Source organism: Rhipicephalus sanguineus, chromosome 6 (assembly GCF_013339695.2).
Source record: "Rhipicephalus sanguineus isolate Rsan-2018 chromosome 6, BIME_Rsan_1.4, whole genome shotgun sequence".
In the NCBI taxonomy this organism is placed as follows: domain Eukaryota; kingdom Metazoa; phylum Arthropoda; class Arachnida; order Ixodida; family Ixodidae; genus Rhipicephalus; species Rhipicephalus sanguineus.
The window spans coordinates 143,874,134-143,925,924 of record NC_051181.1 but is presented as its reverse complement, the minus strand read 5'-3'; the positions used below and the strand labels follow the sequence as shown (position 1 = coordinate 143,925,924).

Sequence of the window (51,791 nt, the reverse complement as noted above, 5' to 3'; positions counted from 1 at the left end):
CCAACTTTCGTTATGAATTGCACAAAATATATTAAAGTTAGGTAGCTGAAATTTATTTACCTAAATATATGCATGGTTTTGCTTCTGCTCAGGTATTTTTAGTTTTTATGTGTAGTGTAGATGTTTTTATAAAAAACGTCAAAAATGGCCCAATCGGCAAAATTTTCTTTTACTTTGAAGGTCTTTATCTTAAAAATGCCTTGTAGCAGAGGTACAAAAATTTCGCATTACGTTCTTCGCATGCGTATCTACCAAACTGCCAAATCTTGTATTTATATAACTTTTCAGTAAAGAGATATGATCGGGCTAAATTCAAGAAAACACCGAACAATGAAAACTTCTGACGACAATTAAAAAAAAACCCCATTTTTTAAATTTCTTAAACTTTGTCCACTTATTCTCCTCTACATCAGCTTTCACAATCATTAAAAATATGTTGCATAATGTCGTTGCACTAATAGTTACGGCCCCTCCAATGAGACCCTTAAACAAGGATGGGCAATTCCGACTTCTTGCCCAGCAAGTGTATAAAATGCAGGCAGGATTGAATTTCTTTTTATTAAAAGGTCAGCAGGTACCTAAAAAGGTGTCGCCGGCACTGAAGACGTTAATTTGAAATTATTTGGTCACTGCAGCGGCCACGAGCGCGGAGCTACCGAGTAGGCGCGCGCGCACCCGAGATGCTCGTTGTAAGAGACGGCGCAGTGAGAGCTCGTTCTCGCGTCCTCAGACCGATTGAGTTCGAAACAGCAACACCTCTCGGGTGACTTGAACGCACGTGCACTGGAGCTTCGCTATTCTATCCGCCCTCTGTTCGCATCTCAGCTAGGCGCTGATAACACGGCGGAGATGGAAGCAAGATGAAAACTCTATAAGGGAGCTATGAGCGCTCGCTTCACGCACGCTGCTGCCACAGAAACTGCGCTGCGCCAGTTGCGATCAGTGGAAAGCATGAACGTGGCGCTCCAGTGGCAAAGCAAAATATGGATTGTCAAAGGAAAGAAAAGCAAAACTATCGGTAACCGGATGCGCTTGTCTATATTAGATGTCGGCAGCAGACGGCGTGAACTGGCCACGCGTTCGGTGCGCTGTTCACACTTCATTCGGCGCGGATAGTTCTTGTGCTTTGCTCTTACTCTACTCCTCCTGTGCGTCTCATGACGAGAAAGTATAGCTCTGAATGAGTCTATTGTGGAGACTACCTTTTCGAAGCACAAGAAGCTTAAAGGGGCGGTGCCATCAAATTTCGAGGCTATAACAAGACTGTTGTGGGTTTCCTCTGTATGCAAGGACATTCCACACGAAGGGTCGGACACAGCAAACGTTTAGAATATATTTTAATTCACTTCCAAAGTGTACCTAAATGCCCATTCTCCCGATCGAAACCCATCGCTAGCGCGCCAACACTGACGTAGATCTGTAGGATGGTCAACGAAAGCTGTAGTGACGTCACACCAAATCTGCTGTAGTAACGTGAGTAACCTCCGGACCTCCGCCACTTCCGCAACGTACGTACCGGCTGTAGTGAACTAGAATATATTCTAGATCACTATAGTACCGGCAAAGCATCGGTTGCTACATCACTCGCCGAGTTTCGATCGCTTCCTGGCTAAGCGCGTCACAGCCTTGGGTGGTCACGTACCACGCCTCCTACACTTCTACGTCACTGCCCAACCTCGGCGCCCAGAAACCGAAACCGAAAGTTGTCCTCATCAAAAGGCGATATTAAATTATTTAGCGAGAATACATGAATCTTGGTGCGTGCATCATGCTTCCTTGAGCTATAGGAAACGCTTACAGCAAAGAACGCGCAAGCCACAGATTTGGTGGCACCACCCCTTTAAAGGAGTACTGACACGAATTTTAAAAAATTTCGGATTGTTGCTATAAATAAAAATGCTGGTGTCGAGAAACGTAAAACGACTATTGTGGTGCCTGGGAATGCATCCTATATATTTTAATTAGCGCCACCTTAAAAAGACACTTTCGGTTTCGATAATCGAGGGGTGGCTTCTCAGTGTCGTTTCATAGCAGTGTGACGTCACGGAGATACAGAAATTCGCGACGTACTAGCGGGAAATCCGTCATCTGCTCGTGGTGCAATAGACAACGATGAATGAATTGTCGTCCAGTGGACCCTGACAGTGATTTCTACGATTTAGGCTGCATGCAGGACGCAGAACTCGCGAACTCGGAGGAACTGTGTTGACTTGTCGGGATAATGTCCTTGCAGTGTGCCTGGCTTGCAAATGCTCAGCGACGAAAACTTCAAAGTCAAATTAAAATATTTTATACGTGTTCTCCGACTCCAGTGTGTGGACAGCGTGGACATTGCATACCAACGAAGCAAAAAAGGTCCCTTTTGCGATGTCTCAAAATCGTGTCAGTACTCCTTTAATTATTGCAAAGAAGCCAAAATTTCGCAGAGTTACCGACCTAGACATAAATGCTTTGAAGGAACGTTTAACGCCCGAAAGATCAGTGACTGTCAGTGAGACGGACTACTTGTGCTACGCGTACTTTGCTACCACTGCAATGAAAGATCTTCACGGAACGCACAGTTTAACGATGACATTCTTATGCCCCCTGAAAAAGAAATCGACGCAATTAACCAGATCACTGCGACTACCGGTGCACGTGCGTTCAAGTCACCCGAGAGGTTTGCTGTTTCGAACTCAATCGGTCTGAGGACGCGAGAACGAGCTCTCACTGCGCCGTCTCTTACAACGAGCATCTCGGGTGCGCGCGCGCCTACTCGGTAGCTCCGCGCTCGTGGCCGCTGCAGTGACCAAATAATTTCAAAATTAACGTCTTCAGTGCCGGCGACACCTTTTTAGTACCTGCTGACCTTTTAATAAAAAGAAATTCAATCCTGCCTGCATTTTATACACTTGCTGGCAAGAAGTCGGAATTGCCCATCCTTGTTTAAGGGTCTCATTGGAGGGGCCGTAACTATTAGTGCAACGATATTATGCAACATGTTTTTAATGATTGGGAAAGCTGATGTGGAGGAGAATAAGTGGGACAAAGTTTAAGAAATTTAAAAAATGGGGTTTTTTTTTAATTGTCGTCAGAAGTTTTCATTGTTCGGTGTTTTCTTGAACTTAGCCCGATCATATCTCTTTACTGAAAAGTTATATAAATACAAGATTTGGCAGTTTGGTAGATACGCATGCGAAGAACGTAATGCGAAATTTCGTACCTCTCCTACAAGGCTTTTTGAGATAAGACCTTCAAAGTAAAGAAAATTTTGCCGATGGGGCCATTTTTGACGTTTTTTATAAAAACATCTACACTACACATAAAAATTAAAAATACCTGAGCAGAAGCAAAAACATGCATATATTTAGGTAAATAAATTTCAGCTACCTAACTTTAATATATTTTGTGCAATTCATAACGAAAGTTGGCCAAAACAGCAGAGCGGATGAGCGCTCCACTCCACCTCTTCGTCATTATTGATTTCCTGTGGTTCGAAAAAATTTTTGGCGGCAAAACAAATTGCGGATCTCTTCTTTCCACTCATCAGGCAATAATATATAAAATTTTGAAATAAATTTGAGAGGTCGACCAGCCATCGTTTGTTCGATCTTACGTGGAATCACCCTACAGCAGAAGCTAAGCTTACTAAAACCCAATGTTAAAACGCGCGCCCAGCATAAAGATAGTGTACTTACTCGGTAAAGTGTTGGACCTCTCTCGGTCTTCATAGCGTGGAGGCGCTGTCAGGTATAAAGAAGCAGCGGTTATTTAGGCACAACACTTATATAGCTGAGTACCTTGATACAATAATGCCGAACAATTTTTTGCCTCTTACGTTCCTTTTGATCTCCGTAAAATTCCTTTTCCACGTGGTGCTCTGAAAAATTGAAGCAGAGTGAAAGAGGCGCGTAAAATAAAATTGAGCTTGGTGTCACGGCCTCTGAGAGACATGATGTAGCTTCAATGGATAGATGCGATAGACGTATGGAAAAAATAAAAAAAATAAACAGTCGATTGCGCCGCTACCACAAAACTCAGTGACTGCAATGGAAAAGAAAATGATAGGTGTAACCTTAAGGGACAAGAAGAGAGCAGAGTGGGTCGGGGAACAAACTGCCGTGTTAAAGACATCTTAGTCGAAATCAAGCAGAAGAAATGGACAAGGGCAGGACACGTACGTAGCGCGTAGGCAAGATAGCCGCTGGTCACTAAGAGCAACTGACGGGATTTCATGAAATCGAGAGTTCGACGGAAACCCGTCTGGTCGGGAAGAAACATGATGAAGGGAACGAAGTACACCGACCAAATAAAAGCTTAAAAGAAAACGACGTTTCGGCTTAAAGAAAACGTCGTTTTCTTTTAAGCTTTTATTTGGTCGGTGTACTTCGTTCCCTTCATCATGAATGGACTTCAAGAGAAGGTAAACGCGCTAGGGGGAGACAAAAAATTGGCTGGGCAAATGAGATAAGAAGTCTGCGGGGATCACGTGGTCGCAGCAAGCACAGGGCCGGTTTAATTGGAGGAACATGGGAGAGGACGCTACCTTTTAGTGGGCGTATAGTCAGGCGGATGATTATGATGACAAAGGTGTCTTCTGCCATATTGATGACTCTGAATAATGGCGATAAGTCACGATTATGACGTTGAAAAAGATAATATGCTGTTTTCTCTTTTTTTAATAGCTCCCCGCACTAAGCTTTCCTATTCAAGTTTTTGTCCATGGACGAAGCTTTCACACTTGCGTTCACTCGACACAGTTCTGAGCTAAGATGGCAATGCGCACGCGAACGCCCCTCTTTGAGGTAGCAGTAGATGGCTGGAAGGAATAGCAAAGAGCTTTGAAGACATGCTTAAGACAGGACAAATATAAGGTACTGCGCTCCGCTGTAGAGCTGGGGGGATTTGTCCCGTCTTTGGGATGTACGTACAAATGCCTAAATGTGTACGGCTGAGGAACCACAGGAAGGTCTAATCATGTCGGGCAAGTGAAAGATTATTTAGCGTCAATCGTTGTGGTGACCCTCGTTCTGAGTACGACGTGCAAAGTTAGGCTTATTGAATGTAAAGATGAGGACGCCGACCACGAGAGAATCAAAATGTATTGACGTTTTGGCACCCAGAACGGGAGGCTCCTGTTCTGTCAAGGCTGTCAAGGCTCCCGTTCTGGGTGCCGAAATGTCGATACATTTTGATTCTCTTGTGGTCGGCGTCCTCATCTTTTAGATGCGAAGTATCTTAAGGCGGAGCTCAATCCGGTGGTGGTGGTGGTGGTGGTGGTGGTGTGCGGCGTGACCACCCTTACTGCGCATGCGCATACCCTCTCCACACACCCCCTCTCCACTCACCCTCTCCCCTCCCCTTCTCCACTTTCTTTCTCCCCTCCCCATCTCCACTTTCCCTCTCCCCTCCCACTCTCCCATACCCCTTTCCACTCTTCCTCTGAAACGCGGGCTAGACATGCCGAAATTCTCTCCTGCGCAACGCCGCGATGAGCTCGAGCGCATGCGCGTCCCCTCCCCTTCTCTCTCTTCCTCTCCTACGCTGCCCTTCTCTCGCCCGCCTGTCGACCGCGTTCCCCGCTCGCCCTGTGAGAATTAACGGCCAGGCTAGATGGAAGATACGACGCGCGTAGCGTCCCTCTTCGCGTTCCACGACGCGAGGTTCGGTAGCATGCCCAACGAACGCCAACGGAACGCGATCGTGCAAGTGCTCCGGCTTCGCATCGCCTCATGGTCCCCTTTAGCGGGAGATGGTGTAATTTTTTTTTATTCAATGATTCTTCCCGACCAGCCGGGTGTACGTCGAAGCCTTGATTTCATTTAAAATTAGGCTTACATGCATGCTGGTAGCAAGGTGAAATGCAAATAAATCAGTTAAATAACTGAGCCACGTGGTTAATGATACTACGGTGCGATTGAACAATTTTTAGTGTCCTTCGTACTGTGTTCCGCAGCAGGTTGAGGTCGTAAAAATCAATCAATCAATCAATCAATCAATCAATCAATCAATCAATCAATCAATCAATCAATCAATCAATCAATCAATCAATCAATCAATCAATGAAGGCAGATACGTATACAAAATGACGTACTCTGCACTTCCCGGATGACTTGCAGCCTGGGGAAGCGCTTCAGGCCGTCACAGATGGCGGCGCTGTCGTCGTGATCAACGTGGAAGACGGCTACGCAGACGCCGTGGAACACGTCCATCGCTCGACCCACCTAATGGCAAGACAGAGAAAATGAGTAATAAATTAATTAACTAATTAATTTCATTTGTAGTACCCTCAGGTGATAAATGCATTGCAGAGGGCATACACAGCAAAAAAAAAAAAAAACACTCACAGGGTCCCTTATGCATTCGCCAAAGACTACTCGAAGACGAAAGCCGTCTTCTTATTTTCCTTCTTGGTCGATGTAGTGATCCTCCCCCGTCCCCCTCCTAAAGATTTCTGCACTTAACGTGGTATTGCAGTGCCTCCGTGATCGGCACACCCTTTACCAAGTAACGGTGTCATCTGATGACGCCATCATGTGACGTGACATTAAGAGGCGTCATGATGACATCACGCACTTTAAGGACGGGGTTGTGGTTGCACATTTTGTGAACAAGACAAATACGCAACTGCCTTCTACGGGTTGCTAAGCGCATATAAATTATCTTCTATTAAGTAATGGAGAGATGGTATAAAGGGAAAAAAGAGCTTCGCAGGTGAAGGACAATTATCCCGTTTTCTCCAAATTAGAGCAGCGACCAATGCCCTTGACAAAAGGCGTCGATCTGAGGTACGTAGCCTCGTGCTCCTGCGTACAGGGTAAATCATAATCTTTAATGAGGATTTGATTCGAGCCCACGTAGAACATTCCCGGTAACTGACATAAACTCTCCAAACCCATTCTGTGTCACAGGAGCTCAAGGCAGTTATTGGTATTTTTAGGGACGTAGCTCCTCTTAGTCTAACCTTGTCCCATGTCAGGCGCAACAGCGGCAGTATCTCCCGAACAGTATAATAGATGGCGCTGTCCCATAGAGATGCATGCAAACTGCAGTTGGGTGACGATATACTAGATGGCGCTGTCCCATAGGGCCCCCCCCCCCCCCCGCCACCTCCACTCGTAGATGCGGCAACGGGGAACGGGGCAGCCGGTCACCGAGCCGTGTGAATACATTACACAGCACTTCTCCCGGATTTTCGGGGCCTCAGGCCTGACTACGACCACCCCCCTTACTGAAGAGGAGGCAGCCAGTCCCAATACTGAACAGTCTCCAGGCCAGGAAGAACCACCCTGGGCCTTCTCAAGGCTCACAGTTGAACGCGCTTTGAAGCGGGTTAGGGCCCGAACGGCCACTGGCCCCGACGGCATGCCAGCGCGCGTACTAAAGTGCTTGGGAGAGGACTCGAGGGAACAGCTCGCAGAGATCCTCACGGCCATCTCGAAGGCGAGCCCATCCCCAAAGAATGGCATGAGGGCAGGGTGATTCTTATCCCCAAACGGGGCGGTGATGCGAGAAACATAGAGGACTACAGGCCAATATCGGTCACCAGCGTTATGTATCGCGTATTCGCGGGAGTGATCAAAGCATGGTTGAGTGGCTGGGCGGAGACCAAGGGACTACTGACCGAGCTCCAGAATGGCTTCAGACCAGGCAGACGGCTGGATGACAATCTGTTCGTCCTCACGCAATGTGCAGAAATAGCCCGAAAAGAGGGGAGGACGTTGTTGTGCTGCTTTCTGGATGTTGAAAAAGCGTACGATAACGTGCCCCATGGCCCTCTATTCGCATGCTTATCTGACCTGGGACTACCACAACTGCTGATCTCCACTATACGACGGATGTACAGCGACAATGCAGTGAGTGTGCAGTTGGGTGACATAATCACTGGCCCTATTCGTGTAAATAAGGGTCTGAGGCAGGGCTGCCCACTGTCGCCATTGCTGTACATCCTGTACGCATCCAGACTAGAGTGGGCCTTGCTGAACTCAAACCTTGGATTCAGCATGCGTTGCAGCACAACTAGTGCCAGCGAGAATCACCACCTGCCTGGTTTGGCTTTTGCGGACGATCTTGTTCTTATGGCAGAGAGTCACCAGGAGCTGCAATCCCTCCTCGACATCTGCCAGACAGAAATCGTGAGTCTTGGACTCCGATTCAACATAAAGAAATCAGCGGTTGTCCGACTAGCTGGAGGGAGCACCGATGCAGCGACGTTGACCTTGGGAGGAGAACCACTGGCCGCACGCAATGAGTACAGGTACCTTGGAGTCACCCTGTGTGTGGATGCGGCGAAGTACAGTCAGCACGAGACCAAGATTCGACAGGCTGCGCTGCAGGCTCAACGAATCCTCCGTCGTCGATGCCTCCGGGGTTGCAACCGCTTCCAAATGATCTGCGACCTATGGAAAATGGTTCACGTGCGGGGCCTGACGTTTGGAAACGCGGTTGTGTGCATATCGCCAACGACACGTGAGTGGTTGGAGCGTCAACAACGAGAGGTTGGTCGTGCGGCGCTCGGTGGCCATGGTCGAGTTGCCAACGAGGCGGTACAGGGGGACGTCGGATGGTCCAGCTTTGAAGCTCGGGAAGCCGCCAGCAAGATTGTCTACCGGGGTCGTCTCATGCTTATGCGACGCATTCGGTGGGCGCGCCGCGTGTTCGAGTATCTTTCGGCGACATGCATGAGGACTGACTGGACACGACGACTGTACCAGCTGGAGAAGAAGTATGGCTTCTTTGCAGAAGCCATCCCTACTGAAACTGCGGCTAAGTGGGCGGTCGAGGTCCGCCTGCGAGTCAGGGAAGCAGAGGACATCCGATGGAGGAAGGCTATGGAGGCCAAGTCCACCCTCGAGTGCTGCAGGAAATATAAGGAGATCATCAGTGGGTCGCGCTTCTACGACAACAGTATTGGCAGCAGCCTCCTGTTCGAGGCGAGAGCTGGGGCTCTTCGCACTCTTGAGTACCGCAGAGGGTTCGACGACGATGTAGTCAGCAGCCTGTGCAGAGTTTGCGGTGTGGAGACGGAGACGCAGGAGCACCTCGTTCTTCGATGCAGGAGTCTCCCAACTGCTCCGGTGGAGGGCGCAACCCTCCCACAGGCGCTGGGGTTTCAAGTGCTCGAGGAAGATGGCAGCAGTGACGGTGGGGGTGGACGATACGTGGTGGCAGTCACGAAAAGGCGGCTTTCCGAGTGGTGGGCAAAGGTACGCCGGACTTAAGACCTAGGCTGCCCTGTGCGCGTCTCCTGCCTTTATTGTGTGTTTTTCATTCCGTTTTTCTATTCTGTTTTTTTCCCTTTTCTTCTTGTTTTCTATTTGTTTTATTATTTTTTGTTGAGGTCAGGACACTGAGAGTGTTCCCCCGTTGCAAAGGGGCAGGCCGCCAACACATCATCATCATCATCATCATCATCAAAAAAAGCAAATCGAAAAATAAAAAATAAAAAATAAAAAATAATAAAAAATAAAAATAACAAATAATAAATAAATAAAATGAAAAATAAATAAAGAATCTAAAAATTAAAAATAGACAAATAAAAAAAGAAGGAAAAACGGAAAAAGAAAAAATAATCAAAGCGGCGTATCGCTTTGATTACTGCTGGGCGAAACCACTGAACATTTCACGGTGTACACATGATTGCTTCAGGAGCTTCGCCCAAGCTCTTCATCATTCACCCGTGGATATGCTGTAATTTTTTTTCTTTCTCCATAACTGCTAGTGGAGTTGCGTACACACTTTGAACCATATTTACCAAGCACGTGGAGAAAATTCAATGTTTCCGCATTTTTTTTTTTTTACATTTCCAAGTTATGTCATAATCGTAAACACGAATAACGGACGATGATACTAGTAGTCTTGAGCAGTGTTAGGATATTAATGGTGACACATCTTTATAATTGCCCAAGTAGCATGAAGAAGATGACGTGCCTTTTTCACGATGGCGTCCTCGCTGTCATAGGAGAGCCACGTCTGCGGCTTGCGCCTGGAAGTCGACAGGGCTACGCGGTCCTCGTCGGGCGTGACCCACATATTCGAACCACACATCTGTGAGGAAGGAAGGAGAGAGCGAGAGAGAGAGCGAGAGGAGAGCGAGAGTGAGTGAGTGAGTGAGTGAGTGAGTGAGTGAGTGAGTGAGTGAGTGAGTGAGTGAGTGAGTGAGTGAGTGAGTGAGTGAGTGAGTGAGTGAGTGAGTGAGTGAGTGAGTGAGTGAGTGAGTGAGTGAGTGAGTGAGTGAGTGAGTGAGTGAGTGAGTGAGTGAGTGAGTGAGTGTGTTCGTGTGCCTGCGTGTGTGCGTCAAACGGGCGCAAGCTTGAAGTGTGCCCAGAAAAGCCAATTCATTCAGACACAGACTTCGCCAGGATGCAGAGAACTAACTGTTCATATGATATACACATCTTGTGCAGTCACTCACAGAAGATGCGGTGCTACGGCCTGGGTGGGGAATTCAGTAGGGTTTACTGTGGCCATCATTTTCTTTAATAACAGCGAATATCTTCGCGTCAAAATAATGAAAATAATTGTCTTCAAATAATACTTCGCCAGAATCGAGCAATTCAGCGTCATTTCTTAGTGTCGCTTTATCCTCTACCTCTTTGCACGTTACATTGCACATCGCTCCAGAATCGAGTATTCAGCCAAGATATGAAGTTAGATGCATACTGAACAGTGAGGAGGTTGTTTTATTTAGATTCGTTTCTTTATCCTGTGAAAATGGCATTATTTTTCACTACGTCGTCACAGATGACGAAAATCAAACCATGAAGTGGCTTAGGAATACTAAGCGTTGGCATGAGAATCCATGATGCCGAATGAACGTGCGAACTTGCCCCATCATTTTCTATTATGTGTTCAGGCAAAAAAAAAACTGCAGTTTTCTTTTTACCTAACAAATATGTAGAAATACGAGCAAATATGAGCAAACTTACTTTCTTCGTGTACTCGGTGTGTTTACAATCAGCATTTAACCATGGAATTTTAAAGCAAATGTAGTTTTTCTTAAACATTTTTTCCACGTTTGTAACACTGCAATAAGGAAAAGAGTTTCATATTTTGTGTTTTTTTATTACTCAAGTAAAACAGTGCGAAAAATAAGGATGAAAAGAAAGATTCAAGATGACATTACAGTAGGGGTGTGCGAATATTCGAGTTTCGAATTCGAATCGAATAGTTCCTAATCGAATAATTCGATTCGACTTTCGAATAGCTAGTATTCGAAGTTTCGAATAATTCGACGGGACGAATATCTCAAACGCGACAAAGGCCAATGGTGCAACTTGGTTAGGTTAGGGTGGCTAATTCTACTGCTAACGTCCCGTCCTTTACACTTTCACGGACATCCTGGTTCAAAAGCGAGCGTATTTTGATCTTGAAAAATATTATGTAATTTCCGCACGTAGAAAAACACATGAGAAAACTGTCAAGTCCTTCGCAACTTCGCTCCGAAACGAAGGCACGGACTTCTTGCGTAGTTCGGTCGCATATGCCGCAAGCGCCGTAAAACGCCCTAACTTTGGCCTGCGAAACCCTCGGTGATTGGCTTTGCATGTAAAAATTTGTTCACGCCGGGTTGTCGCCACTGCCGCACCACACCACTGTCATCAGACACTCTCATAAGACACTCTCATCGTTCCGGCGCGCAGTTAAAACACGGCTGTGAACGGGTGCCCGAAGACTTTTGGGCCCAGAACATCCGTGGTGACGAAGCACAACATTACCGTTGTTAGATGAGCCTTATTGCTCGACCATGGGGAAAGAAAACTGGCTACTGTAGCCCCCTCTGTTAGGAGGTGAGGAGTTCCGCTGCTGACTGGAATGGCGGCTCTTCTATCAACATGCCTGCGCGCCCATAAAAGCTGTCAGCACACCGTAGCGTCCGTGATTTTTCCTTTCTCTTGCCGTAACTGGCGGTAGACATTTCATGTAAATATACTATTCGATATTCGATTCGATATTCGATATTTCTGGCCACTATTCGGCACTATTCGATTCGAATTCGATTCGAGATTAAATTTCACTATTCGCACACCCCTACATTACAGACGTCGTAACTTGATTCTTCTCTTTCGTCTTTCGTCGAACTAACATATGAAAACTTCCATCTCATGTTTCTTAAATGTCGTTGAGTATTGGGAAGCGAAATCCTGTGAAATAAAATTGGCTGCTGGGACAACAGCAGTTGTCGCTCACCTGTCCGTAATTGAGCCACTTGCGGCCCGTGCACCATCCGCCGACTGTAGGCCGGCTGTTGGCAGCCACGTCGAACGACATGGTGGACATGTCGAGCGAGAAGCACATGTTGTGCGTCCCGTTCAGGCTGTCGTCCTCCTTGACCATCTCCATCCAGAGAAGAGCAGATTTCTAAGGTGTGCGAGGAATTTTATTAGCTTCCTTGGGTGAGGTCAGCGCAGGATGTAAGGATAATAATTGTTGGGGTTTTACGTTCCAAAAACCACGATATGATTATGAGAGACACCGTATAGTTGGGCTCCAGAAATTTCGATCACGTGAGATTGAACCGCGAGTTGGGCTAGTTGGTGGATGTTCTTCGTGGAATAACTAACAGCACAACAGAGTTAGAATGCGGACCGAGAAGAAAAGGACACAGCGCTGATTCGAAAAAGAAATAATATATATCAATAACTGAGTCATCAGTAACTATGCACACGCGTTGCAAAACAATATGAATCATCTCTTGTCTAATAGATAGTTGCACTCTTCATCTAGTAGAGTGGTTGATGGATGACTTATATAATTGTTACTGAATCTTATAAAAAAGGCTTCGGCTATATCACGCATTTGCTGATCGGCGAATGTCTGTATCTTATAGTCCCTTTCTTAAGGTAGGGTACACAGCCACAGGATCAGCAATTTCCTTCTCTGTCCGTATTCCAACTCTATTGCGCTGTTAGTTATTCCACGATGCACCTGGGGTTCTTTAATTAACGTGCACCTAAACCTAAACACATGGGTCTCTAGCATTTTGCCTCCATCGAAATGCGGGACTCGATCCTGCGACCTTCGAGTCAGCACTCGAGAACCGCGACCAGGAGACCACCGTGGCGGGTCAGGATGTAAGAAAGCGCGAAGAAATGTCACGTGACCATAACAAGGATACGAAAGAAGGGGAATGGATCAACGGGTTCGTTTCTTTGTTAGACACATCCCAATAAAGCCAAACAGGCATTGCAGCTATGGAAAGCACAAAGGACATGGCTTGCAGTTTTTAACTATAGTTTAGCAATTGTGACATAAATGGAATGGAATTAAAGTGGAGGGGAAAATATCTTGCCTTCGGTAGGGACCGAACCTACGACCTTTGGATAACGCATCCGACACAATACCAATCGAGCTACGACAGCGGTCGTTGTCCCGCCCACTTTAATGGGTATTTCTGTGCTTGGCTTCCTGGGAGTGTTAGCCAGCGGCATTCGTAGTCGTGGCGGCGAGTGCGGAATACTTGTTTTCTATTGTTTTTTTTAACGTGGATAAGTCCACGTTAAAGGTCTGAGGTAGCACTTGTGAGGGAGCTTGTGAGGTAGCATCAGGTGACATAACAAAAAAAAAAAGGAAATGATTGTCATCGGAACAGCAACCAAAAAGTAAATGCAAGAACCACGTACAAATTACTGGTACAGGCAAATGGCTCCTCTTATGAACCACGTTTCCTGTCCACGTTGAATTCTGCATTTATTGCAAATTGACGTACAGATAGCGTTAAGCTTATAAACCTTGATAACTGTGAAAAAGCGGATTAATTCTGCAGGCTTGGTCCGTGACGGGGTACTTGAACTTTCAGTCTTTATTAGGATTTGTGAATACAGCAACGCGGTCGTTTTGCGTCATAACTGGAAACAACGTGGGCAAACGGGACAGTACAGCCCGATGGGACTTGGCACTGCGGTTTTGCTGCTTACGTTTATAAACTGTTCGAAAATTCAACGTTTTTTTCCCATATCCAGTGATCTTAGACAACTGCTGACCCCGATTGTACAGTCGTGAGCAATATGGAAGGAAACACTGAATTCGCGTTTAAGCAGCAGTTACTGGTCATGTCAGAATACGAATCTATCATATAGATTTGCACGAGGTACTTTTCTACTTGAACGTTCACAATTACGAACACTTTTGCGCTTGACTACTCAGTAGCGTTTAACCTTTATGACCTCTTGAAGCCCTTTCATATTGCCCCGACTGTACGTCGTTCCACGTGCTCGGCCTTATCTTTGTGCGCAAGGCACTTACCACAGGAATGCTGCTGGGTGTGTCGTCGACCCGAACGAAGATGGACGGGTAGACGAGCCTGCAGAACTGCTCCTCTTCGTGATAGTGGGTCTCGATCACGAAGATGTCTACGATGCTGAGGCATGCGGGCGAGAAGAGTTTGCAAGTGTGTCAGGCAAACATTGATTCGGTTTTCGTTCTATGTTTCTGCAATGCGATAAGTACGTACATTGGGGCTACCCACTGGCTACGCCACTCATTAGCCCTTAATTGTCGCACTTCAGTCGGTGAGGACCGTACATGGCCCAGGTGAAGTGAAAAGTTCATTATCGATGTGATAAAGAACTTTTCACTGATTATCAGAAGGGGGGGGGGGGGCACTTAGAAGCTTCTTTTGTAGAACACAAGCCAGTGGATAGCACGTTCTCTCCAAATGAGTAGTTGCGCATTTTGATAAGAGTTTCAAGACAGCTTGAGCTGTGTTATATGCGAGAAATCCTACCATTACTGTGGCATGAAGCTATATGTAGTTAAGGCTGCAGATGCAGAGACGGTTACGTACTGAGATTTATTTAGGGGTTGCTTCTTTACAATAGCGTGGTGACAGGTGTCATACTAACCTAAATAATATATAACCTAAACTTTGCATATGTCCTGACACAAGAATACTTCATCACCATTTTCGTAGAATCCTCCATCTACCTCAAACGTGTTACTTCTATTTGTCACATGTGAAAGGGCCCCTTACCAGACTGTAATGGGTTACACAATGAATGTAAAGCGTGGACCAGGGGGCGTCATACATTAAATTGGCTCATTATTAAATGAGCTAGGATAAGTTGAAATATTGCGTTGACCATGCCGTTCTTTAATAGGGTATGTCCTACCGTTTGCCTTGACCAATGTCGGTGACGAACAGTTATCGGCTATACATTTTCAAACAGCACGTTGCATCGTAGCAGTGCCTGCCCGCATCGAACAGAGAAGAACTGCATGGGAAGTACTTACCGGAGGTAATCTTTGCTTCTGTCCAGCATAATTTTCTGCGAGTACTGGTCGTGCGATGCGTATCCAGAGAAGATAAGAACAGGTTTAGGTTCTCCCAGCTGTCTCAAGGCATCTTGTATGTTCTGTTCGAGCCAGAGAGGGGGGAGGAAGGTACAAAAGATAGAGTAAAGAAAGTAGGCCATATTCAACTGGTCTTGTGTGTCGCCGTTTCAAACAGCCGCTTAGCATAAGAGAAGTTGCACAACACACATTCGATACAATGCTATAAACAGCGTTGGCTTAGAGGTGACGACGTTGCTGAGTATCGAATTGGCGCTCGACTCTCGATTGCCCTGTAGTCGCAAATTCACGGGGGCTAAATGAAGAAAATGTATGCGTAAAGATAGATAAACAAGTGCTGAAGTGTGCGAAGTAATCATCACTTACTTTAGCACACAATGTTATAGTTTGTCCAATAGCCAATGTGCGACTGAATTAGTAAAAACGCTGCCTCTCCTTTGCGTCCTATTCGAAACCACTCCCTCACGCAAACAAGGACACAGAGATTGAACGGTAACGTACGTGCGTGCGTGTGCGTGTGTGTGCGTATGTGTTTGCTCATGACCACAAAACGGACATAGCTTTTGGTTGGTTGCGTTCATCGGAGCGAGAAGTGCTGAATCGCATTTTCTTGTGTCATTGCGTACGTGCGCATCGATACTTTACGATGCTGAACGAACTTATCCAATTTTGCCGATCGCTGTGTCTGGACACGTACTAACCGATGCTTGCAGAAGACGTTCGATAGTCCGGCGAGACACCGAGGATTAGAATTTGGATTGCATTTTGTCATACCTCTTTATCTTGGTCTCTGGAATATTTCCATTATTTTTAAATATCAAGTGATGGAAGTCTTACTGTTGTTTCCTCTGTGACTGCATCCATTGCTGCCGACTGTACGGTCCCCAGGTTCCCTCAAGCTGTTTCCGACAGCTTTTTGCTTGGCGGAAGCCCCAACTTTTTGCGTTGAAAGTAGTTCAAAGTTCAAGTGCAAGTTCAATAAAAAAGGGGGGGAGGGGGGGAGTAGGAGGACGCTCTAGAGTTTGCAAGATCGTGATATGCCTGTTACTCGTAGTGTTCCCTGATCATGACGATGAAATTAACCCTCTCCGAATAAATCCTAATAAAGAACCCTGCGCACATATATACTGCGATATAATGCACGCCTGTGCTGCAGACAAAAGTATGGTTATGCTAATGATAGTGAGCGCACCAATTCATATATGACACTAAACCAGGAAAGCGTTCAGAGGCAAGAGCGGATAGTGACGTCAGACACGGCGAACTGCCGCATATAGGAAGAATGTTCGGCGCCGCACCTTGAGCACCGTCATCATGCTCTTGTGTCGTGTGCTCGTGATGAGCTGTCCCGAGAAAGCGACGCCGTTGAGTTCGTTTTGCGAGATCCACTTGGCCAGCTGGGTTGAGATGGCCGCCAGGCTGTGCTCGTCCCTGTCAGTGTAGTCCAGCAGCTCGCGCACCATCGCCGCGCTCAGGGACACCACGAATTTGGTCGTCACAAAGCGCTCGCGCAGGGACATGAACTCGTCGAAGCCGGTGCCTGCACGGAGGACCTGTCGTTAACGACGACGACGACGACGACAATAACACTAAGCCAGTGGTTGAGCGCTGGCACAGCATGCATGCGTACCTTATTATTACAGCGGATTGGCAAACGAGGAGTGACATTGCGTCAGATACGAAATATGCATAGCAAGGGCAACCAGTTTTGCTTCATCTGTGCGCAGCGTTGTTCGAAAGATTACGATTTTATGATTTATGTATTGTTAAGTAAATTATTATGTAAAGAGCTTCATACAGGAAGGGGTCCTCAACTAACAACTGCAGGCGGGACTCGTTGTGACAAGTTATGAAACATAACAAATAAAGCGAACCTGACGATACCTACAAGCGTGTAATGCCTTGAAGGTTTTACGCGTGTGTAGTGCTTAAGGTCAAACACATAATGCCTTAAGTTAATGCGAGCAATGACTAAGGTGGTACGCGTAATTAAGCGCATTCAGTGTTTCTCTAGAGCACCAGTACTCGGTCATCTGTAGACTGATCAGCCATCTGTACACACGCGCGTGCACACACACAAACGCACACACACTAAGTCTCGGAGTGAAGCAGCCTCACCGTTTTTGACTGGTACAAAGGTATGACTCTGCTTGCTCAAGGTCATGTCCTTGTAGACAAGATGGGTGCAGTACTCCGCCGGCATCTGCATCTTGTCCGTGGCGTTTTCCGACATGAAACACAGCAGGTGATTCGAAATGCCTGCGCGCAGAATCGCAAATGTGGCTGTTTCAGCGCTTAGTTACAGGATGTGTAACGAAGTATCATGTCACTAACAAGCACGGGCACATTGCAGTTAATCGCTGCTATCATGGGCATTGAGAAGCAGTGTAGTACACAATTTTATATATATATATATATATATATATATATATATATATATATATATATATATATATATATATATATATATATATATATATATATAACCATTTGAGCATTGAACGAAGTCATTAATGGATGCTGCTCTGTTATGCAAGTGTTTTGCAGACACTTAAGAGCGCCGTTAGACGTGTCATTCTTAAGGTTTCCATTAATTGTCGAACCCAGGAAAGCGAGCATTTTATTCGCTCGTGTTGCTCGACGTCACGTTCTCGAGTCATCTTTTGCAGACAAATACAAGCAAAATGACATCATCTTTCTTTCTTCACACTAAGAGGAGGCGTTCAAGTGGGCGTTCCGAACGTTATGGGAGACCAGCGCTGGATAGGTGGCGCGCCGAAAAAGGGCGCCTGGCGGGGAGTCGCGACATAACTCAGCCGCTCGCATGGCCTCCGCGCCGCCGGCTAATCTCGGAGGCCATGCCGCTCGCACTCAAACGACCGGCCGCAATGCACCGCGGTGAGCGCACGCGCGTGTGCCGTTCCCGTGCTTCATTTTGGCGCGAACAGCTCGAGCAGCCATTGCGCCAGTAATACTGCTCTATGGTTTAGAAAAAAATAACTTTGTCTGAAGGCTACTTTCTCAGGAAAGCATTGGAAAACGGAGAGAAGTCCTACAAAGCAGACTACGTCTGTGCATACGGCGTCAAGAGACAGTGCTGTGCCTTGGTGGCGACTCCGTCGTCACCATTTTCTGGTTGCGTCCTGGGATTTGTGTCAAGCTAGTGCAGGCTCACAAGCCTCCATTGATAAGTACGTGCTCTGTCGATACCAGCTGCCCACTACTGCAGTAAAAAAAAATAATAATAAGAGGCAAGGGGTATCTGCGTCAACGTTTTTCTGCCGTGGTATGTATGCCCAGCCTGCGGTATGTATGCACGCGTACGTTCAAGCAAAGCACCGTGCTAGCAAAGCATGTACGGTGTCGCGCTGTTATGCTCGAGGGCGCGGGACAGATTACCGGCCACGGTGGCCGCATTTCGATGGGGTTGAAATACAAAGAACACCCGCGTACTGAGACTTATGTGCACAATAAAGAACCCCAGGCTGTCAAAATAAATCCTGATTCCCACACTTTGGCGTGCCTCATAATCATACCTTGTTTGGCACTTAAACGCTAGCAAGTGTCGATGTTGATCAAACACGTTTATTCTAAGCAGGCATAGGCAAGCGAAAAAACTAACACAGTACGTTAGGCGAATTAAACGGCGAGTAAAAATCCAAGATATTTGACCCTTTTCTAGCGAGGCATAATTGCGATGGCACGTCGCCGCGGCTGCTAATACACAAAGAAGCTTTACCGCATCGGCTGACTCCAGTAAGCTAAGCTTTGAGTAGTCCGCTGATTTGTTCGTGACAACTCTGTCTGTAACACAAGTAAAGTTCAACGGAGGCATCCATCGCGGGCGTATTTCTTATAACTTTGCAGCGTCTTCGGCGAACCTGCCCCCGTACACATCTCGTAGACAGACAGCTTTCCTTCTGCGTAACTGTTTGCAAATGATGCAGACTACCTGCCTATCGTATCATTCATTGCACGCGGTGGCATCAGAAATGAACTTGGTGGTGGTCAGATGAAAAAATTGTTACATATGCTGCATCCTGCATAATATGTACGTTTTTTTACGACAAAACACCGATTAAATTCTTCTCGTTGGCCCCGGTTTCCACTGGTGGCCCTCACTATCGAATAAATCTAGCAGGCACGCGCAATTCGGTTTAGAAACCAGCCCGACGCCACTAGAGCAAGAGCAGAACATACTGTGCTCGCCTGACTGCCGGGATGCAACGCCGCATCCGTTCATATTCATATGTTTTAGAAGGAAAAACATAGAAGGATACGTCCTCCCTCATTTCTACGTATTGTGGCAGTTGAATGCGCAACAGTACCGCCAGCATCCTCTGTTTTGTTTCGGCGATACACGCCCGCATCGCCTCAACCAGTCGCCACTCTCGCCCGCGGGAGCGGCTGGAGTATGCGCGCTTTGACCGCCAGGGCGGCCGCGGAAACTCCAGCGCTGGTTCCCTATATGGTAGAGAAATGTTTTCCATTTCATTAAATGTGCGTGAAATCCTAACCTCATGCATGTGGTGTCATCGATAAGTACGAGAATAGAATCTCGAATGCGTCTCGCTGGTAACTCAAGGGAGACTTGACTCATCTGAGTGCAACTGATACACAGGTGCTTGTAGTGAACTTTTAAACTGCTAAACTGGACTTTCCCATAAGCACTCGCCACCTTTTCTATACGTGTGGCCAACTGCGTTAAGCCGCTGTCCCTAGACTGGCGGCATTGCTCTTACCGCTTGGTTTCAAACCCTTCATGGGCTCATTCGACGTTTCGGTCGTGGATGGAATCGTTTTAGGCTTGAGAGCCTTAGCAGCCTTGTTCTTTTTCTTCTTCTTGAGCTTCTTGAGCTTCTCGTCGAAAGCTGCAAAGACGATGTCATCTTATTACGAGCGTACATCTTCGACATTTGTGCAACCGAACCTCCACCATTTCATTTTTTTTTCGTTTAGGTTGATTTATTTTCCACCTCAAGGACCCGAAGGCATTACATGTGGGGAGGCATTAACACGTTTTGAATTGTTCGGAAACTTAACACTTATTGAGAGGGACAGCAGTAATAGCAAATGAAAGAATAAGAAACGGAGAAATGAAATTTAGCAAGAAAAACTTACATACAACTCCACCACAAAATTGAGATTGGATGGAGACAACGTTGGTGTTGTAACACCAGACAGTCGACACAAGCCGTTATTTAGACAAGATTATTCAGCGTAACAAGTGCCGGTAGTATGCAAGCAAATGTGGTAGTTGAAGTTACATGACGTAGTGCGTCGCTCTGACACGCTGCACCACCCTTAGAATCGGCCCCTATTTCCCAACAGAAATTCGACATCGCACCACATTACAGAAAGCGGGTAGGAAGTGTCAAGGAAGGCATTGTATATCCCATTACTAGCCAAATACATTCGCTACATTGTGGCAGTGCCAGATTAGACACGCAGTTTTCGTTAGACTAACGCCATTAATAAACAGAAGTAGAACACACAGTCCAGTTGAACACATAGAAGATATAGGACTCTTTTGTCGAGCCACGTTTTCGAATACTTACACTTCTGCTTCTCAGGAACACGATGCTGGGCACTAGGGCGACCTGCTGGCGCAGAAAACAAGAACTGTTAGTGAGGAACTAGAGGCAATCATTGTGAGTGTACAGTCAACCACAAAAGTTTACGGACCACGCGAGCACGTGTCGAAGTGCCTGTTGACGCCACCTGGCGGTGCGCCACCTTCCATCGACTGCAGCTCTGGGCCGGAAACGGTTCTTATTCACTGGTACATCCATAGGCGTGCGCACAGGGGGGGCAGGGGGGTGGCCCCCCCCTAATCACCTAAGAGGGGGGGGGCAAAATCTGCCGCGTACATTGATCCTTCTAGCCACCTAAGAGGGGGGGGGGGCGCAAAACCCGCCCCATACATTGACATAGTAGGGTGGGGGGGGGGGCGCTGCGATGAACCTTTGCCCCCCCCCCCCCCCCCCCCCCGAAGGGGAATCCTGCGCACGACTATGGGTACATCAATTTTCTACTGCTGCGCAGCACATTGTTAGTTGGTTGCTTTCACGCAAAGCGGCCATCTGCGATATGATCGTCGCAGTTCTCCTTTAATAGCAGAACAAAGCTGTCACGGCGTGCTTCGAACTGTGTGCCGGACTGATAACAGTTATGTCGATAGACTGCTCTCGAGACAGACGAACGTAGCTACGGCTGTCGAAGAGCGCGTCGCGTTAAGAAGTGAAGCATGGAAAATATTTGTGGCCAGTGAGAAAATAGCCAGGTCATCGAATAAGGGATGAATCGTGATCCATCCCTTATTCACGTGACCGCTGGTAGGAGGAGCACGTGACCGTTGGTACAAGGAGCGTCGGCCATGGGCGCTGGTGGAAGCAAGCTGTTGCATTCTGGTATATCGCGAGGGCGAGATTGTTCTCGACGCACGATTACTGCTTCATGTTGCCAACGGACTGCTCAATGGTTCACCGAAGCGCCAGCGGTGCGCTGCAATCTTGGCGCGCTTTTATATGCTGACCGAAGTGACTCGGCTGTGCGCACCGTCATTTGCAGCGTGCCAGGCTTGCAGCGTACCGCTGGCCCTACGGTGAACCACTGAACAGCTCATTGGCGACCGGAACCAGTTATAACTTGTAATACGTCAACAACACTCTAGCCCTCGCACTGTACCACAATGCAACAGCTTGCTTTTAGCAGCGCCCACAGGTGGCGGCGCTTGTACAAGCAGCCACGCGCTCCCGCAGTCGCATTTCAATCCGTGAGTACTGCCAAACGGAGCCGAACGAACGAAGTTTAGACAAATTTGTGCACTACCCATCATTCCCACGCTGGCTGAAGCGCCATGCGTTGCAGCTCTCATAGACACTAGCACAGAGTTCCCTCTAGTAAGTATTGTAGGAAACTCTATGCTGTGGCTATGCCACGGCTGCCTTTTCACTGTCGACTGACTAAGCGATATGTTTACGTGGTTCTCGTCTCACGCAGCGGTAGGGGAAGAAGGAGGCTTCAGGTGATGGGAAGTCGTGGTACAAGTAATGTCGTAATAATAATAATTGTTGGGGTTCTACGTACCAAAAACCACGATACGAGGATGAAAGACACCGTAGTAGAGGGCTCCAGAAATTTCGACCCCCTGGGGTTCTTTAACGTGCACTAAAATCTAAGCACACGGGCCTCTACCATTTTGCCTCAATCGAAATGCGGCCGCTGCGACTTCCGCGCCAGTTGTCGAGCACCATAACCGCTAGACCACCACGGCGGGTCAGCGCGTAATGTTGCCGCAGCCGACATTTCGACAGCGAGACCTGTGTGTCGAAACTTCGGCTCCAACAACGTTTTTTTGCTGGACGACTTATCACCACTGCTCCTGTATTTATCTCAACTTTCGAGACCTGACAAAAATTTAGACTAAAAAAAAAAGAAAGAAAAATTCTCGTTGTGACAGTTTCTGTCGCATGGAATTACGAATCTGATCTGAAAACATACGGCGATCAGAGTGTCAATAAATGCTTCTTTTAGACATATGCATGCAAAGAGCTGCAACCTTGTTCAACCTTATATTAACTTTGCAAATTAGTTTGCGAACTGCGATGGCAATTAGAATGTGTAACTTTTCAAGCGCTCTTTAGAAAAAATGAATGTGTGGGTTGGGCGTGGATGAGCGAGCGGGCTAAAATGACTACGCTTGCATTAGTGTGTCGGCATTCGCGGCTACCAGGTACTAAAAATTAACTTATTCACACACGACACTGCACGCCTCTGGCTTTGAGTCAATGAATTTCTTCGTTTATAGCTGCTGTTCTAATTGCAAGAAGAAAAGGATAAGTCAGTACTTATGTTCAAATCATTTTTATCCGCTGAAGGAAGCTGTTTTTTAGGACTATAACCGAGCCATTTGGTTGTCCCTCTAAATACTGTTAACAGTAAAGGGTTTGTTAGAGATTTCAGGCGTACGAGAATGGCAGGAGCTGCCGCTCAAAGGACTGTGTCCTTTTGGACACCCGTAGCTGCTCTTGGAATCTCGACAATGGTTTACAATACGCGCTCTACATTACTGGCATAACGCATACGGGTTCCTACGTTTGTAAAACAAAAACAAAAAAGAGATATTGTTTAGTTTCAAAGGTTTAAAAAGATGACTTACGCGTCTTTGTGTATTCTATGTCTTGTTGTGTTGTTGTCTGTCCTTCTGTAGTCTTGTGCTTGCCTGCAAAAATTTGTGATTAACATGACACATGCCAGAGGAATGCCGAGCTTATTGTTAACGAAGATATCTGAGCTCACGACAGATGGCGTTGTTTTCTGACAAAATTGCATCGCCCTTACGAAGGACTGCTGCATAAAGCGGCCATAAGTCCGGCTAAAAAAGATTCCGGTGAGAATGAGAGATAGTTGTCAGTGACGTAGGAGCGCGTTTTTTTTGTTTTTTTTTGGTATAGCTAAGTGAGAAACGACATTAGAGTCACGTTACTAAACTTTCGAGCACACATGAACAAATGCGGCAGTAGTGTTCGCATTTGTTCATGTGAATCCGTGAATGCTCAGGCGGGAAAATGTGTCGAGGACCACGACTTCGATATGACGCGAAATGTAAAGGAATATGCTATCGCAAATGAAAATACGCGCACGTGAACAATGAACAACCACACGGTTAAAACCGTGCAGTTCATCTACACATCAGACGTACACATGACACACGGCAGCGTACACGCAGTATTCATAACCACACGCTAGTAATTACGTACAGACACATCACGCTCACAAGCTCACCGTGCACACGTGGGCACAGACATGCGTAAGCACATCAAAGTACTGACGCAAGGCATGTTTATCAGAACACGATTGCCGCAAACATGATGGAATATTTCTTTGGTGAAGTGCACTGCTTAGATGGTACTCGCAAGGTAGCTTTCACTTTCTTGCTGAATGCTAAGGATGGGAGAATATATGGCCTTTTGTTTTTTACTCAGTGTCTTGAAGACATCTGCTGGTTCGGATGGCTTTATACGGAGGCCAGCTATGCAGCACGGGTGAGGGGAGCCGTAGAGAGGATGTTAGCCGAACGTACGCTCTTTCCTGCATGTTCGTTGAAAATAGCAAAATGTTTCGAAATTGTCTACTTACGAGTCCTTGACATCCTCGGCTTGATTGTCGGAGCTTCTAAACAAACAAAGGCAAGCAAACGGATGTTATTTAATGTCAACTATTAAGTAATGCTCAGCGCTGAAACTCAGCTTATGAACCCGAAAAAGACTGCGCTGGATTAGTGAAATTGTTTAGAGCGAGACAAAGTACAAGTGCGCTGATCCTGTCCCGGGAATGTTGTACATGTGTGGCTTGACCATTATACATTACAGAAATGGAAGATGGACACCAGAAGTAATGGGCAATGGTAGAACACGAAATGTCACTGAGGCATACACTGACTACTGGAATTGTCGAGACACGTCGCCTTGCTAAAAAAAAAAAGAGGCTTTATTGACATTCCATCTTCTAGTCCTACTCATCACTTCGATATCGCTATGTATGTTGCGGGGATAGCAACAGCAAGGTTGTTTTTCCGCAAATCTGTAACTACTGGCTAGCTCCTGCACATTGAGACTGAACTATCGTTATTACGCCAGTGCCACATGGCACGTTGCCAAGAGTTGTACGCGCTGGAATCAGTTCTAGCCTACCCGCGGCCTCTTTGCACCAATCCTTATAAACGAATTGCAGTGTTTCACGTAAAGTATTTGACTAGCGAAATTGAAAGCTAAGGCATCCCCATATTAATAGAGAAACTATGGAAGTTGCAATAGAACTTCGTAATACTGCGAAGTCCGAGATCCAGCCAATGAAAGGGTGTCACGGGGAGAATAAGGAATAGAGAAAGGAAAATCCTCAGCCCAGTGTGATTTTCTACTAGAACTTCACCGTGACCTTAATAATCCTTGCGTGCAACTCGCAGGGTGGGCGTTGAGCTTCAGCACTTACCTAAACGTCGAACTCTTACACTTCCTTGCATGCCCACGGAGTCTGCTTCCCTATGCGGAACTGGATTGGAGGTATGACAAAGTACTTAGACGGACGTGCATGTCTTGTCATCGATCACTTTTTGCACAGATTGGAAAATATTTATGTGAGGATCAATCATATTTTCTTCCAGAGGCTACACTTTGTAACTCACTTTATTTGTAATTTATTTATTTATTTATTTATTTATTTATTTATTTATTTATTTATTTATTTAAGGTGCCCATAAAGAATATCAACATGATGGCATTACAGGGGGAGAAGGGGCGGGGGGTCACACAGAACTTTCATGAAACAATATACATGCAAATCCTCATACAACACATCTGGAGCATTGGATTGAAAGACAAACTGACATTGAGCATTTACATAAAACAGTGCTGCAATAAAACAATGCGGACGTTAGAATAGAATACATTAAACAGTGCAGACATAAGCCATGTTGAAAGCAAGATCAGAAGCCAATGCGCGTAAGTTCTCGAAATTTAGCTAAGTTAGTTTCGACTTCATGGCTCCCCCGATGTTGTTTTGAAGAAGTACACTTTCGTGTGTGTGTGACTTCAATATTTGTTCCTCGCTGAATTCCCTAGACGGGTGCAGTGCGAGTGTACATTGATAGGTATAGAACACTAGGTTTCGAAATTTTATAAGCCGATTACGGTTGCATCCTTTCTTCGCCATCGAGTATGCGATGCGGAAATAAACATGTGCGGTAATACCCTGCGTAGGGCTTGTAAAAGATGTGAACTGTTTTTATTCCTAAAGGTTGGCGGAAATCACCGTTCCCGAGGCATTGGCTATCTGTTTTCATCCGTAGGGTTCAACGCACCGCTTTCCGTACGATCAAAGCGCGCGCTAGAAATCTTTGGTGCTCATACAGAGTGGGTTTACGTATACACCTTTCGCCGTCAATAACGAAACACCTACAGCCTATGCAGTGAATGTTAATGAGTTCTTTGCTACACGCATGTTTTAGCAAAAACACAAAGTTTGTGATGCAAACGCAGCCTAACGGTGTACTGTCGTCACCGGGCACTAACTGTGCACTAAGCTTCGTCATGGCGACGCAATATCGGCACTTATCTGACAATCACCACGTTCCCTCGCGAGCCATCAGACCACTAAGATAGGCTCTTTGGTATAACATTGCAGATAGAAAACAGAACACACAGAGCATGAAGGGACGATGACAACGGCGACACTGAGTGCTGTGGTGGTATTTTTGCCATAGTCCCTGAACTTTGTACGCTGTTTTATTTTTGATTTTGGTATATTCGCTATAGATCCTCTCAAAGCAGTTCCTACAGTGTTACTGAGGTCGTATAAGACGAATGTTTTTCGAAAGTAAACCAGCGTATCAGACGTAACCAAACCATGTTGTAGCCATTGAGCTGGCCTGCGATTGCATCTCAGCTTTATTGTTGTGCTGCCTCAGCGCACTGAAACAAGTCGATGTAATTTCTAAAGAAAACAACACTGCCCATAGAGGTAGCTCAGAACGAGTGATAATAGTGTAAATGTTGCTTACAGTTATTTCGCTGCACGTTGTCGTGGGCGTCGTCAGTGCGCGTCATAGGCAACCATGAGTCCGTCTGAAATGAGTGCGATACTTCGTTGAACATTGAAAGTGCGTGCGAGGTTCTTGTGAATTTTGCTTGAGGATGGCTCGCTCAACTCCGAGCAGCGCTTAGTTGCGTCGGCGCTCAAATAGGGACGTTCAGTTGGTCATAAAAGATATTTTGGCCACTGCAATGAGTTGCGAGCGACGGTCTGTTTTGCTGCGTGGTTGTGCAGTGCGCTACGCGCACGTATATAAAGCGGGCGACTTCCTTTTTTTCTTTTTAGATTGCTGCGGTAGAAGCATGATCCGCTTTGGTTATTTTTAGGCAACGGTGACATTTCCTTCCAAAAGAACATCTTAACTGTTACTATGTATGTACATTCTTATCTTCAAGTAAACGTAGCTCAGTGACTGACACGCGCCCTCTGACATAGTGTTAAAAGTTGGTCATGCAGTTGCATTACAAAAAAAAACAAAAAAAACTAACATGGCAGCATCTAGAAAAATTTTGCATAACGTCTTGTTCATGTAAACAGCTAGGCTCGTCGTGTCAAACTTCGCGCTATATTTGTGATTAGTGAAGACGAAGCTCATAAACCGACGGCTTCAACTTCATTAGGCGAGGCCATATGCTGAACCTTTGAAAAAGCGCGTTGCTTTTAGCACTGATGAACAGGTACACAAACACACACCGTAGTAGAATTTTTTGTGCCTTCTTTGCGTTTAGCATGTCGCGTGCTCGCGAATCTTAGCGCCACAATTGTAAAGCGTCTTGCGATTGAGATACGAAGATTTTTACAAGGAAGAGCTCGAGTAGGTTGCGAAGTTTTCAGTAAAGGTACGCTGCGGGGCCGTTTCACTTGCCCTACAGATAGTAGTTGAATTACAGTTGGTACTAGTAACTCTCGAAAGCGCTGGAACTCATAGACTTTCTTAATAGTACACTAGAGGGAAATCTGGCGCTAGTGTCTATATATGAGCTACAACGCATGAGGCGTCAGCCAGCGTGGGAATGATGATAAGTACATGGATTTGCATAAGATTCGTTCGTTCGGCTCCGTGTGGCTCTGTGTGGTCTGCAGCCGCTTTGTAGTAAGACGAAGTCCACCAGAAGTACAGCAGTTCCACTTCACCACCTTGACTTTTTTAGGTTCACCAATTCAAATCGGCTCACGATGTTCACAACGAGCATTCTTTAGTCCGAAACAAAATCCAAAACACAACGATAAACAAAGCCACAAGCAGGACGACTAGGCAAATCCATGTACTACCCATCATTGCCATGGTGGCTGAACGATCGCAGAGCCACAGTTCCGCGTAGTAAATGTTCTGGGAAACTCTATGGAACAGGCGATAGAAGACCATATGCACACGACACTTATTTGCGATTCATGTCCGTGCGACGTGTATTTCGCAGCTTCTTGTTCCGTTACCACGAACAAAAATAAATACCCCCCCCCCCCTAAAAAAAAAGACTGCCTAGAGCAGCGACGATTGTGCGTACTTGACATCCTGGAGTGGAAACTCTGGTGAATGAAGAACCCGAACACGATCGACAGCACCAGGGCGCACATCACCACGACCATGCTCTCCCACGTGACCAAACGCGTGAATGGACGCCTGCGGCGAAATGAACTCACGTCGACCAATTGCAATGAGTCAAGCGTCACACGTTTTACCCTCAATTCCTGTAGCATATCCAATTGAATTGTCTCAGACTTACTCGCGCGAATTCTACGGAGTCACGCCAGCGATAACGGAACATGTATACAGCAGGCCTTTAAGAGCCCCCCTGAACCACTTGGAGTTCAAAAACGAAAAAGAGGTTTCTCTTTTCATAAAACACGCGGACAATGTCAACACCAAGCGTTGTGCCTATCAGGATTTCGCGCTTTTCGGCTACACGCTGTCATCTCCGCTTGCGCAGTCGAAAATGCACAAAACCAAGTGAAATCGGCTGACCGCGCACGATAGTCGTGCGAGCCAAGGTAGAAAGGGCGTGTGACTGCATGGCAAAGCGGAGTAGAAGACAGCTTACAACTGATATCCCTCGTATATTGGCCAATCGAAAGCTTATACCCTCATGACGTCACGTGAACAGACTGCTGGCGTCACGAATTGTGCCGAAAAGATGGGAAACGCCAGGAGAGAACAGCGCGCTCGATCTTTGTACTCAGACCTTGTTTAGGGGCCCTTTGAAGCATATTTTTTATTTATTTTTATTTATTTTCAATACTGCCAGTCTCACTTGGAGACCAAGGCAGGTGGGCATACTGGTAATAACGTGAGCATGAACATAATACACACATTGCAGTAGTGCACGCGGTATCAGTGCAAGAACGTTATAGCGCTAAATTCAGATGTGCGACGTTAGGAAATAACGAAAGGGTGGCTATATATGGTATAGACATATGTACACCGTGAGCTGAATATTGCTATTTATGGACGTATCTCTTTAGTTACCCGGGAGAACTTATCATGCCGTTGATAACGTCATTTTCAGATGATTCTTAGATCGCTTCGTTTTTATGCACGTCAATGTTTAGAGAAATGGCTTTGACGCGTCGTTAGATTAAGGTAAGCTATTGGCACAGCGGCACTGATAACTCCCGAATACGTTCATCCGAAGTTCAGCACTGTTCGGAGATACAGAACAAACATAAGTTAACTGATGAACGTGTTTTAGCGTATCTCTAATAAACGCAGCCATAAACCATGTTTGAACTGAAAAGTCATCATACGTGTACTTACGGTCTGTCATTGATGGCTGGAATAAGAGAACTACCAAATGTAGTGACGTTCGAGATAGCAAACGAGCACAAATGATTGTAATCATTCATAAACATTTCATTGCGTGCTACCTATGTCACATCATTTGAATGTTAACATGTGTTGAAAAAGAGCAATAAGTCCCACCCAAATGAAAAACTGCGCGATATAAGTGAAATGAATGCATTGCAAACGAGATATCGACCCTACAAGGCAAATCATGAAATCACTAACATATTATAGAGATTTATGTACTTGTTAAGCAAGAATTAAGGCGTTGTGAAGAGAGAAAGAAGTGTTAGGGAGGAGGGTGGTTATAGAGAGGTGGGAAAGAATGGGCATTGAACATGAACGTAGAGGTCTTTTAAATAAAACAATGAAGTACCGTCTCAATAAGTTCCTAGCGCGCACACATGCTGTCTTCCACTTGAGTCTCACTTGCGTTCTATTTTCTCTTTCTTTTTGCGGTGTGACAATGCAATCTGTGCAATGTACCCAATCAGCATTCCATTTCGTATCAAGTTGTGACTGCGCTACTGTGCTACAGTACTTGAAGCAAAAAGGAGAAGAATGGAAGATAGGTTCGCTTTATATTAGTATCAAAGGTAAGCGGGAGCGGTACTTGCATGTACTATAATTCTACAAATTTCTTGCGCATCGTGGCTCAGCCATGCTTTCGTATGGAATTCATCGTGACGTGAAATGCATCATAAAAACTGGGAAAGAGGCAGCTTTGACCAGACAAGGCGCTAATATTAATGTAACGATGCCATTCTTGTTTATGAATAAGTAAATGGTGTCACTAGGTTAACGCTGTGTTACAGTAGCTGCCTCAAAATACAGCGCATTACCGCGGTCTTAGCTATGCACGCATACCGTCCCAATGAACGCGTCGACTTCTAAATATAATGCGAAAGCAGACAACGTTATCGACAACACGTGCTCTCGCTTCTCTGTTTGTCTCCGAAGCGGCAGACAGATAATCGTTTAACAAGCAGCAGCTTGAACTGGTATAGCGCACCACAGAAAATGAAGGAACGGCCGAGCCGGCCGGCCAAGCGAACCTCGCCAAATCATCAACACATGTGCGACAACAACCATCTACACTTCCGTCGAAAAGAGGACTCGCGGTTACTGACTCGATCCGAACATCATTCGCTGCGCGTCCTCCATCAGCGAAGAGCTGCTCCGGCGAACTTTGGCCGCGATGCCTTGCATGATGGGAGCTCCGAGACCTCGTCAAGGGACCCGAGCTCAAACAGGGACGAGTTCCGTGTCCCAGATTCTGTTGGCGGCTCGCGGTGCGCGCGATCCGCTGCGACGGGCCACTACTACGGACCCCAAGCAGCCGCCTGGGTGGTGCTGCCCTAGGGGAGAGAGAGGCGGCGCTGGACGGAAGTGCGACACTTGCCGTTACCGTAGCCGTAGGCCTCCTCCTTGGTCATGGCTCCGCTTTCGATGACCCGGCTATGATGACGCGGATGCGAAACCAAAAAGGCCTCCGAAACTTTTTCTTTCTCGCTTTCCGCGCGAGCAGCGCTGCAGAAGAGAAGGAAGCATCAAACTGCGACCGGAAGTAGGCGAACAGGAAGAGCTAGATAGCGCAGAAAAATACTTCTATTGACGAGGAATGACCACAAGAACAGGAAAAGACGTTTTGGGATGACTGAATGAAAGACTTTGGTGGAATTTAGTTTTCTGTTTTGTTTTGTCGCCTAGGGAAACTGGCTCATACCCCCGTGGGGGATTGGCCACACTGTCGATTGCAAAGGGAAATGCGTAAAAAGAATCAAATAAGGCAATACTAAACGTTGCGTAACACCAGGAAGAAAGAGAAGCATGAAACGCGACGTAAATAAGTATAGCATAACACATATTAATTTACTGAGAAGCAGATAGAAGATCGCAAAAAATTTGATTCAGATATATAGTATTCTCTTTCACTTGTTCTGTAAAGTTTAACAGCTCATCGGTCTAGTCTGACTGCATAATTGCACAACACTCGAAAATTACTCAATGTGTTTAATCTTTAATTATCGTTATTTATTTTCAGGCTAATAATTGAAAATTCCGCCACCCTGTTCCCGTCCTACGCCCCATTGTGGGTACTTGTCATGCACTGGACTCGCTATTCTTGGGTGCCTCGACTTTTGGGCACTGCAATTAGAAGGCTTGCGTTTAATTTTTAGTTTGCGTTGCGTTTGTTTGGTTTATTTCTTTAAATCTTTATCACATGCTAGCCAGGTTATTGAATTTTGCGGTTCTTAAACGACCAAATATAGCTAGCGCTAGTAGTGCTTAGCTTCAACTTTTTATTGCGCATTCAGTATTGTCATGGCATAAATTATTACTTAGGGCTACCCTATTCACGGCCCTTCTCCCAAAGCGGTTACGTGCACCTGATACGTGATTATGTACCTGTACTGTACGTGTACAACATACAGCGCACATCACTCAGACGTGTACTTGACCCGCCGGTTGCTTTAACACTTAGCGTGTAACGCTGCTAAGCTCGAAGCTTCGATTGCCAGCACGGTGGCCGCTTTTCGATGGACGGAACGCAAAGAACACCCGTGTTCTTAGATTTAGGTGCACGTTAAAGAACCCCATGTGGTCGAAGTTAATCAGGAGTCCATAAAACCTCAGCAATTATTATTATCAGACATGTACTTTAGTGAATGCGAGTTAATTATCATTAATTTTCTGGAAGACGTACTAAAAAGTACGATTATTGGTGGCCTTCACTTTCTTTCTGTGAGCTGTGATTTAAAAGCATCTCACTCATACTGCGATAAGAACTGGACATAGAGCGCGTAATGATTTATTTGTCCATATTCAGCGCAAAGCGATCATATACTTGTTTGGCTGACAGATCGATTAATGGCTCTTTTCTTTTCACAGCAGCTGCGCAAAGAGACCAGAATTTACTGTTCCTCGGTGCTTCCAGAAGGTTCGAGGGGAAAAGAAAGTCCTTCCTCTGAGAAGGCTGGTAAATTTTTGCTCACTTTTGGGCAGAAGGGAGCCTCAATCTCACCGATTGTACAGTGAGCAACTGTGAGTATCGCCGAAAATTTTGTGCCATAGAAGTTCAACATAAAAGAGAAAACACTATCTGTCGATTTCAAATGAAATGAAATCAAATCAAAATGTGTTTTATTGAGACGTAATTACAGAGAATGCGTAGAAAATACTTGGTCCAATAGCTTAAGTGCCTAGTAGCTGACTGAACACAGAAAATACATAGAGGTTAGCAACGCACGATTGGTCATGGAATAATAGGTTTTATACACACGGAAGTTTCAATGATGTACTAGTATAATTTTCTTCTATTAGTAAATTATGTTTGAGCAAGAAAGACAGACGGCACTGTGTTGTGTGTGTTCTCTTGTGCCCTCTTTTGTCCGTGTTTAGAGTACTCGCTGCTATTAAGGTATTCCTAATTTAGCAAGTGGATTCATGTATGAAAGCCAGCGATATACGTAATGCTTAGTTTTTGTATGTATAATATGACAGAGCTTCTGTGCTTACCAATGAGTTCATGCGCCTGACTCAAACCTGCCACACTGGTCTAGTGGTTATGGTGCTCGACTGCTGACCCGAAGGTGGCGGGATCGAATCCCAGCCGCGGCGGTTGTACTACGATGGAGGCGAAATGCTAGAGCACCTTGTACTTAGATTTAGCTGCACGTTAAAGAACCCCAGGTGGTAAATATTTCTCGAGCTATCCACTACGGCGTCCCTCATAATAATATCGTGCCTTTGTGACGTAAAAACCCAACAATAAAAAAAACAATTAAGCGCTTGACTTAAGATATTATGTGATATTTCCTGTCCCCTACCGGCTCACTATCTCTAATTCCGACTTTGCTATTACAAAATTTAGCAGCCCAATGTATTATGTGTATATATATGAAATTTTCTAATGATTTATCATAATAACGGCTCTGGAACGTGTTAAACACTCTGTTCGTGTTAAATCACTCTGCTCGTGTTAAATCGGAAGCTCAGTTGAAATCGTGTTAAAGCTCATGGTAAAACCTGCAAAACCTCCGAGGTTTGCAGGTTTCAAAGCGCCAAAAATGTTTGTGTTATTCTGCTATTACGATTAAAAATCCTTGAACACCGAGTGCCGGTGGAGCCAACTGTTCGACAAGTGGTCTTGTCTCTTTCAAGGCAGCAGCAGACAATACCAATGTCAAGCGCTGGCGCACACGACACCCCATGTTGCAAGATTTTTTCATCTATTCAAGCTTCCGTTCTGTCTTATTTCGATTTCCAGCTGCTATATATATATATATATATAGATATATATATATATATATATATATATATATATATATATAGATATATATATATATATATATATATATATATATATATATATATATATATATATATATATAATATATAGAGAGAGAGAGAGAGAGAGAGAGAGGTAAGGCATGCGAACCCGTGTCCGTGTTCGCATGCCTTACCTTCTTGTATGATGGATCGCTACCAACTAGTTCAGCTGTCTGTCGTTGTAACATGCGTGCGCTTGGGGTGCCTTTATATATATATATATATATATATATATATATATATATATATATATATATATATATATATCTATATATATATATAAGGAAAGAAGTGTTAATTTTAAGGGCTCGTTTTCTTGGTTATACACAAATATACCCTGCGTATATAGTTCTTCCCCGTAACAGTATTAATGAGCACTAACAGACAATAATGCCAAGGAAAGTATAGGGGATGTTTTAGTTAGTAAGTGTAAGGTAAATGTGAAGAAAAGAAAAGTGGACGAAAAGATAGCTTGCCGCGGGCAGGGACCGAACCTGCGACCTTCGAAATAACGCGTCCCGATGCTTTTATATAATATAATATATATATATATATATATATATATATATATATATATATATAATTATATATAATATATTATATATATATATATATATATATATATATATATATATATATAGAGAGAGAGAGAGAGAGAGAGAGAGAGAGAGAATTTATTTACAGAAAGGCAGAGAGGTCGGGCCTGAGCTATAGTTTGCTCTGGCCTGCTACTCTACACTGGGGAGGGGGGACAGGGGAGCGAAAGAGTGATGAATGACGATGGTAAGGTAGGGAGATGAGAATATAGTTCGTGACGCTGGGGCAAATCTAAAGACGTGCATCCAGTCCAGTGGCTTGTAAGAAGCTACGACTGCTTCTATGACTGCTATATATATATATATATATATATATATATATATATATATATATATATATATATATATAGCTTGATAGCTTGCGTTCATCGTAAACGGTAAGGCTCTGCAAACAAGGACACCAGAGAACACGTTCGTGTTGTCTCCTTCTCCCGTGTCCGTGTTCGCATGCCTTACCTTCTTGTATGATGGATCGCTACCAACTAGTTCAGCTGTCTGTCGTTGTAACATGCGTGCGCTTGGGGTGCCTTTGTTCCCCACAACAATAATTTTAGGGGCGAAGCTCCTTAAGGCGGCACCCGTTCGTCCCTCGTAGTCGTATGTAGTCGTAGTGCGTAACCAGTCGTAACGCTAGTACCAGATCTTGACCTCCAAGGTGGTGCCGGTGGGAGATATTTCCTGTGCGTTGTTGAACAATAAAAAATTCGCAGCGTGCGCGTTAACTAAAAGCCGAATTCTTCTGTCTCTCATTCCCCATTAGCAGCCATTGGCATGTTCCAGTAGGAAACGTTAGTAGAAGTAGAAGTGTAAGTGTTAGCTAAAAGCCGACTTCTTCTGTCTCTCATTCCCATTAGCAGCCATTGTTACCTCCAGGTAGTGCCTGATGAGATTGCTCCTGTGCGTGATAAACAATAAAAATTTTGTTCAAAACGCCGTTGATTGATGAAATAAACCAACGAAAGACGCCAGATGTTTTGTAAAGCCAGAACGAAAGAACGCCAGATGTTTCTAAAGCAAAACGAAAAGACGCCAGCTGCTTAATGAAAGACGCCAGATGTTTTCTAAAGCAATGGTTTTCTAAACAATGAAAATTCACAGCGTACATGTAAAATTAAAGTGAGCTGCAAGTCGTCATAACTCATCGAACCTTTAGTATAAACGCGCCCGATCTCACGTCGGTGATGATGTACTGGGCAGAATTCACGGAAGATTCACGGTTTACCGATGAACCTCCGCAGCTTCGCCCACTCATCATCATTCACTCCGTGGATATGCTGTGATTTTTTTTTCGTCCACTTTAATGCATTTCAATTTACGTCATTATTAGTGCGCCACAGTTAAAGACATTTACTGTCCCCTATGTTTTCCTTGGCCTAACTGTCCGTTGGATTCATTCCGTCGTGTTTAACAAAGAAACGAGCCCCTCGAAAAAAAATTCTCTTCTTTCGTACATCCATAGCAAGGGTCTCGCCCTGGCAGACTTATACCTCTGTCACACGGCCACCACCGAACTCCATTTCACTCCGTTCGGCATTTAACTACCTGATGGAGCATTACGAGAATGGAGTTGTGGCCGTGCTACACGGCTCGGTGCAAGCTTTCGACGGTTGCCGCATGGGGCAGAAACAGCGCTGCTGCGCTCGTCGAAACGTCCAATTTTTTGCCGGTGCACTCGCCTTTAAAGCAACAAAAACGTGTTTTTGTGTGTTGATGAAGTGCTCGGAATCACCATTGCTGTCACAGTGCTTGTGCGTGCTCCTCACACGTGCAGAAACATGTTTCTGCACGTGTGAGGCGCGACGCTTCACAGCGGCAGCTTGGCGAGGCGTTGGTGTGGAGAGTACAAGCGCTGATGTCTGAAAAATACAACTAAAACTTACACTACGGGGCGTGAAATGCTACGCAAAAAAGAGCATAGTTTTTAAAATTATAATTGAGCTCATTAGGACGATTTTGCTAGTGCGGTTCTCAGCGTAGCAGTAGCTGGCTGGGAACGAGAGTACTCTATCGAGCCGAAATGGCCGTTACCGAACTTCCTCCACCAAAAGCTCCATTTAACTTCCTCAGCGAAATGGTGACCGTGTGACATGAACCCCATCTCCCTCGAGGAAAAGACGAGGGAGTTAAACGGAATTCACGGGTGCCCGTGTGACAGGGGTATTAATGCCTTAGGTTAACATGCGAACGTTTATTGGTCAGCTGCCACCTCGTGCAAAGAACACGTGCCACGTGACGCCCTCTGGCAAAAAGAGTGTACCACACTCGCCGCCTTGGCTACGAGCGGTGCTGGCTACGACTTCCATAGATTACGCACAAAAATAACCACCGAAATGGACGGGGAAGCGCCTTCCGTCGCAGCTCAATTGGTAGAGCATCTGATACGTAATTAGAAGGTTGTGGGCTCGGATCTCACCGACGGGAAGGGTGATTTTTCGTCCACTTTAATTCACTTATTTTGAAGTCATACACCGCAGTTAAGAAGACAATTAATGTCCCCAATGCTTTCCCTAGCCTAATTGTCTGTGCGATTCATTTGGTTATGTCTAACGAATAAACGAACCACTCAAGAAAATTCCCCTTCTTCCGTACAGTATTCGTCATCCGGCTTGCTTGCGTTTCCTTTCCCGAAAACTGTTTCTCTCGCTGCTGTCCTATCGCATGCTATGTCACGCTGACAGCGTACACGCCGCGAGTAGAAAGTATAAGTTGAGTAGATACTTTGCAATGAGCGTCGCTCTTGGTCAAAAGCAACGATCCCCATCTCTGCCACTATAGGTGCCAGCGGCTTTGTATCTGCGCGAGGACAGGAACGACGTTTTCATTGACGGCTGCGCGCAGCCATCTTGAGGATGAATAACGTGCTCGCGGACCCCGCGTACCACCACGAGGAGAGCAAGAAGGAATTTAAGGCTATAAAGGACAAGCCCGGCATCCATATCTACAATCCAGTAAGTAGATCTAGATATTGTGAGCGTGAACTACGTAGTTCATAATTTAACGCTTTTGTTTGGGAAAGTTGGTGCGTCCTAGAAGACATAGCAGGGCAGTGCAAAAAGACACGAGCAAAGGAGAGTGGTACACAGGACGGATACACACCGTCCTGTCTTTTTGCGCTGCCCTGCTAAGTAGATGTAGATGTAGATCCTGTACTGCTGGCTCACACCCACTCAGGGGGATTGGCCAAGAATCGGGTAGCTTAGGAAAAATTATTTATAAACTAATACTGAGAATAATTTTCTATTTTGTTTAACAAAACGATTTTTTAGCAGTTAATTTTGTGAGAATAATAATTTAAAAAAAACAATAAACAAGGTGGGTGGAATTAATATTCATCAAATAGGAAATACATAAATATAGAAACGAATCTTGCTGTTTGCTTCTGGTTAACTATGGAACTTTTGAACTGTGGTTATTGTTTAAATCTCTTTGACTGTTCTATGAAATCTTGCATGGCCTCGCATACTTTCCCGCTGCTGTGCCCAAGGGTAAGTGCACCTAGAGATAGTAAATTTGAGGTTCTCAACTCTAATACCATTATTCGTAACGGCGTTTCTAGAGATGTCTTTCGTAATGCAGAAAACTTCTGACATGAGATCAGAAAGTGCTCTATTGTTTCCTCTTCCCTACAATAAGAACAAAGGGGTGATGGTGCCAAACCGGCTCCATATAAATAAAAATTTAATGATGGAATTCGGCAACGCAACTTTGTAATTATAACTTCCAGATCTCTGTTATGACATGTTGAACTTTTCCAGGGTGTCATTAGATGATTGTTCTAGGATATGTAGTTCATCGTCTTCGTCTGTGAAGCCGATGCACCAGACGTCGTGACGGACCGGTACGATGGTACAATGCTTGTACTTTAACGCAGTCGCGCGAGCCAGAGAAGAAAACTTGGCGAGGTGTTCCTGGCAACTTGACACACAAACACCATACATTATAACCCATTGCAAGTCTGTAATGAAATAAAAGCGCGTACATACGCTTTAATGTGACAGCGGACTGGGGCGGGATTAGATTAGCGAAGCACTCCCAAAGCCTCCTGTGGCGCCACCATCGAATGTGTCGAGAACATCAGGGAAAGAACTTATCTCGTAAGCTCACTTTCGTAAACTCTTCTGTCTATTTAAAATCACAGCTTATAAACGACCACAATTCGTGGTCAGTTTTATTAAATGCGCAACTGTTGGGCACAAACTACACAAGAGTTTAGTTTGTCTGTGACATCACTTCCATGCGAATTCTCACTTCACTTTAGCTGATAATGTTTTTGTTTTGTTTTTTGCTTGCTGCTGTTTCCCCCTTTATGTAATGTGACTCAAGGGTTCGTTAATGGTCTAATAAACGATGACGATAATGATGAGCCTGGAAGAAATTTAGGGTCGCTCAGCGACTTGTACAATTCGTATTTTCACGTGAACGAATTGCCGCCTGGGAAATTGTCACGTAGGTTATTTTTATTTTGTAAGGTCCACGCGGAGAACATTTTTTTATTTCGTGAAATCCATAATGACTGAACATTGTCATCTTTTTTTTTCTCCCTTTCCACCCCCAATGCAAAGCTCGCATTCTCTTAACCCTCAGCCTAGACCAATATGAGCCGGCCTTAAATTTTCACTGAATGTGTCATTCATTACCCAATTATTTTTCATTTCAGAAAACACCGGTAGAATTCCATCTACCAGGAGGAATTCAGAAGTTCAATGATGTCTACATGGAAGCTACCTTCCGGAAGGATATGAAGACGTAGAATGGCAACATTAGTTTTTTTTCTCTCTCTCTCTTTCTCTTTATTTTATTTTTATTCATTATTTTTTTTGTTTTTTCGTGTATTTACTGTATTGTGTATCGCCAGCCGCGTGCGTCTAACAAAGTGGTTAATGTGACAGTGAAAACATTTTTACTTAGAGCGGAAGCTGCATTCTAAAGGGGTGATATTAGGTTCACCGGCTTCTTGCTTCTGATTTTAGCATCCTTTTGTTGTGTGTGGTAAACTACCTTTCTTCGGGCTGTATTCGAAGAAGCCTGGTCAGTCATTAAAGTTCATTTCTCTCTCTAATAATAACATTTAATTGTTTTAAATGATTTCACGGGCCTTACACTGTCTTATGTCGCAGACGAAGACACGTGGACAGCGCTTTACCCCCTTTGTCCCCGAGGGCCTGTGTCAATACATTTATTTGTGAACAGTGCCGTTGCTATTTATGGTCTTGGTATACGCGTAGGTAGTTGTGGATCTACATGTGTTCCTCTAATTATTCATAGATGCTGCAAGTGTATTAGAGAAAACGAGTTTGCAAAACGAGTGACTCTAGTCTTGCTGTCTTGCTGCGGTATGAGTACGTCCGTATCGCAATGGGGTTATCTTCTTTCGGTTTCCGCGCCTCAGTTACTTATAACGGCCCGGGTATGCGTATACGTATGCAGAGGCGCGTCATAACACAGATAATGTGAACGTTCTTTGCGTTTATATCGTATGCTTTCAGTGACGCTGACGGCGCGAGAAAGCCATAACAGGCGCGATGTTTTTGCTTATGGCTCATCAAGAAGTGTTTCAAGGTCTATACAATGTCTTCTAAAGGCAAATTTTTAATTAGTGCTTCTGATTTTTCCTAGCGCTATCTCGGCATCATAGCTTATAACTGCTTGCCGTTGATGTTTCGGATATTTGCTACGAAGCTTAACTGCCGCTAAATGGACGCACGAGAAGCATTGACGAAATAGTGAATTGACGGAATTTTGCCATTATGAAGCATGCTGGCAAAATAATGAGAACCGCGAAGAGGCACGGCGTAGATTACTCCCCCCCCCCCCCCTCCCCCAAGCACACACACACGGAATAGCAAGGGCCTACCCGTGACACTGGAAAAATAGCAACACCACTTATGCAACATCAGGCAGAACCTTGCCTATAATTTAAAATATTATACGGTGGTGGTATGACGTCATACAGGACGTTTCTAATCAGGTCACGCGACTCCGAGCTGTTCAGGTGCAAATAGACACACCCATTTGAATGCTTCCCTTTAGCGGCAGCCATGTCTCACGCTATCTCGGCGTGAATGGAATTACTACAGTGGTGTCTGAAAGGGGAGTGGTTGTAGTAACAAAGTACGCTCGAAGGCGTCGGGTCGCGGTGCCCACTTGCGCAGCGTGTCGTTCGAGTACTGGTGGAGCGCGCGGATGGACATGCCTTTGTTGGAGCTGCTCACGGAGCAGCTCAGGCCGGGCTGCCTCAACTACACGCTCGACGACTACGACCTGAGGCGCTACATGATACCCGAGACCAACTACAAGTTCGAGCCGGGAGAGATGCACCAGCTAGCAGTTCCACCTCGGCATGAAGGAAGAATACCCGCTCTACTCGGTCAGTCGACTTGCCCTGCCAGACGTCACGCATGCGTATTACTTGCAGCACGTAGCTCGAACTCTGTTAGGAACGAGGAATCACTGACGGGTTCAAAACGACAGAGAAGTTGAACTAGTCGGTATGGTTTAAACGTCGAAGTAACTAAATCGTGCAGACACTGATGGAGGAGAACATGAACAGGACAACGCAAACGTGGGGTATCAGATGAAAGGTCGCACTATGGTCAAAAAAGGATATAGACGCTGAACGTAGCTGCAAATGCTCGGGAACAGCGGTGCCACCTGAGCAATGACAAACAACACAGGGGCAGACAATATGGCGTTTGTGTTGTCTGTTTCACAATTCTCCTGAGTCCTTGTCTGCAGGTCTTACTTTGTTCTACGATAAACCCCAAAATACATCATTCGCATGTAGCGTTCTTATCAAGTTCCGCAGCAACAAAACCAAAATCCTACAGGGCCCCTAAACCACCTCCGATATATATATATATATATATATATATATATATATATATATATATATATATATATATATATATATATATATATATGTATATATATTAACACTTCAAGTAAGCACGCGCATCGAGTTCAGAATGCCGTCCCGATCAACAGTGCCAAACACGGCAGCGCTACGCGCCGTGGGCGCGTCACGCAATCAAATAAAAAAAGAACAATACCCTGCTCCTCTCCAGGCCTCTCGATAACCCCAGCGTTGGTGGTGACGTCACTAAGAGAATGTGGACATGTCAGCAGCAGCAGAACCTGTTTCTCTGCCTGAAGTACGCGCGTTCCCAACTTATCCTTCTCGCACGGCGAGGAGGAACACTCAGTCAGGAGGAGAGACGAGAGAACGAGCGGGGCATAGCGAAGGAAAATGCGAAACGAGCGAGGGCAGCAGCTCTTCGGTCATCAAACGCGCGTAACTCCGCTATTAAGGCACGATTTCGAAAAATTCTCGCGGCTACGTGTTCGTTGTGGACTCGTGTACAACTGCAACGCCACAACTAAATTTCGACCTCTGTGTGGTTTAAGGGCCCTTTGAACCGCTCACATTGGAATCGGACCAGCGAACTTACGGTTATGTTGACAGTGAGCTTTATTCGAGGTTTTATGTGAATTTCATTTTAACTTTTATTCATAGGTTCTTGGTGCTTCTTAAGGTTTTATTTAGGTCTTGGAGGTCGTTCGTCAGCAGCTAGTATAAACGCGCCGGTTCCACGGACAGGCTCATAATTTCGTGTTTGTTTCTGTGACTTTATTACGAATATAGCAATTTTAAAACGCTAAGTGGGTTCTTAGGGCTTTGTAACCTCCGTGGTACACTTTGTGGCACACATTTTACACTCCGTGTAGCCCCCGTGGCGCTAAAATTCCATGTAAATGTAGGTGCCTTCCACAGACTATCTTATAGATGGCTTGCGTTTATGTCACTGAAGCCGCCATGTTGGAATACCAGCACTGTGGGACGCGACGTCTGCGTCGTTATTTTCATGTTATTAGTATACATCGCATGCAGGTTCTTTCGCTATCTATGCACAGAGGCAAGGCCGCTACATATTATTATTTTTTAATGCAGCGGCCGTGACAGAGGCCAAGAAACGTTTCAACGGCGTCGTTATCACGTTGAAGCAGGTTATTCGCCACGTGATTATACTGTTTTGGCGTCATCATAGCCGCCATGTTGGAGCCCAGTACTTTAAGAAGCTGTGTGCGTGACGTCACATGCAAGCTATCAATACTTCAAACATAGCATGTTACTTATAGCACGTGATCGGTTCGTAAAAAGAAAAAAAAAAGTTGGCCCTCTCGCACCATGCGACAGTTAGGCGTGTATATTTGATTTAGCGTATTATTCCCTAGACATTCTCTTTCTAGAACTAACTGTGGCCGGGTGTGTATCTTATTCCTGTACATAAGTACAATCAAACTTCCATTACGGTTAAATAATTGCGCCTTTATCAATGCTTCTACGTTTCTCTTTGTTCTTAAAGTGCGGATGAAGCAGCCTCATGTCAGTGTGTAACAACATCATTTGTAATAATACACCACCGCGGGAGTGCGTCTCCCGTTTAGGGAGTTCTCAGGTCAGTTCTGGAATGGCACTTTCACACAGCCTGTTGTTCATTTACGTGCACCGAAACAACTGTCGAAGCCAAATTGCGAGGCTTTAACATCGAGTGAAATGTACTGTGCCTCAGTAACTGGCCTTTGTACTATGCCTCAGTTCAAGTATCAATTGATTACATGCGGCTTCGTGCGGCTGTTTTTACGCCATCCGTGCACTTGGTTTTTCATCACTCACCTGTCCTTTCAATTGTAAGACTGTTACAAGGCCTTCAGGAGCCTCGAACCCAGATTACTTCTCAAGAAGCTGTCACAAGCGTGTTTATTCATGACGCGAAGTTGTAACAAGAGGTCGGTGAACCTAATAAGAACCCCTTTAGGAAATCAAGTTTTATAGTCTCAAAATCTATGCGTCCAAGTAATAAGAAACAAAGAAACATTGCAAACGTTAATCAACATCGAAAATTTCATCGGCACAAAACAAAAAGCACCGTCTTTGAAGGCAGCCTACGTCGTCATGTTAGAGAGGTCACTGAACCTTGGAAATAACGTAGAAAAAAGGTTACCTGTTAAGCTAAGTTATCTTGTATCGACTCGATGGCGTTTCAAAAGTAGTCATCTGGAACATTTCTGCCCAGGTTAAACGCTAGCCAGACGAATAAAATCCAGTTTATGATGTAGCTAGATTACCGAGTTTCTCGTGGGTTAGTAGCATTATAATTAACGGCTGAGGTTGTTTTTCCCGACCTTACTTCAAAGTAATTTGAGGCTAGCGTAATCATACCTTCCAGACGTTTACCTGTTTTATCGGCGGCGCATTTGCCTAACGTCAACGCCAATCGTGATACTTGTGCTATCGCATGTCCAGACAGACGTCATCAAGAATAGCGTGCATATAAAAAAGATTGTCCTTGCTTCACTTGCTGCATAGTGAATGCGGAATCACTTGCATTATGGAGGGCGGTACAGAATTCACAGTGAATCTGCACTGGCAATTCTTTAATAGAACAGTCTTCAAGGCAAGAAGAAAAACAATGTTCCATTAACCACGAGCTACTTTAGTAAGACACTACTTGGCGATATTAAGTTGAATTGGCTAGCTAGTGAAGAGCTTCGTGATATCAGCACGCTCTTCATTGACTTCAGTTGTAGTTCTGTTAATTTTTCTGAGACAAAGAAATGCGCTCCGCTCAAAGCCGTGCCTCTATAAGCACGGCGTCAGTTGGCACCATTATATGGGCTAGCCGTCGCTGCATACGTGGTGACGTTTCGTGCACGTCATACATTTCGGGACTTCAAACAAACATCACCCCGGGAACACTTTCAATTATAAGTACTGTATGATGTTTAGGAAACCGAAACTTTGCAGCGTCGTGTACGACTGGTGGTGGAGTAAGACGATGGACTTCCCGCTGTTCGAAGTGACGAGCGAACAGTACAGGGAGAAAATGCTCCAGTACTACATCGAGGACTACAACACCAAGTCCAAGGACGTAGGAACAGGGACTTCTACTACGTCACTGGAGAGGAGACGCGCACCAGGTTCTTTTACGACGTCAAGGACCGTTACCTCGTGGTCAGTACACGCTGTCCTGCGTCAGTGCGCCGAAGCAAAAACGTTCTCTCGTGCGACGCTCAATAGGCTGCACTTTCACCCGAAGGGAACGAGTATTGTGCCACAAAGGCAGTTGTTTCGGTGCACGGTAAAGAACAGATGGCGGTTAAGAGTCAGAAGGCAGTTTTGGTCTTCTCGCCCCAATATCGTACAAATTCTGCAGCGCCCGAATTCTTGAGGGGCACTGCATAGAACACCTTCTATGGAAAGAGGCTAATAAGCTATTCTACTAGACATTGCCGACCATTTCGTTCTTCCGAGTGAGGTATTTTGTTTTAGTAGTTACGGGCTTCCACGCGTAATAATACGGTATTTAAACGAAAGGAAGCAGGTCTGCTTCATGCACACTTCATGAACAAAGGGAGCGCTGGAAAGATAGTTCGAACTTTGCAGCAGTAATTGCTCAGGTCTACATTTCACTCTAATTTTTTGTACTTTCAAGGCTACTCGATGTATCAGTTAGGAAAGCGAAAATCTGCGCAGTGTGAAAAGGGGGCACATGCCCCCCTAAGCCACACCAACAGACAAAATCCTGCTGATGCCCATGTGTTGACATCCGTATTATCCTTGCGATACAAGTAGTAGTGCTCTTACGCCAGTAACCATCAAAAATCTGTTGTGGTGTTTATAAAGCTCAATACAATACCCTATTATCTTGTAGGGTGAAAGCTTATTGGTTCACTTAATGGCGTCGAATGTAATTGATGCCAGGGCACGACCACAAAATGCTCTTGATGGCAGCTGTCGATGCGGAAACCGAACAATGTGGGCAGCAATGCGGTGAGGTGGGTAAGTTGGTTGGAATTGATTTTAAACATCTCATATAGCACTGTCGAACACGGAAAAGAGGCGGCGCCATGGGGTCGCCTTTGCTGCCTTTCACCGTTTTCGAGTATTACGCGTTTACCTTGGGCAATTGCTCACAAATTGTTGGCCGATGGTATGTGGTGAGACACAGTGATTGATTATTCGTAGCATAACAATATCCTACAGCCATGGAGGGAGCGGCCACCTGGGTGGTGGAAGAGTAAGATCTTTCTTTTGGCAGCGGAAAAAACCGTGGGGGCCCCATGGAAAGATTGCGAGAGGAGTTAGCAGGTGTCCGGCGCGGATGGCAGAGAGGGTCGGCTTCTACGTAAGTAGAAAGAGTGTCGCCAGGAATCCAACATTTCTATAGCTGGCCGGATTCTTTCAGGTCATTCGGCTGATCTCGACGGCGAAGGTGCTTGCATTGCCCGTCTCGCATCTCTTTAGTAGCCGCGTATGAGTCTCTCCGCACATTAGCATTATCTCACCCAGTCTAGGTGAAGCGGAGGCAGCTGTCACCAAGTGCATTGCACCGCGGAGGGTCACAAGTTCAGCACTGACCGATGGAACCGGCGCTGATAGGGAGTTTCAGGCCCAGGCGTGAGCGTGGACGTAACAGCGCGTTTGTCCGTGCAGCTCGAACAGGCAGAGTCTGAAGAGTCTGAAGATAATGAAGAAAATGAAGAGCCTACAGAGCCTACAGAACCTACAGAACCTACAGAGCCTAAAGAGCCTACACGGCCTACGGAGCCTTCAGGGCCTATAGAGCCTTCAAGGCCTACGGAGCCTGCAGAGCCTACGGAGACTACAAAGCCTTCTGAGGACGGGGAACCTGCACCCGTTAAATGCCGTCTGAAGCCCGTCTATCAACCAGGGGTCGGGTTTCCGGAGAAGCTGAAGAACGTGTTTGTCGTGAGTTGTCAGTTCCTCGATCCGAAGGTCGAGAGAATCTACCGAAGATGTCGATATAGATCCCCTGACCGCTGATCCACTATGTAAAAGATCAGGGCTAAAGTATTCTTAAGAAGCCCCTCACCGCATTGTTTAAAGGGTCCTTCACCGGGCCCTAATCGCAACTTTCGATTATACATTGGAAGTTGTAAAGCGTCGCATAGGAAGCGCTTCACCGAAATAATTGTTCAAATTTACTCATTATTGGAGGATTTGGAAGAAATTACACTACTTCGTAACCGAGCCTCCAGATGGCGAGGTTCATTACTTAAGCGGACGCTCTTTACCATTGCCGTGGCTAACACCCACAAGCTCCGAGTTCTCCCAACTGTTGGAGGCGAGGAAGCGCGTAATGTGCACGTCACGAGCCCCGCATCAATTTTTTTCTCTTTCTATTTTGATTCGCGGCGCACGCATTGCGGTCTCTATATTGGATGAAAGCGGGTCGTGATCAATGACGTTACTAGGATATTTTGCTATGCAGGCACGTGTCTACATAACACACACTCTCCCCAAGCACGTCTCCCTTCTGAGGGTGGGGACGTGGCCGTCTGTTCTACACATGCTTCTGCAAACATCGTAGAAAGGGGACACAGATTAAGGGGGCACAAGACAAGGAGGTGTTGTCGTGTGTCGTGTGTTGACGCCTGAGTCGTGTGTTGGCGCCGTGTGTTGACAAGGAGGCGTCGTGTGTTGACGCCTGAGTCGTGTGTCCTTTATACCGGTGTTACACATGCACTTATGATCGCGATGAAAGCCGATCCCGATTGGATTTCTCGATCGTTATCCACAGTGGTCGTGTATGCGCGGTCCAAACTAATCCGGATCGAATTTGGCGCAGGCGTCAGCCAAATCGCTATCTGGGCACCAGATCGCGATGCACAGATCGATTGCGATCCTCTGAATCTAGATTACATTGTCTTGATCCCTGTCGCGATTAGAAGGGACAATGTCTCAACGGTATAAATCTGTGTGCCGTTTTTGTGCTGTTCACAGAAACATGTGTTCGTGACGACAAGCGCTACTAACCACCATTCTGTATTAAATTGCGACCGTTGTCGCGCACTCTGCAGACGTACTCTGCAGGCGCGATCGCCGCGCATCGATCTATACGTATTACTTGTATGTTTGCAATGCCCTAACCTGGTGAAGGGCCCTTTAAGATCCGCAGCGTGTTGAGTTGAGCATCTTCCTTGAGTTTAGAAACTGGCGTGCGTCGTGGAAGCCCGGCGACGATGCGCATAGGTTTCGTGTTGGTACGCCCAATACGGCCAGAATATCTCACCTCGAGGTGCTGGTATTTTCTTCCCCGAATATTGAAGTAAGTGGGTCGATCTCGGTATATCACCCCCGTCTTGGTACATACGTACGCTGTAATATTAAACGTTTGTTGCGCTTGCTGCTGAACTTCACGAAGCTTACGTTTTCCCAACGCGTGATCGCTATACCAATAATGCACTAGAGCGATAAGTGTAGGTGGATAGGCGTGCTACAAAAACCATCGACGTCCATATAATTTCGCATGCATAATGCAGAACGTCTTACTCCGGTGAAAGTGTCAAGCCTATCGATCGGCACCAAGTTATGTAAGCTCGGTCGAGTGTTTTCTGTGTGATGACGGCCTGCTGCTTTAGGTCGTTGTGAACATTCCAGATGATAATATCCAGCCAGTATATAAGCAGTGTAGTGGCGCGAACACCGATCCTTCTTAAGATATGAACTGAGCGCGCGCATTAAGTTAGCGATACAACTCCGATCCAAGCATAATTTGAGATATTCTAAAAAGCAACTAACAATGTATTCATAAAGTTATTCAATAATTTCTACGGCATATCCTTCATTTAATACACTGTGCGTGGTTTCGCTGCATCGATAGTTGCTATCTACTTCAATATGACGAAGCGGCCTTGACTATGCTTATTGCCTCTGAATTTGGTCATTGGGTGGACGTAAAATGCAGGATGTCAGGGATATTTCTAGGCGCCCATAGTGCAAAATATTGTTACGGTACATAGCCACGTAAGTGGGCAATGTTTTGGGGTTACGAAGTCGAAATCCTGAAGCGATTTGAAACCTATCGCCACTGAGGCAGTTTACGACAGTTTGTCTGCGGTATGGTTTTAATGTAGTATTGTGCACCGAAGGCAAAAGAATGTAGGCTATTGTGTGCGTCAATGCTTGCGTGATGCCTCCAGTGATAGTACCAAATGAATCTGTTCCAAAATTTTTTTAGCTTTATAACTTTTCTGGGTATTATGTTACCAATAAAGGTTGATTGATTGATTGATTGATTGATTGATTGATTGATTGATTGATTGATTGATTGATTGATTGATTGATTGATTGATTGATTGATTGATTGATTGATTCCAACCGGCTACTTTATTTTTAGATACGAATCAACGGCAGGTATTCCCTGTTTGAGCTTCTCGACAGGTTCGCCGATGCGTCACCCTACGACCGTTTCTACATAAAAGGTGACCTTGACATAAAGGTCATCAGAATTCCTTACGAGGACCCTTTGGTAAGTATAAGGAAGCCGTAGTTTTATTCGCTATACGCTAGCGCAATTAGTGTACGTTCGTTCAACAGGCTGGTTACTGCAACAGATAAGGAATCACTGCGATGTTTATTCAACCTAGCTGGCGATTGAAAAGGTTGCACATGATTCAACATAGTTGCTTTCCTTTCAGGCGCCTCAGCCGCGTCCGTTCAAAACCGCAGATGCGACGACTCCCAGGAGCTTCTTGCTCGTAAGAATAGTGAGCTACAGGCCAACACCTTCGATAATGATACGTGAGCTATCCTGAGTAGGTGATGCCGGCTTGTTGAATCGCTGGAGCGTACGAACGAATAAAACGCTTGACGGTCTCTTGTTAGCGCATCACGCCTTCGTGAACATGCAAATAGAATGAGTGGATGATTTGCAGAATGATGGTGAACAAATAAGGGGTGGTTGGTTATGAGCTAACACACGAGGCTTAAGAGAGAATACCACTTTGCGTCACGATTTGTGGTTAAGTTTGCTGTGATCACAAGACAACTTCGAGGTTGCAGGTCATTTGTAAAAGGCCAACTCCCCGTCGGTCTCTCACTGTGTGAGATGAGAAAAAGGAGAGTGCTGAGTGATATAGGTTTTGTGTATAGTGCTAGAACCAAGGTTTACACATATATGTTCCTTGACAAGACAGAACACGATTTGGTTAAACAGGTTTGCACCTGTTCATGACTTGTAGGTCTAGCATGCAACTACATGTGCCTGAATCAACAACATAAAGAAACTCTACAGTCGAAAAGGTCGAAAATACAAAATGAACGCCACACAGAAATGACCTGGAAGTGAGCGTGTTTGCTGGTTAAAAGTACGTTTGCGAAATTGCTGTATTTTTTTCTTTGGGGGGGGGGGGTGCTGACAACAGTGTCAAAGAAAATAAATAAGAAGTACGAGTAGTTGAGATATACAAAAATTACTCGTATTTTAAAACAAACCATGTCATCGCTTTTTAGGTAGTAGTCGCACTAGACTCTATAGATCTATTTATTCAGTCGCCGGAATTTCTTGATAAAGCTCATGCACAACATGAGCGATTACTAGGCTTTTAGGGAGAGCCTGACACGACTGTGTCATTGCCACAGCCCCACGTGTCTGCTTTGTTTGTGATAACTTTTTATTCTCGTCAATTTCCTCGCAGCCGGTGCCTCTTTCCCTGCCCCTCACCTCGGCGGGCATACTGAAAGGCGACCGCTACGAAATAAAAGGAAAGAATCCGAGGAACGCCCAACAGTTGAGTGCCAAGACAACGAAATCACCGAGGATGTCTGAAGAATCTGCTCAAAGTTTTCTGTTTTGTTTTTGTTTGTTTTTTTGTTTGCGACGTAATGCTTAGTCTTTTTTTTTTTTCGTTGCTTGGGCGGTTTCAGTGAGGCTCTCAGCGGACGAGACGTGCTCGAAAGCTACAGCAAGTAGACACTGCGAACAAGTAGGAAAGTTGCCATGTTGTAGTCAACTATGGAACAATACATAAATAGTTAATTACGTTGTCGTTAACTATTTCAAGCAAACAGCGTACAGTGCAACTTACTGTACTCTAACTTAGTCCAATTTCTTGCTGCTTTGTTTCTTTGTTTGTTTTGTAAAAAATAAATTACTTTTCTTTTTGTTCAAAATTTAATAGCTCCGAAAGAGCTGACAAGGATGCAGAGCAGAATTCAGATGTCGGCATCTTTTTTTTTCAGTACCTGATTACGAAAAAAACTGCGGTTACTCCTCGATTTAAATTATGTGTGCGTTCTCACCTGTTTACTACAAAACTATTGTTCGAATATGCGAAGAGAAAAGCACATTTCTTCGGGAACGGTGAACGCACCTAGTTGATAGATGCTCCTGAACACGTTTACTTGCGAGGGCAGGAATTAAAGTCAGCATGACATATGCGGAGGCCTTTACTTATGCGGGCGGTCTTCATCACTTGAGCGATATGTTGACATGCCCTATACAGATTCAAGATTACGTTCATTGTAGGACCTTACTGAAATTCCTGAACAATGCAGCTAATGTGCTTCAGTGATGCGTTGAACAGGCTCAAGCTTTTGTCGCACAGTGTCGCAAGGACATTGTTTTTGAGGTGCTTTAAGGAGAACCATTTCTCCTAACCGGATGTGGCCGAATATCGACATGAGAACGAGAGCGATGGCGATATCGGTACGATGCAAGGTGCACCGAATCAATACATAATTGCGTTCAGCTGGGTTGAACGAATGATATTAATAGCGACCTAGGGACCGGTGTTTAACCGCAGTCCTGCAGCAGAACTGTTTACGCTGGGAACACATTTGATATGTATGAGTTAGCACTCGTATTGCACAAACGCCAAACCGGGGATCATCACGTTTCGAAGCAACTGTTTCATACCGGGGCCAACGTTTAGACAAGTAGGACTTAGCTAACTGATACAGTAGTCACACAGGACGCTTTCGATTGGCACACAATCGCGTTCGAAAGTCTTTAGCAAAAAAATGTATGCCGTCTTCTGTCTTTTACTCATTTTTTTTTCTGTAGCACTCCTCTAATTCCTGTCGTATTACAAACTGGTTGCCTGATCTACCGATGTTTGACCATCGTAAATTTCTTCATGTCTCCACATTTATGCGAACACCTATCTTTGTTTTGATGAAACGCAACTCAGTTTCGCTTCTTTGTTCTTTTTATGCCAGCTTCCGCCTCGTCTTCGGTGACCGGTCTCTGGAGATTCCGCTCGGCCCCGAGCATGAGGAGTTTGCCCTGGAAGTTACGGGCGAAGAAGACGGCCGTTGCACGGCAAAACTTAACGACGTCGATCTGCCGGGCGTGATCAGCAAAGGCCCGTTCCTGACAGACAGGATGGTCTTAGAGGGAGATGTCGACTTCAACTGG

General features: G+C 45.4%; 1 protein-coding gene and 1 long non-coding RNA gene across 2 annotated transcripts; one reads left to right on the top strand and one right to left on the bottom strand.

Annotated features, from left to right (window-relative positions):
* Window positions 1-9,855: 9,855 nt before the first annotated feature.
* Window positions 9,856-24,424, bottom strand: LOC119397617 (uncharacterized). The gene is made up of 10 exons (XM_037665042.2): window positions 24,412-24,424; window positions 23,432-23,494; window positions 20,829-20,870; window positions 20,013-20,141; window positions 17,389-17,529; window positions 16,569-16,810; window positions 15,211-15,332; window positions 14,224-14,338; window positions 12,169-12,339; window positions 9,856-10,026 (listed from the first exon to the last, which is right to left on the bottom strand). Exons 1-10 carry the CDS (start codon window positions 24,422-24,424, stop codon window positions 9,856-9,858), a joined length of 1,209 nt encoding a protein of 402 aa, XP_037520970.2.
* A 14,746-nt stretch (window positions 24,425-39,170) lies between these two features.
* Window positions 39,171-50,367, top strand: LOC125758806 (uncharacterized). The gene is made up of 4 exons (XR_007416433.1): window positions 39,171-39,315; window positions 44,375-44,581; window positions 48,771-48,902; window positions 50,071-50,367. It is a non-coding gene; the product is annotated as an uncharacterized LOC125758806 (long non-coding RNA).
* The last annotated feature ends 1,424 nt before the right edge of the window (window positions 50,368-51,791 follow it).

Coding starts and splice junctions, on each gene's coding strand:
- LOC119397617 (XM_037665042.2), bottom strand. Junction 17,530..20,012: donor GAAGGGTTTGAAACCAAGCG/GTAAGAGCAATG, acceptor TTCTGCGCGCAG/GCATTTCGAATCACCTGCTG. Junction 10,027..12,168: donor AGTGGCTCAATTACGGACAG/GTGAGCGACAAC, acceptor CCTTCCTCACAG/ATGTGTGGTTCGAATATGTG.